Below are 72,089 nucleotides of genomic sequence, written 5' to 3'. Positions count from 1 at the left end.
ACACGCGTCAGATTGTGACTTTAGAAGTCGAGTCGAGAATTTTAAGGGAGAAAAGAGAGGACGGACACTCGCGTAAGTCTCAAATGGGCGACATTTGAGGGGTATTTATAGGAGAATGAGTGGTTGTGTGAGTTTTGAGCGACGTGGCCACCTGGGCTGCTCAAAGAGGCGCAAGCCACGTCGTGGCACTTTGAGTTGTGTTGTCACTATCACAACAAACGCAATCATGATTTGTTCTATCCTAGGTTTTGTAGTCACATGTTTGGTACTTGACCATTCATGAATCCGGGAAAACTTAGCATAGAAGGCTTTGAGATATTTTGTTTTTGTGATTGACTCGGTTTGACTCGTTGTTGGACTAGTGCGTTGTAAGGCTCGCCAGCCGCGGTGTGTTGTAAGGCTCGCCAGCCGTGGTGCGTTGTAAGGCTCGCCAGCCGCGGTGCGTTGTAAGGCTCGCCAGCCGCGGTGCGTTGTAAGGCTCGCCAGCCACGGTAAGGAAATATACCCGAGGCATCTTCGGGATCTGTAAGGAAATGTACCCGAGGCATCTTCGGGATCTGTCCTTGAAAGGTAAGGAAATGTACCCGAGGCATCTTCGGGATGTGTCCTTGAAAGGGTAAGGAAATGTACCCGAGGCATCTTCGGGATGTGTCCTTGAAAGGTTGCGGACAAAGGCTCGCCAGCTAAGGTAAAGGTCGGTTAATGGACCATGGGAACAGCCGCGTCAAATGGGCTTGTTTTGGAAGTAGCGAACTCATGATGTCGCTGGGGAAATAGTGAGTATGGATTCTCACTATCACTGCTTTTGGAATGAGCGGGTTCCGCGAGGAAGCCCCCCTGCTGGCATTTGAGGGAATAGTGAATTTGGAATTTTCACCATTCGGTTTGGAATTTGTAGTGGCGGTTTTGATCGCCGTTTGTCTTAATTTTGAAAGGAAATAGCAAATTTTAAATTTGCTATAGCATTTGAAGTGACGGTTTATGTGCCGCCGTTGACATTTGATGGAAATAGTGAATTTGGAATCTTTACTATTGATTGAAGTGACGGTTTATGTGCCGCCGTTGACTTTTGAAAGATATAGTGAATTTGGAATTTTCACTATTGATTGAAGTGACGGTTTATGTGCCACTGTTGACATTTGATGGAAATAGTGAATTTAGAATCTTCACTATTCATTGAAGTGACGGTTTATGTGCCGCCGTTGACTTTTGAAAGAAATAGTGAATTTGGAATTTTCACTATTGATTGAAGTGACGGTTTATGTGCCGCCGTTGACATTTGATGGAAATAGTGAATTTGGAATCTTCACTATTGATTGAAGTGACGGTTTATGTGCCGTCGTTGACTTTTGAAAGAAATAGTGAATTTGGAATTTTCACTATTGATTGAAGTGACGGTTTATGTGCCGCCGTTTGCTTGAAAATAGCAAAATTTAAACTTTCACTATTTGTTTTTGTTTGTTTTCGAGGAAATGACAATATTTAATATCGTCAACGAAAATTTTGAAGTCTGTCGTGGGAAATTGGGCCAAAGACCAAATTTCGCTGAAAAAGAAAGGAGAGGCCTGGTTTAGGCGCGAGCCACCTGGCGATGCAAGCCGGCTTCCCTATTTTTTGTTAAAAAGACGCGAGGTTGAGTTGCGCATGAACATTCATCCTCAACCTCAAAAATTCGCCCAAAATCGCCATTGACGGACCTTCAAGCTTGCTTTCATCCGTGCCATTGTCAACAAATGTCATCTCAAGGTAAGTATTTCCTCTTGAATCCTTTCAAATTTGTTGATTGTTAGCTAGATTGAATTAGGGCGGATTTTGCCCTAAAAATCGAATTGGGCGTTTTTGCTTGAGCCAATTTCGAGTAAAATTGATGTTTGCATTAGGTTAGAAACCTGTTTAGGAGTATAGGGGTGCTTTTAGTTTGCATTTTGGTCCCCGTTCCCTCTCCCTATGCTCGAAAACGTGATTGAGGCGAGAAACCGTCTCATTTCACAATGCCAAGTTTATTTGCTTGGGTAGTGGGTCCCACTAGGTTGCATTGTAGTTGGGAATGTTGGAATATGTGTCCTCCGACAATAATGCGATCACGACTGTTGATCATGATGATCACATATTTAAGTCTCATTATAAAGAATACAATTGGGAAGTAATTTTTACTGTCAACTGATCAACATATATCGGTAATGATTGGCTGACTAGAGTTTGACATTACTGTCGTGCGACGGTGGTGATCAGTTGATCCCCTAGGTCATACCTATAGGGCAACACTCTTAATTGATCATTTAATTAATCGTATAACGTTACGAGTTAATTAAATTACTTGAAAATTGACGGACGATTTTTGGAAGTAAAATTTACGTATCACATTGGAATTTGATTAAATGAGATACGGTCTGAGTAATCGAATTGTATTATTACTCAGATGAAATTATTGTTTAAAGAAACAATTAAAATTGAATGAATTATTATAAATACAATTGTTGTGATTTATAATTGGTAAAATATTTTGGTACAAGTAATTATGAATTACTAAAGTCGTTTTTTTTGTATATGACGTATTTTTATTAATACAATGATTTTTAATATGTTAAAAATACATAACAATTTTATGTTACATATGACATGTGACATATTGACAAATTTGACAAAAATAAAATGGGTTCCATTTTATGAAGGTGCCGAAATAAGGAGGAGGTTTAGGCTAATATTGTGGTTGTATAATTAGTGGAGAACACAATCATTTACCCTAATTATCTAGCCATGCACACCTAGTTTACATTGTGAAGACAAACAAAGGCATGCATTGGCTCCCCTACCCTCCTCCTACCCGGTTTCTTGACAAAGAAAGGCAAGGGTTTTTGCCTTATATTTTTCATATTACAATACATAATTTTATTGTAACATTCATTCATTCATTCACCATCAAAATATTTTTAGAGAGATAAAAATATTCCACTTCCACTTCCTCTTCTCCTCTCCTAACCGGTTTTGGGAGATTAAAACCAAATTATTTTGAGTCATTTTTCTACAAAAATTAATATTATCTAGTATTCATAGTATTAATTTTATTAAGAGTGAACATTGGGTATAAAGCTTTGGGAGAGATCCTATACTTGGATCTTAGTTCTTCCATTAAAGGAAAGCACAAGAACAAGAGAGAAAGGTGATCTCTCTTGTGCCCTATAAACCGAAAATCCAATGTAAGAACAATGTTTCTTCTTTATTTTGTTTAAATGTTTGCATGCATAAGATCATTTGTTAATTTTATGACAAATTAAATTAAAACATATATGAGTATGTTAAGTATATAGATCTACTTTTCCTTCAATCGGTATCAAGAGCCATGGTTGTTTGCATGCAAATCGAATAAAAGTTTTTCCGAGTTATAAAGATTAACATATAAAACTTGTATAATTTGTGTTATTATGATATATCACGAAATTAATTCATGCATGTTAAAATTTCTGGTCCTAAAATATTTTTAGGATATTTTGGTTAATTTACGGATTTTTATTGTTCATATTATACAATAATGGCATTAAAATATGATTTTATGAGTAAAAATGTCATTTTCGAACTAAAATTAGCTAAACTTCGTATTTTCCAGTGATTTTTGGATATGTTGTCACATATATTATTTTGAGATAACCTGTAAATTTTCATAATTTTTGGACTTCTTATGCTTGAAAAATGGATTTTTCATTATTAATTTCGGATTTAGGTGAAAAATAGGTTAATATGAGATAAATTTCGAATCTGGTCATAGAAATTTAGTATGTTGTCACATGCAATTTTACAAGATGTGTGTAAAATAATAGGCTATAGTGAAGTCTTTTTGCATGATTTATGGATTTTTGAAGAAAAATAGCATAAATAGTGACATTATTAGTGAAAAATTAATAAAACATAATCTATGACTAAGGAATAACCTTATATGTTGCATTTTATTATCTTTTTCAGATCTAAAATTGAAAAGTTGATTTATATAATTTTTCACATGTTTTTATGATTATTTTAGTTAAAACCGATAAATCGCAAAATTGTTTTTCCGGAAAAATTCGAAATTTTTAACCTATGTATTTGAACATTATGAGTGTCATGGTATTTTTTCCAGAATGTTCATGAGTTTAAATTTCAAATTTTGAATTTATTTGAAACTTTTGTGATTTATTTGAAGTTTATAGCTTATTTTTATAATTTTAAGTCCATTAAGGAACAAATTTTATAAATATGAGTTAATTATGGTCAAATAATTAGTGAAGACTAAATTTTGAGTCCTAAGAGGTTAGGGTAATTAACTTATGCATAAATATAAATTTATGTAATTTTTGTGATTATAAAATGTTGAAATCACGCAAATCCGTAAAAACCGAGTAATATACGATGTTGCCTAATTAAAGGCGATTTAGCATAAAATTGGGCATGTTCATACATATTATAATGCTGCATTTTCTTTATAATTGTCATAATTTAATTTATGTAATTTTTGAATTATGTAATTTTTACTTAGTATGGCCTTAGATTTTAATTGGTATTTCCCGAAATGTATGGGAATATCGATTCGGTTGTAATTTTATTGTGATCTCGTATCACCGTTTTGTAATTTAATAGATTTATTTTATTTTAGTTACAAATGTATAATAGGAAATTATGTAATTTATTATGTAATTTTATTCATTTCGGAGTTCCCAAAGACGGATTTCTTCAAGATGGCGATACATAAAGACGGTGTTACCTCGAGATGCGTGCCACAACCGAAGTTCAAGGGACCAATGGAGTTGGTTTCCGAATATGTAATAGTTAAATAGTTTTTCTATTTTAGGAAGGCCATACTAGGATTTATTTTTATGTTTTGCATTTTATTTATATGTCACATGCATCGCTAAATCGCCATAACTAAAACATGCATCATCATCTTCATCGAGTTTATCGACCGTGTCAATTAAAATTATCGTAGTTCACCGCTTTAGTTCACTTAAAACGTGATAGATAATAAATTGACATGACCTCTCGCTAAAACAATCAATTGAGACATATCCTTACCAAATAGTAGAAACCATGAAAACCTATTTCGTGAGGGAGTGCACTCGGCCACACCGGGGTACAAACCTTGTTACGTAGGGGAAGTGGGTGATAAATGTTTATCCACCGAATTCATGTTGATGAGGGATGAATCGGCCACACCGTGCCCAAGTTAATGCGGGTTTGGATCATGGACACATTTATTCGAAATTTGGATTGAACTCAACAAAAGTTTTTCGATAAGGGTTTTATCGGCCACACCGTCCCCTTGTTGAATGTGTTTTGGGCTAAAGATAAATGTTAATGTAATGTTATCGACCAAGAGTTCTAAAAGTAGAATCGATTAAACGTTAATCCACCGAGTTATATTGATAAAAGATGAATCGGCCCCACCGTGCCTAAGTGGATATGAATTTGGGTCTTGGAATCATTTATCTAGTTGGGTAGAGGTCACTAGAAAAATGCTTAAAGCTTGTTTAAATTATATTTTTTTTACGAGTATTATTGTTAAAACGACATTTGTTTTACTCCTTCTAATTTGTTTTGTAGACCACTTCTTCTTCTCATAACAAAATGGCAACACCAACCCCTAACGCCACGCCTCTCGCTAATACATCATGGCTCCGATCCTTCATGGATCGATGTAAACTTGAAAAGAATGGGTCAAATTTCTCCGATTGGGATGCCCAACTCAAATTAGCCGCCCAAGGTGACGACAAGCTTCGTTACCTTACCGAGGCCTCTCCTCCCGAACCTACTACTAGGTCGACCGCCGCCACTAGGGAAGCATATGAGGCTTACCAAAAGGAGTCCGCCGCAATGAAAAATGTCTTGATATTTGCGATGGAGGCAGATCTGCAAAGGAGAGCCTTTAAAATGGGCAATGCTAATGAGATTTACTCCAAGCTTGTGACAATGTTTTCACAAACTCCGCGGATCGTCCAATATGAGGCGGCCGCGGCATTCTTTGATCTCGACTTCAAAGAGGGCCAAAACGTTAGCCCTCATGTGCTCAAACTTATGGAGCTTGTCGAGACCTTGAAGATTCAAAAGGTTGAAATCCCAAAAGAACTTGTTGTAGATAGGATTCTACACTCCTTGTCCAAAGTCAAAGCGTATGTTCAATTCCGGGTGAATTTTAACATGCAAGACAAGGATGTGTCTCTTGAAGAATTGCACAAGTTACTTGTGCAAGCCGAAAGGGACATGGGGTTAAATGTGAACCCACCCAAGGATGTTCTTAACATAAGCACTAAGAGTAAGGGGAAGTTCAAGAAGAATGGGAGGAAGGGTAAAAAGCAAGCTCCCACATTCACCAAAGCTAGGACTTGTGAAGCTAGCACTTCAAAAATCAAGAAGGGTCCTCTTGATAAATGCCATTATTGTAATGGTATGGGACATTGGAAAAGAAATTGTTCCAAATACCTTGGTGATATTAAGGCTGGAAAGATCACTCCAGTAGGTAAATGACTATCCTTTCTTTTATGTTTCTAATTCAACTATGGTATTATGATGCAAAGTTGTGATAATGTATCTCCCTTTTTATTGTAAATAGGGCCTCCACCAAGCAAAGACAAGGGAAAAGAAAAGCAAGCATAAGAATCCATCAAGGAGCTAGGAATAGCTTTCATGGAGCTTTGCTTTTTATTGTCTTATTTTATTCATGTTTTGGATTTTAGAACCTTAAGTTTCCGTGTTTGACATGGAAAGGTATTTTGGATAATTTGTTGTATTTTGGAAAATGGTGACTCGGTTTGCAACCCAAGTCACCCGTTTTATCATTTTATCCTTTGTTCTAAAATTCGTGTTTAAATGCTTACTCTTAGAAACATATAACTTAAAATGATCTAATAGACAAATATAATGACGGGTTTCATTATATGTCCACATGCTTAAGGCTTGTGTATGATCATTTATAAAGCGATTTTGAGTCTATGAACTCTCTTAAAGGAATGTCAATCACCAAGTACACTTACGAAATCTATAACTATTAGTCAATCTATGAGATAGTTCTCCTTATAACTTCAACATCATTATTTGTGTCTCATATGCTATCTTTGAATCTATAGTGTATTAATTCTAAAGATAGAGTGGGAGAAAAATGAGGACACAACACACGAGACAAGATAAATTTATGTACTTGTGTAAATGAGATCTACGCAAGGTAGAATGATTTGAATGAAGGGTATATCTATTCACATAGTATACCAAATAGATGAGATCTATGGTCGCAAGTAAGTTCTATATGACTAAAGAGACCAAGTGTAGTAATCGTAAGAGAATGTTCTCAAGATAACTACACGAGGAGACCAAAAGAAAGTTTTGGAACAAAATGACTAAAGTAAAGTCTTAACAAGAGTTTTGACTAAGTTTATGAAAAATTTTGACCAATAGTTTCAACCTTGAGATTTACTTAAGAGCCTAAATGAATCAATGTAACATCCTAGTAATAAGCGACATTTATGACTAGAGGTTGCAAGGATTGATATACCGATATCTTCAATAGCCAAAGTTTTAAACCACGCAGATGTCATTACTTAACCTCATTATGAAAATGAATTGGTTAAACATCCTTCTAAAAGGGATATTTTGAAGGATGTGTTTTAGATATTACTTATATTTAATAAATGACATTGCCACACATCATTATGACATGAGTGTGTTAGAGATTTAAAATCTCTTTCCATAAGGTTAAAATGAGACCTCTTCGAAATAGGAATTTTGAAAGGATATGATGGGAACATATATGGTTTCATCTTAATAACTTTGCAAAGCAACATACATTCAAAATTTTGAAATGTGTTCAATTGAGTAATCAATTTCGAAACATGTGGAATTAAGTGGGATCATTAAAAATTATCATGTGATGACATGGAATTTAGTGGGAGCTATCATCCTTTGAATGTTTACAACTCATCACTCATTGAAGAATGACGAGCTAATACCTTCTTTCATAAAGAAGCATTTGAGTTTTCAATTCTGGATGAAAATGGACAATGATGAATCCAACTACATCATGAGATGTTGGATAAGTATTGTTAGATACACATCGAATCAACGAGATACGTAGGTTATTCATTTAAATGAAAATGGAATTGCCATTAGCAGTCATGGTCGTTCCTTGAACCTAAATATAGTTGATGACATGATTAAAAGTTACTAATGTTTCCGCCATTAGAATAATCATGCACATGTCCAATGGTGAATCATATGCATAAGAGCATGATGATTCATTGGTAAGCCATAATAGAAACATCATGAATTCTCGAGTAGAATCCGATTAGCGATTTCGGTGTTTGACAGGAATGCTCTATTGTGTGTCAAGAGGTTACACATATTATAGAAAATCCGAGCACATGCAAGGATTTATGAGAATCTTAAACCTTTCAAGCTAGAAAGAGAAATAAGAAGTTTTGGAAAGATACTTAGTTGAATAAGAAGTTACTCAAAACTAATCTTTCTTAATATGCTAGGACTTGTGAGAAGTGCTAGGTCAATCGTCTTGGCAAATTGTTGCAAGACTCTGCAAAACATATACCTAGTGCATTGTGTGTGGATGGAGTACTTGATCAGTACAAGTCATATCATTCATCACAAATTCGTTCGTTATGTGATAATCGACAAGGAAGTTCTTTTAAGATAAAGAACCAAAACCAAGGTCGGGATCCTTGATGTGTACTTGGTAAGGTTCATGCCATGAGAGAGAACATGAATGTAAAGGAAAATGCAAGTATAAGAAGTTTGAACACATGGACACATGGCATGTTAAAATTCTATTGCAATCAATAAGTGTTTACACTTACGATATACATCACAAGGTTGTAATATGGTATTGACTACCCGAGTGTGATGCCGACATTTGTCGTTTGAGTTATTATTAACTCACCATACACTTTGTTACATCCAAACGGGTTGTAGGGACAATTGAACCCCGTTAAAGTGAACATGGATTAACATTGTATTTGCCCATAGTTACTTACATGAGGTGACGTCTCGAAGTGACTAGAGTGTGATGCGATTGATGACAAGTTCAAGTGCCATAGAGTCATGTGAGATGACTAGTCGATCACATAGGCAGACTGTTAGGAACATTTTGTCGGGCCTTATGACCGCTTATAGAGTTCTGGCAAATTTATATAGCCTGGTCGTGGCGAGAGCTGCTATAGTATTCAAATGAGTCGAGTCTTTTGACTAAAGACTGTTCACCTAAGATGGCACAGTTTCAGATTAACTTTGATTTATGTTACTACGACCTTCGTAAATGGGGTCAAATGGGCATATTTTGGGTTATGATGGTTGTGGCTAGTCGAAGGGAATGAGTGCGATAGGAATTGTACACCCCTAGTCAGGGTTATAACAATATCTCAGGGCCACTCGAGGAGTAATGAACTGGAAATGCATGGCCACGCTCGGAATGTATCCATGGTGGATAAATCCGGTCAATCGATTATTCTCGGATCGAGGAAACCACTCTCGATATGATCACTTGCAAGTACGACCTGAAAGACACCTTGCATTGAGTGGGAGATAGTAATAGGACAAGAGAATTGGTGACGCACACTTGTCGAGGACAAGTGGGAGATTGTTGGAATATGTGTCCTCCGACAATAATGCGATCACGACTGTTGATCATGATGATCACATGTTTAAGTCTCATTATAAAGAATACAATTGGGAAGTAATTTTTTACTGTCAACTGATCAACATATATCGGTAATGATTGGCTGACTAGAGTTTGACATTACTGTCGTGTGACGGTGGTGATCAGTTGATCCCCTAGGTCATACCTATAGGGCAACACTCTTAATTGATCATTTAATTAATCGTATAACGTTACGAGTTAATTAAATTACTTGAAAATTGACGGACGATTTTTGGAAGTAAAATTTACGTATCACATTGGAATTTGATTAAATGAGATACGGTCTGAGTAATCGAATTGTATTATTACTCAGATGAAATTATTGTTTAAAGAAACAATTAAAATTGAATGAATTATTATAAATACAATTGTTGTGATTTATAATTGGTAAAATATTTTGGTACAAGTAATTATGAATTACTAAAGTCGTTTTTTTTTGTATATGACGTATTTTTATTAATACGATGATTTTTAATGTGTTAAAAATACATAAAAAATTTATGTTACATATGACATGTGACATATTGACAAATTTGACAAAAATAAAATGGGTTCCATTTTATGAAGGTGCCGAAATAAGGAGGAGGTTTAGGCTAATATTGTGGTTGTTTAATTAGTGGAGAACACAATCATTTACCCTAATTATCTAGCCATGCACACCTAGTTTACATTGTGAAGACAAACAAAGGCATGCATTGGCTCCCCTACCCTCCTCCTACCCGGTTTCTTGACTAAGAAAGGCAAGGGTTTTTGCCTTATATTTTTCATATTACAATACATAATTTTATTGTAACATTCATTCATTCATTCACCATCAAAATATTTTTAGAGAGATAAAAATCTTCCACTTCCTCTTCTCCTCTCCTAACTGGTTTTGGAAGATTAAAACCAAATTACTTTGGGTCATTTTTCTACAAAAATTAATATTATCTAGTATTCATAGTATTAATTTTATTAAGAGTGAGCTTTGGGTATAAAGCTTTGGGAGAGATCCTATACTTGGATCTTAGTTCTTCCTTTAAAGGAAAGCACAAGAACAAGAGAGAAAGGTGATCTCTCTTGTGCCCTATAAACCGAAAATCCAATATAAGAACAATGTTTCTTCTTTATTTTGTTTAAATGTTTGCATGCATAAGATCATTTGTTAATTTTATGACAAATTAAATTAAAACATATATGAGTATGTTAAGTATATAGATCTACTTTTCCTTCAGGTAAAACCCGTGTTTGCCATTTAAGGACCTTCATTGGATGTTTGTGGGCAAAATTAGATTTTTGTCTTTTGCGACGGTCTTACGTCTGACAAAATAAGCGCTTGTTTGGGCTTGAATTGAGTCAGTCTGCCTTGAAATGGACCTTATTGGTATTTTAGGTCACCTTGGAGCGCGATAAAATCACGTTTGCCTTTTTGGCGGTCGTTTTTGAATTTTTGACCGGCTCTTGCTCAAATTAGCGTATGAATTGTCTTTTTGTACCGTAGAAAAATCCCCATTGTGTCGGGCATGTATTTTGGGTTGTTGGCAGACCTTGTATGGGTCTTGAAATGCCGTTTTTGTTGTTTTGACTCGTCTTTTGCTTGAAAAGAGGGGCGAGTCGTTTTGTGTTGTTTTTTTTGTGAATGGTTTGGGGCGGGATTGCCCCTTGTTTTTTGTATTGCAGGTTGTTGTTTTTGTTTTTGGATTTATCCATTTCATGCCGTCGTAATGCCGAAATTTTGGCTGGCATTTCTTTTTTGCAGGAGAGTGTTCGGAGCAGGCCGGGTTCATGGCTGTGACTTTCGAGGAGTTGTTCGGGCCGGCCCCGGGTAGTACTCCGGTTAGCACGCCTGTCGTGGTCGTGGAGGACGTTACTGAGGAGGAGAGACCTCCTGAGCAGACTGCTGGGGCCTCAGGGGCCGTGAGGAAGCGTGTAGAGCCCGTTGTTGGGGCTGTTAGTGCTCGTAGAGCTCAGACTGGGGCTGAGGCAGGTACCTCCGGGAGGAGGGTTACTTCCAGGGAGCGACGTCCTCGGGGGACTAGGCGGACGTTGTGGGACGTCAACAGGGTCGTTGAGTTGGGCCCTGTCCACCACGTTGAGTCTCGCGGCCATAAGAGGCGGAGAGCGGAGACAGTCCCGGATGATGGTGACGTCGCGAGTTTTAGAGCCAGGCGAGTTACGGCACCGCGGGGGTTGCTTTTACGGGCGGCGCCAGAGTGGGCCGAGGGTTTTGACGGTAGCCAGTTGTTGCTTCGGCTGGACCGACACCTTTCCTACCGTGCTCACGAGGGCATGGTGAGTCACGTTCCCCGGTTGAAATTTGTCATTCATTTTTGAAGTGTCGAGCCTAAACAGGCGTTCTGACGTTTGTTTGTTTTTTATTTCAGGAGATCGGCACCATGAGGACTTTCTCGGGCTTTTCTACCTGCTTGGGCCTCTACGACATTCTTCGAGCCGGGTCGAGAGCGTTGATAGAGAGGTCGGCGTTTGGGCCGTTGGTGGCCACTTGGCGAGACATTCATGGGTCCTCGATTAGGTCGAACCTGTGTTTGATCCGCGCCATGTTGGACCGGTACTAGGACACGACGTCGTCGTTCCACATGGAGTTTGGGGAGGTCGGTGTGACTTTAGAGGACTTTGCCATGGTGTCCGGCCTTCCCTGTGGCGAGCTGCCCATTGAGTTTACCGCGACTCCGGAGAGAGTGTCCTCTCCTGCGGTCACTGCTTTGATTGGTACTGCTTTGTCGGAGCCTTCCGACGTCACTCGGTACCTGATTGTGAGTTCCTACGTGAAGGACCACTTCACTGAGAGGGTGGCAGGTGTTGTTCCGGCGCCGTAGGCGAGCCCGGAGGCAGAGGCTGAGGCCGACGCGAGGGAGGCGCGGCTGTGGTTGTGGTACTTCTTGGGTGCCACGTACTTAGGCGACAAGGGCGAGCGCTTGTCGACCAAGGTGCTTCCTCTTCTTGCCGACCTTGACGCTATGGGTCGGTTTGACTGGGTCACGCCGGGTTTGGCGAGTTTTACCCGGTACTTGCACGCGGCGGTGCGTCCGGAGACAGTGGGAGCGGGTAGTGCTCCTGCTCTGGTTGGTCCCGGCCTCATCTTTGAGGTACGAGCGTTTTTTTTTTGGTAGTTTTTTTTATTTTGGCTTTTGGCAATTTTTTGAGGAATTGGCCAATTTGTGTTTGTTGTGTTTGATTACAGGCTTGGTTGTATGCTTACTTCACTCCATTGCGTCTGGGGACTACAGACGGTGTTCCCTTGGCTTACCCTGCTGTGAGGGGTTGGACGGTGGGTCGGAAGAAGTCGATTAAGTCGACTTACGAGGACTGCAGGCGTCGTGTGAACAAGCTTCGGGTTGCTGATGTAAGTTTCTGCTTTCCCTTCTCCTTTATAGCAGTAGCTAGAGATAGGATGATTAGGTAACTTAGGAAGCCCCCGGTTAGCTGAGTAGCTTTGTTTCGAGTGCAGTTTGTTGGGCGGCCTTGGGAGCACTACACGGGTGTGCCGGCTACCGTCACGGAGCGTTTGCGACCTCGCAACTCCCTGCGCCTATACTTGGAGACGGCGATTGAGCTGGTTTGGTACTTGGGCGAGCACCTAGTTCGCCAGTGCTTTACCGAGACTTTTGTCGTGCCGGTTGACCCGCCTAGGGTGTTGTTCCAGGAGTCGACTCCTGATGAGGTTAAGGAGCACCTTCACGGTCGAGGAGGTGAGGAGCTGTTGCTGCGGGACGCCGACTACGACACCTTCCGGTTGTCGAGGCTTGCTTGGTACCCGATCGAGGTATGCTTTCCTCTTTTCTTTGTTTTTATTGCCTCCCTTGATAGGAGGGTTCTTCATTTTTGATGTGGATCCAAATGGCAGGGAGTCGACCCGCTGATGAGGACTCATTTGACTTTCCCGACGGAGACCACTTTTCAGGGGCCGAGTGGCGAGGAGCTTCAGTTGCGCTTACCGGAGCCTGCGGTGGCCGATGCTAGCATGGAGTGGAGGTTGACTGTTCTGAGGGTAAGTTCTTGTCTTGAACATTTTCTCCATTTATACTTTGCCTTACATTATTTTGAAGGACATTTTTGTTTTGTAGGTGACGACTGTTAGTCACCAGAACTTGTGGCGAATGGCTAACCATTTGGCCGGGGCGGCTAGTGACCTGGCTACGAGTGAGGCTCGGCTTTCTCGTGCACGTTTTGTGTGTTGTTTTTGTATATTTGGTGTTGTATTTCACGTTTTTAGATCTTGAGGATCTGTTATTGTGTTTGGCGGGGCACGGCGGATCCGGTGGAGCTTGCTCGGGTCCGTCTTGAGTGGAGGCGCCGGGTCGATGATCGAGGCCCGGGGTTGGGGATTACCTGTCGAGACCGGGAGTTGAGGCGTCACGAGGACGAGCTGCGGAGTCGAGACGCGGAGATTGCCTCTCGAAGGCTCGATTGGGCTGCGGCGGAGGTGCTTCACGTCGAGATGGAGCGTGAGACGCTGGAGAGTTCCCCGGAGAGGGAGTTTGAGCTGGTTGTGGTGTCTGCGTTGGCGGCGACTCCTAGTGAGACCAGGACTGGTCCGACGGGAGACGTCGAGTAGTTGTTGTAGTTTGTCCGTGTCTTGGACTCTTGTCTGTACATATTTACATTTTGCGTGAGGCGGTTTATATATATGTGTTTTTGGATTGTGGTTTGTTTTGTGATTTTTGGCTTCTTTTTTTTGTGTTGTGTTTCGGAGGAGCGTTGTTGGCTGTCGACTCTCCTTTTGCTTTACACCAGTTCCTGCATCGTTAGTGTAGAAAACAGGCAACAGATAGCATATAAACACGTAGAAGCATTTGATCGCGTAAAGCATTCGGAAATCAAAATTAACCAAGATGACTTGAAGTTAAAATTGAAATTTTGAAAATGGATTTTTGAAAATTCCGTGGCAAAATCGCCACGTTTGGAATTTAAAAGGAATTGATTTGAAAATTTGGGCAATTAACTCCTGTCGTGAATTAAATTGCATCGAAATTTTGAAAATGACTCGAAAAATTCAAACTCATACCGTCAGGAAAGAATTTTTAGAAAAGGATTTTTGCGAGTATATTTGGCTTTTGATGTCAAGACTCGAATTTGGGAGGAAAATTGATGTCGTGTTATCAATTTTCGATTTTGATTTTTGTTTTGCGAAAAAGCGAAAAATTTTCGGGATTTCGACTGACATGGAAATGATCCGTCGCGGATCGGGGCGACTAGCCCTTCCCCCCTTAAAAAAAGAAAGAAAAATCCGTATGTTTAAAGCTGCGTCATGGACACCGTGTCGGATTTCGTAAAACGCGAAAACAAGGAAATGTGAGTATGAAGAAACACAAAATTTCCCGGATCATCCCGAAGAGGCGCGAGGTTCCTGGCGGGAGGTTTGAGGTGTCAGGAGAAAACACATGTTGAAAGAGACAAGTCAACAGCGGGAATCCTGGAGAAGCCTCAAAGAGGCGCGAGCGTCTTGGCGATGGAAGCCAGCTCTCCTCTTTTTCTGAAAAATGCGCTGATCATTTTGTATAAATAGGGACATTTGCGCTTCATTGTTTCAGCATCCGAAACACAAAAACATCACTATAAAACCTCTTCTTCTTCCACAAAAATATTTCATGGATGCTTTCGAGAACGCCTTGCGACAATGGTGTCGGGATTTGTCGCCTCCCGAGAAGTATCAACTCGATTGCATGGGAGTTGGTCAATTGTTGGTGCTTCGTCAAGTCAAGGTGCAACCTTCGTTTCTTGAAGCATGTTCTCGGTTTTGGGATTCGAAACATCATGTTTTCTTTTTCTCGAAGGGCGAGATTTGTCCTCTCATCGAAGAAGTTGGAGCCATTGGTGGGTGGTCGGGTTGTACTCCGGTGCTTCCTCCGACTCGATTGTGCTACAAGAAGAAATTCTGTTCCTTGTTGGGCTTATCAACAAGCCAAGTCAACTTTCTTCTTGCTCCACATGGTGTGGATATGTTGGCTCTTATTAACATCTTCTCGAATCAGTTAGATGCTAATGTCTCGGAGGTGGCTAGGAGAAGGGCTCTTGCATTTTGCCTTGTCCATGTGTACCTCTTTGTTGATGTCTTGAAGAAGGAGGGGCCGAGATGTCATGGTAGCATGACCCTTATCCATGTGATTGAGCAAATGGAGCATGGTAGAGATCCATCGTGGTTGGTGCTTGGAGAGATTATCCAAGCTTTGGACAAGGAAGGCTCTTGTGGAGAAGCTCCCTCTTTTGGATCGCCAAGGATCCTCCAAGTGTGGCTATTGGAGAGGCTAAGGTATGTAGAGCCCCCGGTTAATCCTTCTTCTTACTCCTTCCGTCACCTTACTATGAGGAAGAAGTTGTACCCGGATAGTTTTGCTTCCACCGAGGCCTATTGGGCCGCAAGGTTGGAGGAGGAGGGTGGTCCTCATATCCGTTGGGTGGTGCCGTGGTGGCACTTGAGGTCCTTCATGAGGTTGCCCGCTTCGGGTGCTAGTCCTCGTTCTTTGATGGTGGGGGGTTTGAAGGTTGTTTCCTTCCTTTATCCCGAAAGGCTCATGAGGCAAATGGGGCGTCAACAAAAGGTGCCCGCTCAAGATACTTTTGTCCAAGAGAATGTGTTCCGGAACTCCGAGCTTGTGGAATTCTTTGAAAGGTGGTGGGCCACTCGGCCACTTTGGGAGGTGCCAAACCCCGTTGCCACGACATGGGTGACTCCCGCTTATGTCAAGTGGTCACGTGCTCCGTCCTTGGAAGAGAGATCCAAATTCCGTAAGGACGAGGTTGTCGACTTGAAGTACCGAGAGGTTGGCAAGGCCAATCGTGCCTTCTTTGAGGAGTATGTTGATGGAGCTACTCTCGATGTGATGAGACCACTGAAGAGGAGGAACTCCGGCCCCAAGAGTATGGTAGGCCGTGCATTGGCTCGTCTTGGGTCGAACATGAGGTCTTGTGCTAGACCGGAGGCCGTCGCCGTCTTAGATCCGTTTAGGATCCGTTCCGAGGAGGAAGTCCATGCTAGGCGGGCCAACAAGAAGAACAAGGGCAAGATGTACCCAGAGGGAAAAGGCAAGGGTAGAATGGAAGAGTGAATACCTCCATTACCCACTTTATTATTATGTTGTATTACTGTTGTGAGTTTGTATTATGTTGTACTAGCTAGTTGTTGTGTGTTTTGTGCTAGTTTTATTATGTGAGGTCTGTTAGTGGACACCTTAGCTTTGACGAGTTGTAGACTCGTCGAGCTTTATTTGTTGTTGAAACTGTAATCCCTCCCATTATTAATTAAATAAGAGGATTGCTCGTGTCGAAAGTTGTGAACGCTTGTTTCTTCCATCCATTTTGTGAAGGCAATTCGATTTGAATCGTCCTAAACAATTGCACTTGGGAAAGTGGTATTTTGTGGAAAGGGAGAAAGGCTCATTTTGTATTTTGTGGGGAAAGGGAATAGTTTTCCCTTTCCTTTTTTTTGATGGGATTTTTTGTATGTGGGGATGGTTGTATCCTTCTTGTGTAAGAAAGGACTGCCTACGTATCCACCTGAAGAGGTGAAATCAAACCATGATCGCAGTTCGAAATGTTTTGTGAATTTGAATTGGGCTTTGTGGTTGTATCCCTCAAGCATAAAAGGGATTGCCTACGTATTCACCTGAAGAGGTGAAATCAAACAATGCTCGTAGTTCAGGGGTTTGGTTTTTGTAGTGCAAATGGACGTTGCCTTTGACGGATCAAAGGACATTCGAAACGGGTAAGGTGCCGCAGCTTAGACTCGATAAAACATGCAATTTCAAATCAGAACATATTGAGGAACTTGACTTGAAAAGGGGTTGAGGTTGGTGCTAGTTGTAAAACTAGGCTAGGTTGTTTGTTGATAGGGTTCAAGGGTAGTATTTCTTGAGTTGGTCTAGGTTGGTTGGGTTTGTAAAGTCCTCCCCATCTAGGTCACTCAGCCTCACAGCGCCCCCCGAAAGTATTTTCTTGACCAGGTATGGCCTGGCCCAGTTGGGTTTGAATTTTCCCCTCGGATCGACGGGTAATGGTGCTCGAACTGACTTGAGGACCAAGTCGCCATCCCGGATGTTTTGGGGTTTGAACTTCTTGTTGAATGCCCGTTGTATACGTCGTTTGGTATAGCTGGACGTTGTGCAAGGCGTTGAGTCGTCGTTCGTCTAGAAGAGTGAGTTGTTCGTACCTTCGACGGGTCCATTCCGCCTCAAGGACTTGACTCTCCAGTAGGATGCGTAGAGATGGGACCTCTAATTCTACCGGTTGAACCGCCTCCATACCGTATGCTAGGTAGAAGTGTGTGGCGCCTGTCGGTGTTCGAATGGAGGTTCGGTATCCCCAGAGTGCGAATGGGAGTTTGCTCGGCCAATCGCGGTAGTTTTCCAGCATTTTCTTGATGTTGGTAACAAGAGTGTTGTTCGCTGCCTCCACCGCTCAGTTGGTTTGGGGACGGTAGGGGGATGATCGATGTCGTTTGATCTTGTATTTGTCCAGCAAAGCTTGAGTTTCCGCCCGGAAGTGAGAGCCTTGATCGCTGATGATTTCATGGGGTACCCCATATCGACAGATGATGTTGTTTTAAATGAACTTGGCCACTTGCTTGGCGGTCAAGACTGCATATGACTGCGCTTCCACCCATTTGGTGAAGTAGTCGATGGCGACAAGGACGAAGCAATCCCCTTGGTGCCTATCGGGTTGACTTTCTCGATGATGTCGATGCCCCAGGTAGAGAATGGCCAGGGTGATGTCATGGTGTATAAAAGGGATGGTGGTATATGTTGTATATTGGCGAAGATTTGGCAGTTGTGGCAATGTTTGACGTAGTTACGGCAATCGGCTTCCATGGTTGTCCAGTAGTAACGTAGCCGCATGATTTTCCGTGTAAGCATCATTGCACTTATGTGAGGGCCACATTCTCCGTCGTGAACCTCTCCCATGACTATCTTGGCTTTGTGGTGGTCAATGCAAAGGAGGAGAATTCCTTGGGGTGTTCTTTTGTATAGTTGATTTTGGTTTATCACGAACTGTGATGCAATTAAACGGATGGCTCTTTGTCCTCTTTGATCAGAGTTGGGAGGGAATTCGTTTTTGGTTTTGTAATTGAGGATGGCTTGGTACCAAGGTTCATCATGGCTTTCCTCGTCGTCGATAATGGCATAAATGTGAGCTGGCTAGCTCCTTCTCTCGACACATAGGGGCATCGATGTCATGTCGTCAGGTATGTTGACGAGCGCGGCAAGTTTTGCCAGAGCATCAGCAAATTGATTTTCCTCTCGCGGCAAGTGGAAGTAGTCGATTTGGTCGAAGAACTCGGCCTCTTGATTGACCTTTGCGCGGTAGGGAGCTAAGCTGTCAGATCGGATTTTCCATGATCCGGATACCTGATTGATGATGAGTGAGGAATCGCCATGGACCCTCAGTCTTTTGATGCCAAGTGTGATGGCTGCTTGTAGGCCGATGAGACATGCTTCATATTCAGCGGCGTTGTTCGTGACGGCGAAGTCTAGCTTGACCGAGATCGGAACGTGTTCTCCCTCTGGTCATATTAGAAGGATTCCTACCCCGAAGCCTCTCAGATTTGATGCACCATCAAAGTATAGGTCCCATGCGTCGGAGTCAGCACAAAGGATGTTTTCGTCAGGAAGTGACCAAGTGTCGATCGTTGGATCCTCGTTGACGGGATTTTCTGCTAGAAAATTAGCGACTGCTCTTCCCTTGATAACCTTGAGAGGTACAAACTTGAGATCGAATTCAGACAGCATGAGTGTCCACCTAGACAACCTTTCGTTTAGTACGGGTTTCTCGAAGATGTATTTGACTGGGTCCATCTTGGAGTAGATGTGGACCGAGTAGCTGAGCATGTAATGTCGCAGCTTTTTTGTTGACCATACTAGGGCAAGGCATGTCTTTTCCAGTTGGGTATACCTTGTCTCGTACTCAATGAACTTTTTGCTGATGTAGTAGATTGCTCGCTCCTCGTTGCCAACTGTTTGTGCTAGCATTGCGCCCATGGCTGTGTCAATAACAGTCAGGTACAGGGACAGAGGAATCCCCGGTTGAGGTGGCATGAGAATAGGAGGTTTGGATAGGATTTCCTTTATCCTGTCGAATGCCTTTTGGCAGTCGTCGTCCCAATCGGTGTGATCGGAGGTGCGAAGCTTCTTGAATATTGGTTCACAAATCATAGTGAGCTTGGCGATGAACCGGCTGATGTACTGGAGCTGACCGAGAAATCCCCGAATCTCCTTCTCGTTCTTAGGCCGAGGCATTTGTTGAAGGTCTTTGATCTTGGTTGGATCAATCTCAATGCCTCTTTTGGTGACGATATGTCCCAAGAGTTTTCCGGAGGTGACCCCGAATGCACACTTCTGAGGATTTAGTCTCATGCTATATTTCCGCAGACGAGCGAAGAATTTCCGGAGGGCATTGATGTGGCCGTCCCGTTCTTTTGATTTGACCATCATGTCATCGATATATACCTCTACCTCCTTGTGCATCATATCATGTAGGAGAGTGGTAGCGGTTCTTTAATTGGTCGTTCCGGCGTTGATGAGGCCGAAAGGCATGACCGTGTAGCAATATGTACCCCACTGTGTAGTGAACGCAGTATTGTGCATGTCTTCCTCAGCCATTTTAATCTGATAGTACCCGGCATACCCGTCCATGAATGATAGGAGAGCATGTTCGGTGGTGTTGTCCACCATAATGTCAACATGTGGCAAAGGGAAGTCCTCATTTGGACTTGACTTGTTCAGATCCCTGAAGTCGACGCAAACCCGAATTCGCCCGTCTTTCTTTGGTACCGGCACAATGTTGGCTGCCCAGTCCGAGTATTCAGACACTTTGATGAACCCAGCCTTGAACTGTTTATCCACCTGTTCTTTGATTTTTAAGGCCCACTCAGGACGCATCCGGCGTAGCTTCTGTTTCACAGGTTTAACCCCGAGTTTGAAAGGTATCCGGTGCTCTGCAATTTCTCTGTCAATCCCGGGCATATCTCTGTAAGACCGGGCGAATACGTCCTTGTATTCGTGGAGGAGGTTAATGAACTGTTGTCTTTCCGAGGGGTCCAGGGTTGTCCCTATCCTAAGTTCTTGAGGTGTATTGTGGGTTCCTACGTTAATAGGTTCGGTTTCCTCAATGATGGGGGTTCTGGTTTCCCATTTGTCAAGTTCTTTGGCTAAGTGAGGTGGGTAGTTACTCAAGTCAAATTCCTCATGATCATTCAGAATTGCATTGCAGTTAAAATGAGACGAGTCATAAGCAAACATAGCGTTCATTAAGTTGACACGAGCGAAAAGCTCGGAAAGGACAGACATCTCGTGGTCAGTCAGAGGCGACACGACAGAGGTAGTGGCCCCTGGAACAGGCTCCAGGTTGTCACCTTTCATTGTAGTGGGGGTGACCTTAGCAGACTCAGCCTCTGAATCAGCCACGACTTTGTGATAAAACAGTGGGAAGGGGACCTTGGCGGGACATCCGGAGTGTTAGGAGCTATACGGACTCGACTCCGACTCGAGACTCAAACTCAGATCCTTCTTCACTTTCCTTCTTGAACATAGGGCCTTCTCCAGTTGTGATCTTGAGAATGCGGCCCTGGCGATCGGTCCACTTGATGGTTTTCCTCCAGCCTTGGGTGGCTTTCTCCGGGTTAGTATCGGAGATCAAGGCGATTGGATCAAACGATTGTCTTTCAGGGCGATGTTGATGATGTCCTCATAGTCGAGGCGTTTGATGTTATCTTCCCCAAAGAGTAGTGTGACAGCTTGTCCGTCGAGGCATGGTGACGGTTTGGACTCGGTTGATGCAGCTTCGATGTTGTCGGGAATAAAGTAGCAGTCCTGGAAGAATTCCACTCCCGGGTATCTAGCCTTCGCCGCAGAGTCATAGATAGGCTCCGGAAAGCCGTGGTAGAGTTCGGACTCTCCCTCGGGGAGAAAGTATCCATTGAGAGTCAGGTGGTAGGGACGGAGGATGACTCCGTGCTTCTTGCGTTTTCGGATTAGGAGGTTCATCTCCTGGATGTCTTTGTCAGTAGGCTCGTATCCGAGTCCAAAGGGAATTTTAGGGACCTTGGCCTGCTTCAAGGGAGGCAATGGGTCCTTTAGCGGATTGAGCGGCAAACCCGGGAAATAACCCTGACGCATCATGATACGATTGATCGTGAGGCTGGCGAACGGGTCACATTCAGAGGTTGTTAGCTCATCAGTTATGGCGTTCACGGCTTGGAAACCCCACATTTCATTGTCGTTCTCCTCAATGGCTTGGGAGGCTACCCCTCTTCTCATGACTGCTTTGATTGGGGAAGCAGGGATCGTGATCGTTTTCCCGTTAAAGGGGACCCTGATCTTTTGGTGAAGCGTTAATGTGACTGCCTTGACGGCGTGAATCCAGGGACGTCCAAGGAGCATGTTGAAGGATGCGTCGATGTCGACCACTTGGAAACTGGTTTGTCTTTCTAGTGGCCCGGTTGTGACGGCTAGAGTCATAAGCCCTGCGACCTTACGACGGGTGCCGTCGTAGGCGCGTACTCCTTGATTTTTTGGGATTAAATCAGATTCCTTAATACCCAGCCTGTGGGCAGTTTTGAGAGGAATGACAATCACGGCGGAACCGTCATCCACGAGGACCATTGGCATGTTCTTTTGGAGGCATTGCACAGTGATGTACATGGCCAGGTTATGGTTGGCTCCGAACAGGGGGATATCCTCGTCGGAGAAGACGACCGGATTGCTCAGATCAGGGGCGTCTCTTGTCATGTGTGCTACTATTTCTTCTGGGAAGAGGTGGAGGGCACGGTTAATTTTCCCAAGGCCTGCAGCAAGGCATGTCGATGCTCAAAAGACGTTGCGATCAGTTTCCAAATTGAGATCTCGGCCTTTGCTTTCTGGAGCTGTTTCAGGATTGAGTTCTCGGGAGCCTTTGGTTGAGTGTCCACCTCTGGGATGATTTGGTCATTCGTTGTTGGAACGACCGCTGGGTTGCTCGGATTTTGATAGGGACGTCCGGACCGGGTGAGATGTCCGATTTCCTTCATGCGCTTCTCCTTTCCCGGGACGACATAAATATCCTCAACATCATCTCGCCATATGCCGTTAATTTCAGGGTCTCGAGGATACCTTGGAGGGGGTATTCCTCAGTCGGTAGTTCTTGTGGGGAATATTTTTGTGAGGGCGATTTTTGTGAGGGTAGTTATTTTGAGGGTAGTTCTCGTGAAGGTGGTTATTTTGAAGGTGATTTTCGTGGGGCCTATGCCAGAACGGTCGCGGGAGCAATCGATCCTGGGGTGGGTAGTTTTGAATGCTTGGGGAATTCTCCCACGGACATGGTGCCGGGGGATTGAAGATGAGTCGACGGTAGGCGTCGTCGAGTCGGGTGATTCTCTCAGAAAGGCTGGCAATGGCCTCCTCAACTTGCTAAAACATAGTGAGCATAGTGGCAGCACTGAATACGAACACTTCATCTGAAGTGTCCTTTTCCAGAACATTCACCTCATCGTCAATTGGCAAGATGAGATGACAGCAGTCTAGGGTCGGCTCATCGTCAGAGATGGTGTGAATTCCCAGAGGATTCGCCTTGTTGTTTGGCTTAGTTGGTGGGGGTATAGGCAAATCTCCTTTCTCAATCATGTCTTGAATGAGGTGCTTGAGTTTGAAGCAATTTTTGGTATCATGCCCTTTCTCTCGATGATACTGGCAGTAGGCATCGGGGTTCTAAAATCGGGATTTCTTGGCGTCGGCCGGGTCCGGGGTGGGCCCGATCGGTTGTAGCTTCCCTTGGTCCATGAGCCTTTTCAGGGCACTTGCATAAGTTGACCCTATGTTGGTGAACACTCTCTGGGGGCGTTCAATTTTCTTGCATAAGTTGACCTCATCAATCTTGTTTGTCTGACCGTAAGGGCGAGATCCGGTTGAGGTGGATCCTTGATAACCCCTGCCTGTGGTCTTTGCTAAGACACCCTTTCGGAGATCGTCTTCAATACGTGTCCCCAGAATTTGCAGATCTTGAAAAGTTTTGATATTCTGATACCTCAGCAGGTTGGCGTAAACCCGGCGGAGGTTGTTGACAAATTTCTCCACCAGTGTTGATTCACTCGGCTTACTAACCAACTGAGTACTCACCCTCCTCCAACGGGTTAGGAACTCAGTGAAACCCTCCTTGTCATTTTGGGTTAACACCTCGAGAGTACGGGTGTTGGCCTAGATCTCGACATTGTCGGCATACTGTTTGGCAAACTCAACTGCGATCTCATCCCAAGTGGTAAGGTTTTTCGGGTCCAAGGAGTAATACCATTGGCGAGGAATTGGCTCCAAAGAGGATGGGAAGATCCTGGTAAAAAGTTCCTGTTTGACCCCCTTAATGGCCATGTAGTCTTTGAAAGCACGGATGTGGTTGAGTGGGTCCTCCACTCCCTTGAACTTAGGTACATCAGTCAGGGTGAAGTTGTCGGGTAACTGGTCCCCAACAGGTTCGAACCTTCGGTTATTTTCAAGATAGACGTTGTTACCCCGGGCTAGGAGTTGTTCATCCAAAAGTTTCAGCCTCTTCTCAATCTCAATCAGAGGTGGGGTATTATGTTCCCCAACTTCCTTGTTTTCCAGGGCATCGATACGGGTCTCGACGCGATCCAGGGTGACCGTAAGAGCGGTAAGTAGGCTGGCTAGCTGATCAGTTGTGACATCTCTGTTGTTATCATTGTTGTTGTTGGACGAAGCTGAAGACGGGGCCATAGCTCTGAGGCAGAAAAACGTCTCACATTACAACTCAATCCGACAGGGTTCCAAGACTGAACGCAGACAACACAGAGGACGAGACCAAGATCAACTCAACAAGACGGGGTGACCGTGTGTGGTCCCTCGGTGCTGACTCGATTCATAACGTGACGATGTTTGACCGAACCTTTGACACGAGTCTAACATGACGGTGTGACGCCATTGGACGGGTCTCGTGGTGAGACGACTCATAAGTAAAAACCCATAAGTACGTTTGCTTTGACTCGATAGACACGAGGCGGAATTGGAATGGTGGACTGAAGTTTTCGAAAATATGAATTTTCAAAAGATTCATTTGTCGCTTTAATGGGCGGCTTCCGAAGATAGAAATCTCCGCAAGTCGATTAGTTGAAAAGGGTTGTCTTAAGTTTATTTGCAAAAGGCGGTTTGAGTTTGAGTCGGCTCGGAAAACGGTGTGTTGCTTCCCAAGACGGTTTTGAAATTCAAAATTGAATGTTTTGAAAATCGAGTTTGAAATTTTTGAAGAGGTCTCGGGGACGTTGCATGGTCCTCGGGATCCCGAAAGTGTCTCAAGAAAAGGGTGTATGCTTTTCTCGGGTTTTGAAAGAGCCATTGTTGGCGCGAAACGGGTTAAAATCCGTGTCTAGACGCGGCGATTATAACGGCGTAAAAAGGTGTTTTGAAATGGTTATAAAAAACCGGGTTTGAAAATCGTCATTACGACGGCCTAGAAAGGCGGGTTGAAATGGTTATACAAAACCGAGTTTGAAAATCGTCATTACGACGGCCTAGAAAGGCGGGTTGAAATGGTTATACAAAACCGAGTTTGAAAATCGTCATTACGACGGCCTAGAAAGGCGTGTTGAAATGGTTATACAAAACCGGGTTTGAAAATCGTCATTACGACGGCCTAGAAAGGCGTGCATCGGTCGGCGAAAGACCGAGGTTTGAAATGGCCATTATAACGGCGCAAAAGGTGATTTTGAAAGTTTGCAAAATGACACGGAAGGACTTATGATCAAGTAGCACATAAGCACTCACAGTTTAATTATATTATGCATCATGCTGACACGGGTTTTGGCTTAAAAGGGTTGGTTACACACCAAGCAATCAAACCCCGATTTGCGAGAGGGATACAAATCCAAACAAAATGTGTAAGGAGGGTGCCCTAGCCTCGTGCTCAAAAGTGATGAAAGCTCTTTGACGAAACAGAAATGTGTAACGTCAATGGTATGCTTGACTCAATCGGGATTCAAACCGCGGGGATGAGATAACTCACGCCGACGAGACGAGCCAATTGGTCGAAAAGGGTTAGGTTGTGGGCCCGGACAAGGAACCCGACCGTGACCGTAATATCAATTAATGCATTCCAACCAAGACCTCGTTCGAGTCTCACCATCTACGGATCACAAAGACGTAAGTGTCCTAGTTTTCCCCAGCGGAGTCGCCAATCTGTGGACATGGCCCACCTGCATATGCCCAGCCGATCTGTGGACAATGGCAGCGGTCTTTTTGAAAGCCACGCTCGGCGACGTAAAGGTGCTTTCGACCGGATCGTTTTAGATCGGTCGGTTTCGTCTCGGTAAGGGTCTCGAAACGATTAGAGATGTTCGGAGTCGCCACCAAGCATTTGTGGGATGCCTGGAACCCGTTCGAATTCCACTTTATACCTCGGTTAAATCGAAGCACAAAGCAGCGTTTTGACATAGGTACTAAAGATAAGGAAATCGTCCCTCTTTAGCATCATATCTCTAGAATGACTCTCATATGCCCTGGATAAGGTCGTCCACTATCCAAATTTCTTAGTAAGAGGTGAAGGTACATATTGGGAAGCCCTTTAATCAGACACCCAATCCCGCCCGCGTTTAGCGGCCTCTACTGATCGATCTTGGTTGGTTGAATGAAAAAGTTGATAAAACGGTTTAAATGCATGAATGCGCATCCAATGTTTTAAACCTAACATGTGAGAGCTTTCTAAGTCGGTTTGATTTAATCCAAGTATCAAGTATAAGATGTCGAGTTAGATTAATGATTGATTTGCATGCAAGACGGAAATTAAACATCCATTTACCGTATTAGGTTTAGGGTGCATAACATGATCCATTTGTCTTAGTAAGGCATTTGGCAAATATGGTTTGAATAGTCATTTGATCCATCCTATATCCGAGTGACCCGGGGTCGGGATCGTCCTAGACTAATCTTTGGAAGAGAAATGTGCCCGGACGGCTATAAGAGGCGCGAGCCAGCCGGCGGTGTAAGGGGCCTCCCTCTGGTTTTGAAAATGAGAAAGAAAAGGCCTGCTTGAGGCGCGGGTTAGCCAACGGCTGTATGTCGTGTTCTGACTATTTGGAAAACGTTATAAAACGTGTTAAAAATGGGTATTTGAACCCGGTTTGATTTGAAAGGGTCGTTTAGACCACATTTGTTGATTTGAAGAACTAGACTCGAATAATCATCATTGTTTGATAATATTTGGTGTCGGGCTCGGTCTTGACAAGCTTGACATGAATAGTTTTGAAAATGATTATGGACTAATTGCTTTAAGTCCATTTTGAATGTGATTAGTCGGTACTCATCATCGTACCCGGGTTAAAATCCGGCATGGTATGTATAACCAAGGATGACTTTGTGTTGGTGACTAATATGTTTGTTTTGAAAATGTAAAGAAATGAAATAAAAGGCTTTAAAATACCTTTTAAATGTCATTAACCAAATATTATCACCGAAACACGGATTTAACCGTCATGGTATACAGAACCAAGGGTGAAAAATGCTTTATGGTTAAAACATGTAAAATGAAACAAAAAGGTTTCGAAAATACTTGAAATGGTAAAAACCGATTACAAAAATGAAAAATGGATTAAGGGAAATGAAGAGAACAAACACGGTTGATCTCTGGTCTGGGCACCCCATTTAGGCGCGAGCCAGTAGGCGACCTAAGGGGCTTCTGCCTCAGACCAAAAATCAGTTTTGGCTCGTTTATTCCATGTTTTGGTTCATGTTATGCATGTTTTAGCATGTTAAAGTCATGAAACGAATGAAAACATAATAAAAGAGGATTTTTACACCCTCATACTTACATGTTTGGTTATGGCGAGTGACCGACTTAAGTGTAACAACTTGTTTGATCGGAAAAAACTCGGTTTAAAACCGTTTTGGTAAGTAAAAGAGTGTTTTAAATGTTTAGTGATGGTGTAGTGGTCAAAGTGGTCGGACAAGTAGTTTAATGCACGATGACGGTACCAAACAATGTGTAAGGCTCGTGTTAACATGTTCACCATGATAATGAGTGAGTAGTTCCCTAACTAGGGTTAGTCGGCGATTAGGGGAGTTAATCATGGGGTAGTTCTATACTTAATAAGTTCATATGAATGATTGCTTGTTGTAATTTCAACTTATGCACATGTTATGCTTGATGAAATTCTTGATTGACAACCTAGCATGATTCTCTTATCCTTTCAACAAGACTTGTAAGACATAAACTAACTCAAGGCTTGTTAGAACATGCATATAGTTGAATAGGGAGGACTAAGTCGATGTAGGTGTTGTAAAGTTGTGACCGACTCGGTTCCAAGACCTAAATCTCCCTAGGAATTGTAAGATATAAACTAACTCGATTCTATTACAACAATAATTGCTTGCATCTATGTAACTTATATATGTGATCTCATCATGATTCCCCTATGAACCCATGAAACCCTTGCACTTTTAATCAATTGTTTACAACCCTATTTGCTTATTTTGCTTTGCTTTCATTCATTTACTTTTCCTTTGTTATGTAGTTTAAATTGAAAATCTCAACCTCAATCCAAATTGTGACACTAAGACATAGCTATTTAGAACCGATCGATAAGTCAATACAATACCCATCCCTTAGGATCCGACCTCGACTTGCCACTCTACTAAATGTAGTTTGTTGAGAATATAAATATTGTTTGAGAGCATAGACGACACGTCTCATCAAAATGGCGCCGTTGTCGGGGACGGTGTTCAATTGAGTTGTTATCATTTGTTGTTTTTAGTTGTGTCTTTCTTAACCTTGGGAAGTCAAACTCCTAAAGGTAGTTTTAATTATTTTCTAGCTAGTTGTTTGATTTTTGCATGTCTAGGAGATCACAAGGCGATCTTTTGCCTATTAATCCCGAAATCAAGAGAACTTTGACAAATATTAGAAGAATCGTTAGAGGTACTTCAACAACTGTGGGTATTGAAGAACTTGTGGACATTGGTATCATCCAAACGGATAGTGTTGAATTTACCAACCCTTTTGTAAGACAAGGAGAAGATAACCTAATTCCAAACCAACCGCAAAATCAACCTACAATGCCTAAATTTTCATCTCATTCCGTACCAACCGAGGAGAACCTACCTAATGGCACTCCAACACCACCCCACTTGACCGGTAATTTCATTTCCAAATCCGCATTCATACAATTAGTCGAACGAAGTCAATTTGGAGGGATACCTAGTGAGGATCCTCATCTACACATGGAGACTTTTTGTGACTATTGTGATGCAATTTCCCAAACGGCGGTAACACAAGATCAAATTCGATGGGTATTATTTCCATTTTCCTTGATTAGAACCGCAAAGCAATGGTTGAAAAACCTAGACAAGGCCACTCTTTGATTTGATTCATGGAAGAAGTTAGCACTTGTCATTTACAAGAAGTTTTACCCTCCGGAGAAAACAAACATTGTAAGAGCCCAAATCACCGGGTTCAGGAAAGAGATGAAGAGTCTCTATATGAGGCATGAGAAAAATTCAAAGATAAATGTCACTCTTGTCCTCATCATGGGTTAACCGAATGGTTTCTAGTCTAACTATTTTGGAATGGGTTGTATGAAGACTCAAGGAATGTGCTCAACATGGGTTCTAATGGAAGATTTACAGAGGTAGATGATAATCAAACTTGGGCTAAGATAGAGGAGATGGCGGTTCACAACTCTCAATATAGTAGGCCAAGAAAAGCTAGTAGGAACATTCGAACAAAACATCCTTTGCAAATGTCTTTAAAATGAGTTATAACTGTCTAGAGAGAGAAACACCTAGAGAGAGAAAGCTTGAATGATCCTTCTGCTTTTCCGTAATGGCGTGAAGCAATCAGATCCTGTCTACTAGTAAAATTCCAAATAAATCAAAAAATAATAATATTCAATCAAGTAATAAATCAAAAAATAATAATAATACGCCAAATAGTAATGAATTGAGTGAAATTGTTTCAGTTGTATGTAATGCTGAGAGTTCATAGGTTGCAGAACTTCGAGCATTTAATTTGGACAACTTGAAGTAATATAGGAAGATAAATATACTGATGATGAGGAATGACAAGAGGTTCGTCATCCTCGCCATAAATCGAATTCATCTGATTCTGGTAAGGCTTCGATTCTGCAGCTTACGGATGATGATGTTAACAGTGAATTGGAATTCTGGTCGACTTCGATTTTCTGTTGTGTTCTTGGGGCGAATCCGCCTAGTTCTGTAGTAGGAGGATTTGTACGAAGGATCTGGAGAACCCTGGCAATTGATAAGGTTACGTTTCAGCCCAATAGGGTTTGTTTAATTAGGTTTAAGTCGGGTAAGGACAAGGAGAAATCACCTAAGACTGGACCTACTTTCTTTGATAATAAACCTTTCATTATCAAGGATTGCACCCCTTACTCAAAATTGGAGAAATTTAAACTATCTATTGTGCCAGTTTGGATCCGTCTTGACAATCTGAACTTTAAGTTTTGGGGGCCTGCTTTGATCAAAATTGTGGGAATGGTTGGCTCTCCTCTTAGATGTGACTGAGCAACTCAGGAGAAGGAATTCCTGGAGTATGCCAGGTACATGGTTGAGGTGACAGTGTGTCAGTCTCTTCCTAAATGCATTGAACTTTTTGATGAGAAGGGGCAATTGCAGAAACAGCATGTGCACTATGAATGGAAGCCTGTCATCCGTAACACTTGCAAAGGGATTGGACATGAAACTGGGTGCTGCAAGAAAAAGGAATCTAGGAAAGTACAGAAGCCTGTGCAGAAAGTATGGGTCCCAAAAGCTGTTGTCCCTGTGACTAAATCTCAGGTACAGGCGACTCAAAAAGAGAATCTAGAGGTCTTGCCTACTCTGGATCCTGCAGCTATAGTGACACCCATGCCATTTCAAGGTTCTGTCCTTTATTCTGTTACTCCTGTTAGATTTTTGAATAGGTTTGCTAGAAGAGAGGAAGGATGTGTTCAGAGTGGACCCACTTTTATGGATGTACTTAACTAATCCATTAAAAAGAGTCTTCTGAACAGCATCAGCATGGGGAAGTTATCACTAAATCCTCATGGTTAGTATTGGTTTTTGGAACGTTCGAGGCCTGAATAAAAGGAATAAGCAAGGAGATGTAAGAAGGCTCTTGCACATGAATAATGTTGGTTTCTTTTGCTTAGTTGAAACTAGGGTTAAATCTAAAAATGATATTATTGTTCATAATAGTTTGGGGAATGGTTGGAAATTTGAAGTGAATAATGATATTAGAGATGGGGGGGGGATCTGGTTTCTCTGGAATCCTTCTCTCTTTAATGTCAATGTAATTCAGAAGGAGGTACAGGTCATGCATTTACATGTTACTCACTTAGAATCTGGTTTTGCTTGGGTATGCTCTATGGTTTATGGGTGTAATAAGGACTTTGATAGAAGAGAACTTTGGAGATATTTAGTTCAAATGAAGGCTAGTTGTATGGATCCTTGGCTTGTCATGGGGGATTTCAATAATGTTTTGCATTTTGATGAGAGAATAGGTTCTAATATCACATCTGCTGAGACAAGAGAGTTCCAGGAATGTATGAAAATGTGTGGTCTTTATGATTTAATTGTGACTGGGGCCTATTATACTTGGAATAATAAGCAGGCTGGTGAATGCAGGGTGTTTAGTAGGATTGATAGGGTTATGGCCAATGACTCTTGGATCCTTACCGACCCTGCTGGCATAGCTAATTTTTTACCTGAGGGATTGTATGATAATAGCCCCTGCATTATCAGCCTATGGGACGATTGTGATAGGAAAAAGAATAGTTTTAAGTATTTCAAACATGTGGGCTAAAGATGAGAAGTTCTTGGGCATTGTTCAACAGACTTGGAATGGTTATGTGAGAGGTTGAAAAATGTTCCAAGTGGTTAAAAAACTCAAAAGTTTAAAATTCCCCCTTAAGAAACTTAATTGGGATGGGTATGGGGATATTCTCAGTGCAGCCAATATTGCTAAAGCTTATCTTGTTGAGGTCCAGACCAAGCTACATATGGATCCAAGGAACTTAATTCTTCAGACTGAAGAAAGGATAGCCTCCACCACTTTTACAGAGTTGGATGAGGCTAAGAACATGTTTTTGGGGCAAAAAGCAATGATAAAATGGATGAGTTGTAATGATGAGAATACCCAGTATTTTCACAGCTCTATTAAAGCTAGGAGAGCACAGAATAAGGTCCTAGCCATTACTGATATGAATGGCAGGCTTTGTTCTGATAATCCGATAATTGAACAAGCATTCATTGATTATTATATCTCGTTGCATGGAAGCTCTGCAACTATGACAAGTGTGAATATAGGGGTGGTTAGAAGGGGCGAAATTATTTCTAATGAATATAGCTTAATTCTATGCCAGGCAGTAACTGAACATGAAATTAAATAAGCTCTTTTTTCTATTTCTAATGAGAAGGCGCCTAGACCTGATGGGTTTTCTTCTTGCTTCTTCAAAGATGCTTTCCCTGTGATTGGAGATGATGTTATTGCAGCTGTGATGGAGTTTTTTGTCAATGGAAAAGTGCTAAAGCAAATTAATTCCACTGTTTTGACCCTCATTCCTAAAAAACAGATTCCTGGATCAGAGATGGATTTCAGGCCTATTGCCTGCTGCAATGTTCTATATAAATGTATCTCAAAAGTCGTTTGTGGCAGGTTGGCTGGGGTTTTAGCTGACATTATCAGTTTCAAACAGAGTGCTTTTATAGATGGCAAGGATATTGTGGATAATATCTTGATTTGTCAAGATCTAGTAAGGCTCTATAATAGGAAAGTTTACACCCCCAGGGTTATGATGATAATTGACCTAAGGAAAGCCTACAATTCTATTGAGTGGACTTTTGTTGAAGATATGTTGTATGCTTTTAAGTTTCCCACCAAGATAATCAATTGGATTATGCAGTGTGTGTCAACACCTTCCTTCACTATTTCCTTTATGGTTCTCAATTTGGATATTTCAAGGGTATGAGGGGACTCAGACAAGGCGATCCCATGTCTCCCTTGTTGTTCACTTTATGCCTTGAATATTTTACCAGAATACTTGATATTGTGACTTTGAAGCCTTCCTTTAGGTTCCACCCTCTGTGTAAGGCAATGAGATTATGTCATCTGGCTTTTGCAGATGACTTACTTATCTTTTGTAGAGCTGACCAGGATTCTGTTAAGGTGATTATGAGGGCTTTTTTGAGTTTTTCTAAAGCATCTGGCCTATATATGAATAAGAAAAAATCTGATATTTACATGAATGGTGTGCTTATCCAAGTTACTCAGGATATTCTTCTAATATCTGGGTTTCAGAAGGGTAATTTCCCTTTTTGATACTTAGGTATCTCTATTTCTTACAAAAGTTTGTCAAATTTGGAATGCAACAAAGTTGTGGAGAAGATGGTTAAGGGGATTAGGAGCTGGGGAGCTAAACATCTCAGTTATACAGGGAGATTGGTTCTAGTTAGCACTGTCTTAATTCAACTGCACAGTTATTGGGCCAGGATTTTTGTGCTGCCTAAAGGAATACTTCACAGAGTTGAGTGCATTTGTAGAGCATATCTCTGGTCTGGCACTCAGGAACATCACAAGGTGCAAGCTGTTTCATGGGACAAATGTTGCTTACCTAAAGAATATGGAGGATTGGGAATTGTCAACTGCCATTTAAGGAATATTGCAATGCTTGGCAAATATACTTGGTGGGTTGCCAGTAAAAAGGACCGTCTTTGGGTAAAGTGGGTACATTACATTTATATCAACCAAGCTAACTGGTGGAGTTATACTCCTTCATCTTCCTCTAGCTGGACCTTGGAGACAGGTCTGCAAGGTAAAGGATAAGTTGTTCACTGGTTTTAAGAGCAATGATTGGCTGGTAAGGCCATACTTAGAGGTTGTGGTGTATAAATGGTTGATTGGTGATCAGGTTAAGAAATAATGGATTCCTATAGTATGGAACAGATTATGCTTACCTAAGGATAACTTCATCTGTTGGATGTATATTCAGCATAGGCTGATGACTAAGAATAGGCTAGCTCGGTTTGGTGTGATTAATGATGATATCTGTTATCTGTGTGGCTTGGCACCTGAAACACATGCTCATTTGTTCTTTGATTGTAACTTCAGTACTAGATGTTTAGTCTAGGTTAAGCAGTGGCTATGTGTTGACTGGCAAGGGGATCTGATTTTATGATGTCAATGGTGTATGTACCTCAAAGTTAATTATTAATGAAAATTTTCACATTCCACGAAAAAAAAGCTAATAGGGGAGGGAGACATGAAGTTAACTCCGTCACACAATTGAGTGCCGATTTGGGTGCCCAACTATTCTCCCATATTGACACAATGAACTTGAAATTTGACAAGGCCATAGCCAAGATGAATGAAGCCTCTCAATCACCCAAGCAACACCAACAAGTCAATGTCATGGTTTCAACATCTTCTATTCCAAATGGAGTATGTGAGAATTCTGGAACTTTGGGACATGATCACGAGAGTGTAGGGGCACAAATAAGCAAGTGAATGCTTTCCAAGCATACAAGAATGACACCACTTACTCCAACTTTTACAATGAAAACACCAAATTTCACCCAAACTTCTCATATAAAAGCCAAAATAATCAAAATCCTCAACCAACATACACCCCACCTCCAATGAGAAATCCCACTCAAAGACCATTTTTCAACCAAAACCAAGGATTCCAAAACCAACCCTCTTACAATCAAACCAATGACCAAGCTTTTGATGTTCAAAAAGCGGTCCTTCAAATGCAAAAGAACCAACAAGACTTCTTCACTCAAATGCAAAGAGATAGACAAGCCAAAGACACTACCATCAATAATATCCTTGCTCATACCAAGATGTTGGAAACACAAATGACCCAATTGGCCTCTCCGAGTTCCCAAAGGTAAAAAGGACAATTTCCTCCTCAAGGTAATCCTCCTACAAGGCATGAAACCATCAATACGATTAAGTTTAGGAGTGGTACCCAATATGAGGGTCCTAAGAAGCTAATTAAAGAGGATGTTATTGAGGAAAGTATCAAGCCAAGAGATGTGATGGAGCCATTGATGAGAAATCCTAGGGTAGTGGAAACAACTACCAATAAATCATTGAAGAAGAGAAATGAAGAGAAGGCCAAAGAGGTTGAAAGAGAACCTATTATGATTAGACTTCCGTTTCCAAGTCGCCAAGCCAAGCCAAAGCTTGATGACCAACTTGGGAAGTTCATGGAGATTCTGAAGAACTTAGAGGTTTTCATCCCATTTACGAAGTTGATCAACCATGTGCCGGCCTAAGCAAAATACATGAAAGACATCCTTACCAAGAAGAAGTCCATTAGGAAGTTGAAAACTATCGCATTCACAGAGTAAAGTAGTGAAATACTTCAAGGAAATTCCCCACCTAAGCTTAAAGATATAGGAAGCTTCTGTATTCCATGTACCATCGGCGACACCACGATCAACAAAGCACTATGTGATCTAGGTGTAAGTGTGAGTGTCATGCCGTACTTGGTATGTGAAAGGCTAGGGGTGGGAGAACTTAAGTGCACTAATATGACTCTACAAATGGCGAACCGAACAAAAAAGAAACAACTTGGGGTATGGGAAGATCTACCCGTGTGAATTGGAAAGTTTTTTATACCGGTGGACTTTTTTTATTGTTGACATGGAGGAAGATTCCAATATACCAATTATTCTAGGATGACCATTCTTACACATCGCCGGAGCGGTGATTGACGTAAAGCATGGGATGCTCACACTTGAAGTTGGTGACGAAACAATCACCTTTAATCTTCATAAGACTATGAGAGCTCCCAACTTGCACGAATCATGCTTTATGGTTGATCATTATAGCCGAGAAGGTGAAAAGAATAAAGTGGAATCCCCATTCAAAGGTCAAGTCAAAGAGGAAAATCCTAACAAGGAGGGCAAAGAAACACCACCCAATTGGAAGAAAGAAGTGGACGATATTGAAGTGGCTCTATTCGAAGAGCATGGGATTTTTCTTAACAAGAATGAGAGCTTGAATGGCTCATCCATCATGATAAATATCAATGAAGGCCTCATTGGCCATGACAACAAGGATGAGGAGTTGCTCTTGCCAAATCATAATCCTCTCAACATGGGGGAAGAAGCAAATGAAGTATATGGTCTATAGGATGATGAGTTTGACGGAGAGGTTAATCCTTACATTGGAAATGCTATGACCCTAGATCAAGGCATTGTAGCCCCTTGTCACCAAAACATTGATTCGGGATCCTACACTAGTGGGATCAACTATGTACCGAGGTCTACACAAGACTTTTACTGTGAAAATGAGCAAGCCTTCGATTACTTCTATACGGCGTTGAGCAACATCAACAACGCCCGTGCTTTGCCCCCTTGACATCTCTCAAAATGAAGGAGAGTTTGGTGGAGTCCTCCCTAAACCCCCATTTGTAAATATGCTTACCTCTTAACATGCATTTAATTTAATTTGTGCATTCCATTGTTTTTGCATTGCATCTTATATGCTTTGTTATAGGAATTTTGTGACATGAGTGTTTGAGTAGGTGTCCTCCACAATAGTGCGTCTACATTATTAAATCTCGTACAAGGAATATGAGGGATGTATTTTATATTTGTCAGTTCATCAACGTACATCGGTAACGCTCGGCTGACTAGAGTTTGACGTTACTGTCGTTTGACGGCGGTGTTCAACTGATTATTTGTATTTGATACAAGTTAATTAATCCCTTATATATATATTTAGTTATGTGAGTAAATTATTTAATATGAGTTTGGAACTCATGATTAATAAATGATATTTTATATTTTTTTTTTTTGAGGTAAAGGTTATAAGTTAATTATATTTGCAAAGATTTGTAAATTAATTAAATTGGGCATTTTAGTACCCATTATACATTGCGATGATGATAAAATATCATTCAACAAGTTAAGTTTATATCGTTTATTAATTTGTCACATAATTGTTATAAGATCAATTTATTATTTAATTATGTAAGATAATTAAACACGAGATTAATAAGCATTTGCGGGACAAGTGTCGAAAACCGAAATAGACCCGTAAAGCCCACTTAACCGGTTATGAGGAGTATTAGGGACTCCATTAGGCTTTTGTCTTTTAGTGCTTGGAAGATGCTAAAAACATAATCATTTCTTGATTTGACAAGACCAAATCATCATAGCTACTCTATACACTACCTAAAAGCATGTGAATAAAATAAGCAAAAAAATCACCCATTAATGCATAGGGGGTGCCAGTTTTTGGGCTATAAAAGAGAGCCATTGTGGCTCAAATTTTTACTCACTTATGACGTATATTTTCCACATGCTCTCTCACTAGAACTCACATAAAAATATAATAGTCTTCATATATTATTACTAGAGTAGTAATACATACTATTATTAAGGATATATTACAATAATTATCTAGTTAGTAATTATAGTAATCTTTATGCTAATCTTGGGTGCCATCTAAAGGAGGTATTCTATTTTGAATACTCGGTTTTAGAAAGACCATCCGGATTTAATTTAAGCTCAAGAATCACAACAGAAGGAGTCTCTTGTGGTGCCCTTATTTACCTCTACCAACAATGTAAGGAAAAATCTTATCTTTCTTATAGATTTTCCACTTTCACTTGCATGCATGTATACTAATGACTACCTAATGAAATTAACAAGTAATTTTAGGTAACATTAGAAAAGTCTAATAAGGGTCATGGATCCTAACAATGAGAGCAAGTGATGGATGTTTTTTAATTGCGTTTGCAATATGTAGTGTATGATGATCAAGTGTGGGGAAGCAATTGCCTAGGCTATCTAAGCCTATGGAGTGCAACCCAATGACGGAAATATAGGAAATGAAGGATCAAAAATAGCTAAAAAGGGATCCCCACGAGTTGACCTTAGCTCGTGGGGTTTGGAGCAAAGAAAAAACGAACTGCACAGCAGCCCGCTCGAGCTGGAACCAGGACGAGCGTCCCAGTACTCAGCCCGCTCGTCCCCAAGACAGATTGGGCGTCCCCAAAGAACATTGCAAAATCCTGAATCAGAATCCGCCCGTCCCCAACTCAAGACGCACGTCTCTTCCTGCTATTTGGACTTAAAACACGGGATTCATCTTTCATTCCTCATTTCTATCTTCCCCATTCACAAACACAAACACATTTCCCTCACTACAACACTCAACCAAATCATCAAAAACCCACAATACTCAACCAAATTCATCAACAATCACTTCAAACATGCTCAAATTCAAATCAAATCACTCCTTTGTCAACATTTAGACCTTCAAACATAAAAATCTTCCTAAATCAATCAAACATTTCTAGGGTTAAGCACAATTTTGAAAACCCCCAAATTGATTGAGAAATTGATTGAAGTTGGAACAAAGAAAGAGCACTCAAGCATATCAAAGGTTTGTTGACATCAATTCAAAGGAAGAATCATCATGCAAGAATAAAGGGAAACACTCAAGCATCAAAATACCAAAATCTATCGAAGAGACAAAAATTTCTAGCATCCAAGGCATTGATGGTGGTGGAACAAGCAAGAGAGCAAGCAAGGGAGCCTATTGAGGCCATTGAGGAGGTTGCCACTACAACACCGGAGGTCGAGCAACAAAGGACTATCTGGAGGTAACTTTCCTTTCTAATGAGCATAGAATTGCATTCGAATCTCTTAGTAAAAAGAAAGTCATTGCCACCAAGTTTGTTTGCCAAGATACTATAGGAAAGTTGGGAGTGCTTGATCAAACTAGAGTATTCTTCGAGTCTATGGGGTTATCTACCTTGTTTGAGATGAATGAATTGACTTACCCCTCCCTTACTTTGGAGTTCATTAGTTCTTTAAGGGAGTATAAGGTAGAGACTCGAAGATATGTTGAGTTTCGGCTTGAGAACCAAAGTTGGCGAATGATTAAGGCTCATTTTGGTAAGGTACTTGGGCTCCGTGACCATTGGGATTTCTTCAAGAAGCCTATAAATTTCGATGCCAAAGCCCTATGGAAGGCGATTCCCGGACGAGAATTGACCACATTTAGGAAGTGCAATGCCTTATATATCCACCATCCAGGTATTCGGTATTGGCATCTGTCCATAGCCAACACCTTAATAGCAAGAAAGGAAGCAAACCATATGACTGAACTTCACCTTGCCTACTTAGAGTCTCACATGAATGCCCATGGGAAGTCCAAGAATGATTATAATATTCTCCAATTGTTGTTGGAGAGGTGGATGGACATCAAAGAGGGAAAGGAAAAGACGGCTTTTATTGTCAATGGTGGCTTGATAACAAAGTTGGCTAAATACTTTAACCCAAACTTCAATGAAAAAAAGCTTACAAGTCGGTTAAAGGTGGTCATATCCTTGATATGAGTACAGTAATTCACAAATTCCATTGGGTGAGACATGATAACTCCACCCCAGAATATGAATGGATAATCAAGGGAGCCGACTCTATAGTCTTGCCATGAAAAATTTACCGGAGTTCCACTCACCGAAAGAACTATCTTATTCCCGTCTCCAAACTTGCCAAGAGAATCATCAACGAACAACAAAATCAAAGTGAAGACCCCTCCTCCATAGTTATATCGCCGTACCCCTTTGCCTTTGAAGAATTCATAACCAATGACCCAAATAATGTTGTGGAAGGCAATGATTACTTGACCAAATTAATGAAGCATATCCATAAGGAGGCTTACAAGGATCTGGTGAATGCTTACTGTGCCCAATATCCACCACTCTTTAACCTTGCTAGGCAAGGAATTCTTAACCCTAAGAGTCCTTTGCTGGATTGGGTGGATAGAAAGGTATTCCTTCCTCAAGTCTCCCAAGATGAAGAAAGGGAAATCCAGGTTGCTAGGAGTGAGGAGCATGTTTATGATGAAAATGGGGAAAGTAGTGAAGCAAGTATGAAGACAATGAGCAAGGTTCAAGTGAAGATAATGATGGTGATGCCTCCGGATCCTTAGAGGAGGATGATGATGATGATATCACAATGAGTGATAGTTGATTGTTGAACAAGGAACAAGGAGGACGACGCAATTAAGGAGTTGATGGCTTCCATGGCATCTCATCTGAAAGATTCATTAACCTCTTATTAGACACTTCTAATAACTTAATAAAAATTACATTAGTCAAAAACTAATCTAGATCTTATGCATGCATAACTAATGAATAAAAGAGAAGAAATCAAATATTCTTACATTGGTGGCCGAAATGGATATACTAATTGGACTCCTTCCAAATTAGTCTTCTTAAGAAAAATCCAAGTGCTCCAAGAGAAAACCCTAGATCCAATGGTAGGATCTACTCCATAAAGGATTGTACCAAGGTAATCCCTCTAAATACATAAACTAATTTTATTACTAGAAATTAGTAAATGTTCCTTTAAAATAACTAATATAATTTTATTACTACTACTATTAATTTGATCTTAATATTAGTATTGAAATGATGTTTTTTTTTCTATCTCTAAACAATTTTGGAGTACATAGTTAAGAGAGATATTAGAAAACATTAGAATAATTGTGTAAATGAGAAAAGCAATTCTCATTTAGAGAAGAGGAGAGAGGGGCCGGGTACCTTGGTTTGCCCAAGGCCAATCCATGCTCATTTTTCCTATCAAATGTTCTTCACAAGAAAAATAGGTTAAGCATGCCTAACCCTAGCTTAATTAGGTTGTCTTAAACATTTAAGACAAAAGCATAATTGTCTCCCACCCATGGAAAACCGGTTTTCATACTTAAAATGGGATTCCATTTTAAGTTTGTATTTTGTCAATTGTATTTAGTGACATATGTGACATGTTACTAGACATGTGACCATGTAATGCATTTTTAACTGATTAAAAATCATTACATACAAAATGAATCACATACAATAATACAAATAGCAATACATGATTACATATACTTAAAATGGACCATTTAATTATAATTCACAACACCTTGTAATTATAATACATTATTCATTCTAATTATAATTGTTTCATAAAAAATAATAAAAACATCATCTATTTTAAAGGATTAATTAACTTGTATCATTATACAACTAATTAATTTATCAATTAAGAGTGTTACCCTAAAGGTACGACCTTAAGGGATCAACTGATCACCACCGTCATACGACAGTAATGTCAAACTCTAGTCAGCGAACCATTACTGATTAATGTGGATCAGTTGACAATAAAATATTACATTCCCTCATATATTCTTATCATGAGATTTAAACATGTGATCACATTATTGTCGAGGACACATACTCCAACAATCTCCCACTTGTCCGAGACAAGTGTGCGTCACCAATTCTCTTGTCCTATTAGTGTCTCCCACTCAATGCAAGGTATCTTGCAGGTCGTACTTGTACTTGATCATATCGCGAGTGGTTTCCTCGATTTGGAGAATAACTGTTTGACCGGAATTATCTACTGTAGATACCTTCCGATCGTGGCCATGCATTTCTAGTTCATTACTCCTCGAGTGGGCTTGAGATATTGTTATAACCCTGACTAGGGGTGGACAATTCCTATCGCACTCATTCCCTTCGACTAGCCACAACCATCATAACCCAAAATATGCCCATTTGACCCCATTTACGAAGGTCGTAGTAACATAAATCAAAGTTAATCTGAAACTGTGCCATCTTAGGTGAATAGTCTTTAGTCAAAAGAATCGACTCAATAGAATACTATAGTAGCTCTCGCCACGACCAGGCTATATAAATTTGCCAGAACTCTATAAGCGGTCATAAGCCCAAAAGAGTGTCCCATACAGTCTGCCTATGTGATCGACTAGTCATCTCTCATGACTCTATGGCAATTGAACTTGCCATCAATCGCATCACATTCTAGTTACTTCGAGATGTCACCTCATGTAAGTAACTATGGGCGATTACTATGTCAATCTAATTCACTTTAATGCGGTTCAATATTGTCTTAACAACCCATTTGGATATGACAAAGTAAAAAAAAAATTAAAAGACAAATGCGATTATCATATATGAACAAATAAAACAACATTTTATTTCATATCAAATAATCTAGTACAAATTTGGCATACGTTTAAGGCCCATGGAAACAACATGTCCATCGTGTTTAGCCTGCGATAAAGTCTTGGTGAGCGGATCAACTAAGTTATCATCCGTCCCAACCTTACAAATCGCTATTTCCTTTCTTTCAATAAAATCTCTAATAATATGAAATTTTCTGAGTACATGTCTTGATTTATTACTAGACTTTGGCTCTCTAGCATGGAAGATAGTCCCATTGTTGTCACAATAGAGAGTAATGGGATCTTTGGTAGTATGAACTACCCTTAGCCCTTCTATGAATTGCCTAATCCACACAGCTTCCTTGGCAGCTTCTGATGCTGCAACGTACTCAGCCTCCGTAGAAGAATCCGCAATCACAGCTTCCTTGAAGCTTCTCCAGCTTACGGCACAACCATAGAGCATGTAAACAAATCCACCTTGTGATTTTATGTCATCTCTATTTGTTTGAAAGCTCGAGTCTGTGTAACCCTTAACACATAGCTCAGACTCTCCTCCAAACACTAAGATAGAATCCTTAGTCCTTCGCAAGTACTTAAGGATGTTCTTAACAGCTATCCAGTGACTCTCACCTAGATTATCTTGATATCTACTTGTCATAATTAAAGCATACGAGACATCTGGACGAGTGCATATCATGGCATACTTCATGCACTCAACATCTTTCGGTTCGGAGGGTGATTGAGACTTGCTCAAAAATATCCTACTACCTATAGGAATTAAGCCTCTCTTAGACTGGTCCATGTTGAAGCGTCGAAGAACCCTGTCAATATAAGATTCTTGACTTAATGCCAATATCCTTTTAGGTCTATCTCTATAGATCCGGATACCTAATACGCGTTATGCTTCTCCTAAATCCTTCATTTGGAAATCATTTCCCACCCACTTATTGACGGAGGATAACATTGGAATGTCATTTCCAATAAGTAGTATGTCATCCACATATAATATTAGGAACACAACATTTCTCCCACTGAACTTCATGTATAAACACGGTTCCTCAACACTTCGAGTAAAACCATTTTCTTTTATAACATGATTAAATCGATGGCTCTAACTTCTTGATGCTTGCTTAAGACCATAAATGGATCTCTTAAGCTTGCATACTTTGTTAGAATTTTTAGGATCTACAAAACCTTCAGGTTACATCATATACACCTCCTCTTCTAAATGCCCATTTAGAAAGGCCATCTTGACATCCATTTGCCATATTTCATAGTCATGAAATGAGGCGATCGCTAACGGTATCTGAATAGATCTCAGCATGGCTACGGGGGCAAAGGTTTCGTCATAGTGAAGACCATGAACTTTGGTAAAACCTTTTGCAACTAGCCTAGCCTTGTAGACATCATCATGTCCTTCTATGCCATTCTTTATCTTAAAGATCCATTTGCATTAAAGATGTAACACCCCCATATTCAGAGGAGCCTTCACTAGGCCATCCTTAGCATATACGGGCGTTACCATCTCGGAGCCCGAGGTAAGTAATCATTAAAAGTCGATAAAAGAACATTTATAGTTATGTTACAAGCGTTACAACCAACTTAACAAAATAAAGGTACAATTCATTGGCTACACTCTAATAATATCAAATCTCGTGACGACTCCTCCCTACCCGGACTCCAGCTATCAACAACATCAACACATGCTAAGACAGACTGCTCACCATAAGGGATCACGGCAGACACATAAGACAACAAGACAACCACACAAGGTCAGTACTGAGATAAGACATGACAATATCATCACCACCTATCAACACAATACAACACAATAAGGCACACACACATGCACACCCACTCCAATCAATCTCCGTCAGCGACTGTCCACTGGACCAGCCCTGCCAGTGGGGGACCGCAGCCGTACCCACCAAATCCCCGCTCATCATACCGAGCGATAACCCTGTCCCATTAATGTGCACATCCCCTCCCGTGGCGGGTTCCACGGAGGGCGAAACTAGGGCGTGAAGCCACTCCCGCAAGTGACTCCACACAGCTGAGAACGCATCTCGAGAACCAGTGACAAACAATCACAGATAGCTGCAATTCAACAACAACAAACAAACTGTATACACCAACCGACTACCGCATAACGCTGCCACACCGACACAACTACAATACAACAACCACAGCACACCAATTGACACACTAGACCATCCACAGAAACTGAGTAGGCGAACCTACCTTTAAGCAACTTCAACCACTCCATGCCAACATACGAAGCATCCTGCAATCAAGCAACACCTATATACACAACAAAATCATCTATCACTACCAAGCAAACCCTAACTGCAAAGACAAGGGTACGGATGATGATGACGACATACCTACAAGGAGAAACCTGGCAAAAGACCGCTACCCGACTCAAGTTATGCTCTCCTAAGGCACAAGAACCTTCAAAGGCTTCTATGGAGGTTTTATGGTGAAGGGAAGGGAAAGAGGCGACTTAAGGATTGAAGAAATGAGGCGGAAATGATTTGCGGATTTAACAAAACGCGATTATAAACCCTCGCTGAAAGCCCGTTACTCGATCGAGTATCCCATATACTCGATCGAGTGTCCCCTACTCGATCGAGTATCCGAGCTACTCGATCGAGTAGCCTCTACTCTATCGAGTACCGCGCATAACTCACAACCCAAGGTAACTTGGCACCCACTTATAAGGACTATTACCGCTCCCAAGGTCAGTCAACGCTGGTCAAAGAGTCTCTAAAAGGGCGGGTATTATAGTCTTCCTCCCTTAAAAAGAACTTCGTCCCTGAAGTTCAACTCACCTATCGCACAACACAAGGTACGGAAACAAGGCAAAAACGATATTCCTCCGACATAGGTCGCTACTCCCCGGACATACCCTCCTCCTTGTCATCATCATCAACTGTCTGACACTCCATATAAAACGACTCCTACAAAATATTACTTGAAATACCCAACACGGTACAAGGTTACACTTTCACTAGCAACAACCAACAACGCGAAACATGTCACTTTATCACCACTAATGTACTCAACAATATAATTCTATTCCAACACACGGCCTCATGACTGTATTTCTATGACCGCCTTTCAAGTATACTATTCAACTTCACTTCAACATACAAATTACTCCCACTAACAAGTGTAAACAATTATACTTCCATACACGAGATGTGACTAAAGTCGTAGTAAACGTTATAAACAAATAACAACATAATTTCAAAATCGGCCTTTTTATTTTGCGACATTACTCTTCCCCTCTAAAAAGGATTTTCGTCCCCGAAGTTCACCACCAAATTACTACATATGTTACTTATTACTTACATCGTGACATAAATCCAAACCATATTATTCATTATTGACATTACTCATTAGCTAGACGACCATTAACCCATACAACATATGCAAGCATATACAAATAACTAGCCAACGTCAATAGTGCATGTTAATATCATATGTACAAGTATATAACATGACGCATATCCGGTGAATATTTAGTATATATGACGGATGTAAGATTAAAGCAACAAGAAACAATTACTACTTCACTGTTCGTTACAAATACGCTTCAAAAAATCCAAGCACGACTTCCAACATATTAAATGAACGGTTCGAAAACATGATACTAATCATCTATAACCATGTTAAGTACCACACATGCAATTATATAACCATTAAACAATTTTAATTTTACGAAAGGTTCCTGTAACAGTGCTACTCGATCGAGTATATAGGGTACTCGATCGAGTGCCCGCTAGTCGATCGAGTGTCTTGGCTACTCGATCGAGTAGCCCTGAGATCAGAATGCCTCAAATCTGCCACACCTGCAGCTACTCGACCGAGTATGGGTACTCTGTCGAGTACCTACAGGTCAAAATCTTGGGAAAACTTGTCATAACCCACACATGTATATATATATTCGGCACATAACGTGAGTCGGGATGACTTCCCGACTCCCAAAATCCTGCAATAAGTCAAACTAGTAAATCCGGCCTTATGGCCAACCTTACAAATCCCAAAATAAAAGTTCTAACTAACAACAACCACAATCTAACACCATCAAGCATAAACAAAGATAAAGAATAGGAGTATCACTCATGCGGCTGTTGCTGCTGCTCCTCCTCCATCACCTCATCTCCACCACCATCGCCTCCCGATGTGCCCGCTCCCGATGACCCAATACCCGCATCAACCCCCGCTCCAGCTCCAGGACTCACATACCATGGGGTCAAGCCACCAAAAGCGAAGGACTGAGGTGTCCCCCCAAACTGACTGATCCACACCGTAAGAGTGGAAAACCCCACTATATTCCCCGACTCCACTCCACCACACTGGGTGTGGTCCCTTGGTCCCAATCCCTTGAGTGTACGCCATCTCATGCATATTCCGGAGTGTCAAAGTAGATGACACTCTCACTGCCAAGTAGCTCGAACGCGTCTCCGGGGTGTCGAGGTAGGGGTAACACGGAAAAGGGTGCTGCTGCGGTGGTGCTACCGGCCGTGGTCTAGTCTCAGTGGTCCTCTCCCTCACTCGACGGGGTCCTCTCCCCAACCTAGGCCTCTCCTCCACTACGGCTGAATTCTCACCCTTCTTCGGCTCGGGCATCACCTGGAGGATCGTGTCATCAATGAGGTACGTCCGCAACTGTCGAGGTCCATCATCACCTTCCTCCTCCTCGTCGGAGTCCACAGCCACAACCACCGGGTCTAACGGCTCTCTCGGTGGGAGGTGTTCAGGAGCCGGAATCTGCATCCAACTCATTCCCCACACCCTCCAAGCTAGGCTGCCATCAGCTAAAGTTCTCAATCATTTCAGGTCGAGGTAGTAGTCTCGGTCCATAGTAGGCACCGGTGTAACCAGAGGAACATACTCGGAAGAAGCCTCAAATGAGGTTAGCTTTTCAGCTAGCCGTGTGGCGATAGCGCCACAACTCATGTATCGGGAAGTGGCAGTAGCCATCAAATCAAGGCTAGCGCAGACCATGGCAGGAGCATTAAAGACCACCCTCTCGGTCCGCTCCGAGTTGAGGTAAGACATCAGAAGCAACACCTCATGATTGTTCAGTTTACTAATATCCGGTCTATCATACAGGAGGTTCAAAAGGGAACGAAGAAAGATCCTCAAGGTAACGTGCTGAACATCATTAATCAACATGTTGCTTGAGGTGGGAGCTGGCTTTCCGGTAAGACAAGGCATTAGGTGGCAGACACCGCACTCAGAAGGGATTTCACCGATGGAATCCTTGGGAGGCTTGGCTAACCCAAGATGAGACGCAAAAAGGTCCATGGTCAACAGGAAACTTGTGTTCATCAAACGAAACTCAACAGTTTGTGCAGCTGGCTCGTATTTAAACGAGCTCATAAACTCCAAGGTAAGAAAAGGGTAAGTATGCTTCCTCAGCCGATACAACCCCGTAAACCCCAAAGTCTCAAATATGTGACGGACATCCGTCTCAATTCCCAAGTCAGTCAAAAGTGTGGTATCCACACAACGGGTAGGCCTCATTTTGCGTTTCTGCAACGCCACAAAATGCTCTCTCTGTTTAAAATCTACAAATACCACCGTAGGGTACTCCGGTACCGCGGGTACTACAAGTCCACTACCTTCCCCAGGCTCGGGCTGTGAAGCCCTCCCCCTCTTGCTCTGACGGGTCCCTAAGTTTAGTCTCGGCATCTGTTTCAGCATATGGTTTAAACCAAACTTGTATAGACATGTAAAGCACATAATTCATACAATTGAACTTTGAATACAAAGCTAGGTACACACTTTCACCAACAAATTCCCAATGTAAATTCAGTTTATAGCAACTCAGACGATCTCTATAGTTGTGAAAAGTTTGGCATGATAAACACGGTTTACTCAACCAATTCGGATATCCTAGCATGATTCAGATGCTACTCCATATACATATTTAATAACATGTGAGATATTCGTACATGCTCATAGAAAGGTAATTTTAAACATATCATCATCAACCTTCATCATTAGAAACAAACAACTCAATTACACTTGTCAGACGGTCTCTATAGCTGTAACGATTTTGACATATTCACCATCAATTAACATCACCATTGCTATATTAAAGTTTAACCCTTACTTAAACAATCATATCCAACAATATTGTTTCAAATATAGGAAACGAATTTCAATTTGGGGCACTTTTAAGACGGACTTTTAGGGCAACTTTTAAGGTGAAAATCACTAAAATCCAACTTTCAACATGGTATATACAACATGTAGTACTCAATTTCATCATCTAACATGTAGAAAACAACCAAAATAAATTTTGATTTTGTAACCCTAGAAAAAATCGGCTCCAAATTGGCAATTTCTATACTATTTTTGGAGTAATTAATCATTAATAAACATGAAAGGGAAGCATATGAATCACATTACAACAATTAAAAGCAACAATTCGCTCATATGAATCGAAATTTAAGTCAATCCTACCATTCTAACAAGTTCAAAGTGATAAATCATGTGAATAGGGAAGAAATTCATACCTTGATTAAGTAGGGAAAGTAAAAGAATGCAATTAAATAAGGAGAAACAACCCAAATCAGTCACCACAGTACAAGATTATGAGAGCTTTTGAGGGATATAAGAGCTTAGGGTTCAAAATAAAGAAGAAAGAATGAGGAGAATAAGAAGAAATAAGGGTTTTAAGAAACCCGTAAGAGGCTCTATACTGTAGCCTACTCGATCGAGTGCCTAGGGTACTCGATCGAGTGCCCTCTACTTGATCGAGTAGGTGCTATTTCGTCGAGTATCTACAGAAAATTGCCACATCCCGACGTCATAGCTTCCTAACTAGATCAAGTGTGGTGTACTCGGTCTAGTAAGCACTCGCACTCGGTCAAGTAAGGTTGAGTACTTGGTCAGAAATACGAAGTAGATTGTAGATTCCTGCAAAAACAATATCGCGTGTCGATTCCAAACTATGTTCGGAATTCGTCACTAGTTATCATACTCACTCATCTATTACCATTACTACTCAAGGACATCATACGTCTCATGAGTTAAGATTTCTATCATATAACGCTACAACAATTTACACAACTTGGTTTATCTGCTTCCAAGTCATTCATACACATTTACGTCTTTGTATCATATTTAGACTCGTCTTACCACATGGCTATCAGCTTGTTCTCATGTTAAAGCAAAACATATAATTAACGATAATTATTCTTCCATATGTCATCCAATTATATGCCACATAAACAAATTAAAGCTTAACATGTTCCAGTTTCAATATAAACAAATTATTCCACACAATTAAACACCACACAAGCGAAAGTTTCACTTATCAAGCATTGCATATACACATCACTAATCACCAATTCTCGCACCATATCTCAACACTCCCTTAACTAGCATCATTATAGCTACGGTAGAATCTATAAACTCATATAGGTTCTCTATTACTAACAACTGAAAGTAAACCCCCAACACGTCCACCTTCCATATTATAGCATACACTCCCGCACCTTCACGCATTTCCATTAAATAAAACTCTTTTTACGTTTCTCACAATCATCGTATAAGCTCGCTACTTATACCAAAATTTCACCACACACAATCCAAAAGCAACTACCATGCCCATATCTACATTAGCAAATACTCGACCACAAATAGTTCCGACGCAATCATCATACGCATGACATACATACACACGGACTCCACATTCCCATACCCTGTGACTGGCTTAAGTACCATGGGGCCAAGATTTTGGAATGAGGGCGTCTACTCACCCAAAATCTAGCATCAGCTGGGGCTCCCATTATACAAACACCGGGTTCATTTTATTAGACTCACTACGTTCATTATTTACATTGGTTACAGGTTCCAAAATCGTCGCTCTGATACCACTTTGTAACACCCCCATATTCAGAGGAGCCTTCACTAGGCCATCCTTAGCATATACGGTCGTTACCATCTCGATTTCCCGAGGTAAGTAATCATCAAAAGTCGATAAAAGAACATTTATAGTTATGTTACAAGCGTTACAACTAACTTAACAAAATAAAGGTACAACTCATTGGCTACACTCTAATAATATCAAATCTCGTGACGACTCCTCCCTGCCCGGACTCCAGCTATCAACAACATCAACACCTGCTAAGACAGACTGCTCACCATAAGGGATCACGGCAGACAAATAAGACAACAAGACAACCACACAAGGTCAGTACTGAGATAAGACGTGACAATATCATCAACACCTATCAACACAATACAACACAATCAGGCACACACACATGCACACCCACTCCAATCAATCTCCGTCACCGACTGTCCACTGGACCAGCCTTGCCAGTGGGGGACTACAGCCGTACCCACCAAATCCCTGCTCATCATACCAAGCGATAACCTTGTCCCATTAATGTGCACATCCCCTCCCGTGGCGGGTTCCATGGAGGGCGAAACTAGGGCGTGAAGCCACTCCCGCAAGTGACTCCACTCAGCCGAGAACGCATCTAGAGAACCAGGGACAAACAATCACAGACAGCTGAAATTCAACAACAACCAACAAACTGTATACACCAACCGACTATCGCATATACGCTGCCACACCGACACAACTACAATACAACAACGACAACACAACAATTGACACACTAGACCATCCACAGAAACTGAGTAGGTGAACCTACCTTTAAGCAACTGCAACCACTCCATGCCAACATACGAAGCATCCAGCAGTCAAGAAACACCTATATATACAACACAATCATCTATCACTACCAAGAAAACCCTAACTGCAAAGACAAGGATACGGATGATGATGACGATGTTAGAAATCTATATCTCATTACTTGACATATTCATATATGTGTTGATTTAATTTAGTCATAAAATTAAATGTTGATCTTATGCATGCAAACAATAATAAAATTAAAGAAGAAATCATCATCTTACATTGAAGATTTCGGATTTTATGGGCACAAGTGAGTTCTCCTACTCACTTGTTCTTGAGCTTCCTTAAGTGGATGAACAAGGATTCAAGTAGAGAATCCCTCCCAAGGATTAATACCCAAAGTAACAACTTAATAAAATTAATATTATTATTACTAGAACAATATTAATTTTGTATAAAATTGACCAAAAATTATTTTGTTCTCTCAATAATTTCGGTTAAGAGAAAGGGAGAAGGAGGAAGATTTTATCTCACTAAAAAAACTCTTATTTTAAGATGTTGAATGAATAATTAATCCTTTTGTATTTTATATAAAGTATAAGGTAAAATTAGAGGAAAAACTCATTGCATTTTCCCACTCACAAAACCGGGTAGAAGGGGGAGGGAATGGCCAATGCATGCACAAGGTTGTCTTCACAAGATCAAGTAGGTATGCATGGCTAGTATTAGGCTAATATGATTATGTTTACCACTAACATAATTAACATATTATTTTCCTAATACTTCCCATTATTTCGGTTATTATAGATAAAATGGACTCCATTTTATCTTTGTCAATTTGTCTATTTGCCACATGTCACATGTCACATAAAATTGTTATGTATTTTTAACATATTAAAAATCAACGCATTAATAAATATACTTCATATACAAAATTGACTTAGTAATTCATAATTAATTTACCAAAATATTTTACCAATTATAAATCACAACATCTTGTATTTATAATAATTTATTCATTCAAATGCAATTGTTTCCTTAAACAATAATTTCATCTAAGTAATAAAACAATTCGATTACTTAAACCGTATCTTATTTAATCAAATTACAATGAGACACGTAAATATTACTTCCAAAATCGTCCGTCAATTTTAAGTAATTTAATTAACCCGTATCGTCATACGATCAATTAAATGATCAATAAGAGTGTTACCCTTTAGGTATGACCTAAGGGGATCAACTTGTCACCACCGTCACACGACAGTAATGTCAAACTCTAGTCATCCAATCATTACCGATATGTGTGGACCAGTTGACAGTAAAATAATACTTCCCAATTGTATTCTTTAGAATGAGACTTAAACATGTGATCATCATGATCAACAGTTGTGATCGCATTATTGTCGGAGGACACATATTCCAACAATCACCCACTTGTCCTCGACAAGTGTACGTCACCAATTCTCTTGTCCTATTACTATCTCCCACTCAATGCAAGGTGTCTTTCAGGTCGTACTTGCAAGTGATCATATCGAGAGTGGTTTCCTTCATTTGGAGTATAACTGATTGACCGAATTTATCTACCATAGATATCTACCGAGCGTGGCCACGCATTTCCAATTCATTACTCCTCGACTGGCTCTGAGATATTGTTATAACCCTGACTAGGGGTGGACAATTCCTATCGCACTCATTCCCTTCGACTAGCCACAGTGTGACAATCCGCACACTTGAACCCTTAGATTTATTTTATGCTTATGTAATTTCATTTCCCTTGTACATTTGTAGTAAGTATTTTCTTAGTAGTTTTAGAATAGGTTTCCATAAATAGGTATATCGCTATTCTGAACTAAACTTGTAAATTCAATGTATCCTGCTACCAGGACCAAACTATCAAATTTCCCTCTTTGAGAGGTGCTAGTCAATGAAAAACCGCTTCTCATCCAAAAGGTTGTTGTTGCTTGTTGCTTGCTTTCAATAATCGTATTGCTTACTTTTATTGCTTTCGTGTGCCGGACTTGATAATCGTGACTAGGATTCCCGACACACGCTGACCCGAGACCCGAGTATCGTGCTAGTGGGCGATCCCTCACTAGTACAAAGATCCTTGTCGCTTGCATCTTGCCTTGAGACGGGCAAGGGTGCGCGCCACGGTCCGGCAAAAGTAGCGGACCGTGACATTTGGTATCAGAGCCCGGTCTTCGGACGGGTTTCTGCAAGCCGCATTTGTTCATCGAGATCGAGAAAATGGGCGAAACAATCGAGGACCGAGTGGATGCCTTAATGGACACAATCGACGTCAAGCTTCCCAAACTCGAGAGCATCGTTATGCGGATGGCCGCGAGCCTCGAGGAGTTGCAAAAGACGGTTTGTGACCTTGAGACGAAGGTGGACGGGATGGACACCCGCATCCAAGCGATCAGTGGTGCGATCCCCGACGATCGGGAGGAAGAGATCAATCATCTGCATCGAATGGTCGAGATGTTAGAGAACACTTGCGCCACGCTCGTGAAAGCGGTGGCCAATGACGGGAAATTTGTGGGGAGCCATAAGGTGAAGGCCCCTCCACCTCGTGCCTACGATGGGGCGAGGGATTCGAAAGCGGTCGATAACTTTATCTTCGATATGGAGCAATACTTCCGAGTAAGTGGGCTCGACGAAGACGCGGAAGTTGTCACGGCAAGTATGTATCTAGTCGACGATGCCAAGATGTGGTGGAGGGCTAGATACAAAGAAATCGATGCGGGCACGATTACGGTGACATCGTGGGCCGAATTCAAGAGGATCTTGAAAGATCACTTCTACCCCGAGAACACGGAGTTTGTTGCTCGGAAGAAGTTGAAGGAAATCAAGCACACCAAATCAATCCGAGAATATGTGAGGGAATTCTCAGCGTGCATGCTCGAGATTAGCGAAATGTCCGAGACGGATAGGACATTCGAGTTCATTGACGGGTTGAAGAGGTGGGCACAACAAGAGGTCATGAGGCGTAATCCCAAAACTCGTCTTCGGCCATATCGGCTGCGGAGCGCCTACTCGACTTTCACGGAGAGCGAGAGGCACCAAGAGTTGTGGCACCAACGGGGAATATGGGTGCATCACAAAGTGGGTACAATGGACAAAGGCCACAAAACAACGCCATTTCAGTTGGGAACAGTCGGTTCCGCTCACAAGGGAGTCAAGCCCAATCGGCGAGCACTACAAACTCGCCCTCAAGCTCGTCTTCTAAGGTGGGAAACTCTACTGCTTCCACAACGAAGAGACCGTTCGCGTGTTTTGTGTGCAAGGGTCCTCACAAGATGGCCGATTGTCCAAACAAAGCGGAGTTCAATGCCATGTTCAAGCAGATGCCGAAAGGGGCTCAAGAACGTCTTGATGGGGCGTTGGCCGAATATCACCAAGAGTGTAACGAAGACTCGAGTGATAGTGAAGACCAACCACGGATGGGCTCCCTCCAACGGATCAGCGCGATGGGGAAATACGAAGATTCCTCCGCTAAGAAATCCAACGGGCTCATGTACGTGGACTTGATGGCGAATGGGAAGGAAGCACGAGCCTTGATCGACTCGGGCGCCTCCCATAACTTTGTTACGAAAGAGGAAGCGGATCGGTTGGGGCTAGTTCTGCGGGATGCTAACAGCTGCCTGAAGCCGGTCAATGAGAAAATGAGACGCGTCCAAGGAGTGGCTAAGAAGGTCGCGGTCCAAGTGGGTGAGTGGGCAGGGGAGCTCGACTTCACCACCGTTTCGCTGGATGACTTCAAGTTAGTACTCGGGATGCAGTTCTTTCAGAAAGCGTTGGTAGTATTGAAACCAAGTGACGGATCGATGCTACTAATGGGGTCTATCGTAGTGAATACGGTAGACGGGCGATTTAAGACAAGGGGCAAGATCAATTTCGGCTATGAGGGTGATACCGACGCCGAAACAAGGGATGCGACCTTGGAGAATGCCTAAAGGTTCGGTGGAGCCGAGGGCGAACAAGACCCAGGCTAACTACGATGCTAAGTGGCCTGGGGGACGAAAGAAGAGTCTACCCCCTCACCGAGGAGTAGACAATGAGGGCCGAGATGCCCAAAGAAGTAGGCCTCGTACCATCAGGGGGCCGCGTCGATGTGCTGAATCGACGTCCTGGTTTGCGAGTCAGTCGACCCAAGAGATAAGGCCTCGTACCATCAGGGGGCCGCGTCGATGTGCTGAATCGACGTCCTGGTTTGCGGGTCAGTCGACCGAAGAGAAAAGGCCTCGTACCATCAGGGGGCCGCGCCGAAATGCTGATTCGGCGTCCTGGAGATCTCAAATTCCCTTGAATGCAGGTGCAGAAGTGACGAGAGACAAGGTGAAGGTTCGTTGGAGCCAGTACTTGGAGAAAGCCCGAGAGAGATCTTTTCAAGCAGCGGCAAAGTGGACTTTCCCGAAACACAAGGAGCACGTGGTGGACTTGGAGAATATGATGTTCGACAGCTTCTATGTCAAGGAACTCCAGCCTATCTTTGAAGGGACGAAGAGGCCAGACATTGTTTGGGACGAAGCGCACATTCATGCCGAGTTGTACAAGCCAATCCCCAACACTGCATGGACAGTAAGAGCTCACCGAGGATGTCTCACTGAAGCACCGTTCAAGATTTTTTGTGTTGCCGAGGGCGGCAACAGATTAGGTGGGGGAGAGTGTGACAATCCGCACACTTGAACCCTTAGATTTATTTTATGCTTATGTAATTTCATTTCCCTTGTACATTTGTAGTAAGTATTTTCTTAGTAGTTTTAGAATAGGTTTCCATAAATAGGTATATCGCTATTCTGAACTAAACTTGTAAATTCAATGTATCCTGCTACCAGGACCAAACTATCAAATTTCCCTCTTTGAGAGGTGCTAGTCAATGAAAAACCGCTTCTCATCCAAAAGCTTGTTGTTGCTTGTTGCTTGCTTTCAATAATCGTATTGCTTACTTTTATTGCTTTCGTGTGCCGGACTTGATAATCGTGACTAGGATTCCCGACACACACCGACCCGAGACCCGAGTATCGTGCTAGTGGGCGATCCCTCACTAGTACGAAGATCCTTGTCGCTTGCATCTTGCCTTGAGACGGGCAAGGGTGCGCGCCACGGTCCGGCAAAAGTAGCGGACCGTGACACACAGCCATCATAACCCAAAATATGCCCATTTGACCCCATTTACGAAGGTCGTAGTAACACAAATCAAAGTTAATCTGAAACTGTGCCATCTTAGGTGAACAGTCTTTAGTCAAAAGAATCGACTCATTAGAATAATATAGTAGCTCTCGCCACGACCAGGCTATATAAATTTGCCAGAACTCTATAAGCGGTCATAAGGCCCGACAAAGTATTCCTAACAGTCTGCCTATGTGATCGACTAGTCATTCTCATATGACTCCATGGCACTTGAAGTTGCCATCAATCGCATCACATTTTAGTTACTTCGAGACGTCACCTCATATAAGTAACTATGGGCGAATACAATGCTAATCCGTGTTCACTTTAACGGGGTTCAATTGTCTCTACAACCCGTTTGGATGTAACAAAGTATAAGGTGAGTTAATAATAACTCAAACGATAAATGTCGACATCACATTCAGGTAGTCAATACCGTATTACAACCTTGTGATGCATATCGTAAGTGTGTAAACACTAGTTGATTGCCATAGAAGTTTAACATACCATGTGTCCATGTGTTCAAACTTCTTATAATCGCATTTTCCTTTACATTCATGTTATCTTTCATAGCATGAACCTTACCAAGTACACATATAGGTTCCCAACCTTGGTTTGGGTTCTTTATCTTGAAAGAACTTCCCTGTCGATTATCACATAACCAATGAATTTGCGGTGAATGATATAACTTGCACTGATCAAGTACTCCACCCACTCACAATGCACTAGGTAAATGTTTTGTAGAGTCTTGCAACAATTGTCAAGATGATTAGCCTAGCACTTCTCACAAGTCCTAGCATATTAGAAAATATTAGTTTTGAGTAACTTCTTACTTCAACTAAGTACTTTTCCAAACTTCTCATTTCTCCTTTTAGCTTGAAAAGCTTAGGATTTTCATAAATCCTTACATGTGTTCGAACTTTAATATGTGCAACCTCTTGACACATAACAGAGTGTTTTGTTCAATTACTTAAATCGTTCATCGGATTCTCCTCGAGAATTCATGACGATTCTTCTATGGCTTGCCAATGAATCATCATGCTCTTATGCATATGATTCATTATTGGACATGTGCATAATTATTCTAATGGCGGAAACATTAATAACTAATAATCATGTGATCAACCATTCTTAGGTTCAATGAACGACCATGACTGATAATGGCAATTCCATTTTCATTGACATGAATAACCTACGTTTCTCGTTGATTCGATGTGTATATCTCAATACCTATCCAACATCTCATGATGTGATTGGATTCATCATAGTCCATTTTCATCCAGAATTGAAAACTCAAATACTTCTTTGTGAAAGAAGGTATTAGCTCGTCATTCTTCAATGAGTAATGAGTTATAAACTTTTACAAGATGATTGCTCCCACTAAATTCCATGTCTTCACATGATAATTTCCAACTCCCACTTAATTCCACATGTTTCGCAATTGAGTACTCAATCGAAACATTTCAAGAATTGAAATATATATATATATGTATATGTATATATATATATATATGTATATGTATATATATATATATATATATATATATATTGTTTTGCTAAGTTATTAAGATAAAACCATATATGTTCCCATCATATCTTTTCAAAATACCTATTTTGAAAAGGTTTCAATCTTTAACCTTATGGAAAGAGATTTTAATCTCTAGCTCATTCATTTAAAATGATGCATAGCAATGTCATTATTTAAATGTGAATTATATCAAATACACGTCCTTCTCAAAATACCCTTTTCGGAAGGAGGTTTAAAAATTTTATTTTCATAATGAGGTTAAGTAATGACATTAGCGAGGTTAATACTTAACTTAGCTCTTGTGGATATCGGCATATCAACATTTGAAACTTTTAGTCATAAATCTCATTTATTTTCTAGGATGCAACTTTGTTTCATTTAGGCTCTTAAGTAAATATCAATATTGAAACTATTGGTCAAATGTTGTTCATAAACTAGTCAAAACTCTTGTTAAGACTTTATATTAGTCATTCTTCTTCCAAAACATTCTTTTGGTCTCCTCGTGTAGTTATCTTGAGAACATATTCTTTTGATTACTTCACTTGGTCTCTTTTGTCATGTAGATCTATTCGAGACCATAGATCTCATCTATCATAGATCTCATCTATTCGTGTATACTATATAAATAGGTATACCTTTTTCCAAATCATTCTCCCTTGCGTAGATCTCATTTACACAAGTACACAAATTTTTCTTGGTGTTGTTTGTGTCTTCATTTTTCTCCCACTCTATCTTTAGAATGAATACACTAGAGATTCAAAAGATAGCATATGAGACACAAATAATGATTTTTGAAGTATAAGGAGGACTATCTCATAGGTGGACTAATTGTTTTAGATTTGATAAGTGTACTTAGTGATTAACATTCCTTTAAGAGAGTTCATCAACTCAATGTCACTTTATAATTGATCATATACAAGCCTTAAGCTTGTGGACATATAATGAATCGCATCATTATAGTTGTCTATTAGATCACTTTAAGTGAATGATCATATGTTTCTATGAGCAAGCGGATAAAGACGAATTTTAGAACAAGGATAAAAACGATAAAACGGGTGACTTGGGTTGCAAACCAAGCCACCATTATCCAAAATATAACCATTATCCAGAATACATTTCCATGTCAAACACGGAAATCAAAAGGTTCTAAAATCCGAAACATAATTAAAATAAGACAATAAAAAGCGAAGCTTCATGGAAGCTATTCCTAGCTTCTTGATGGTTTCTCAAGCTTGCTTTTCTTTTCCCTTGCCTTGCTTAGTGGAGGCCCTATTTACAATAAAAAGGGGATACATTATCACAAATTTGTATCACAATACCATAGTTGCATTAGAAACATAAAAGAAAGGATAGTCATTTACCTACTGGAGTGATCTTTCCAGCCTTAATGTCACCAAGGTATTTGGAACAATTTTTTTTCCAATGTCCAACACCATTACAATAATGGCATTTGTCAAGAGGACCCTTCTTGATTTTAGAAGTGCTAGCTTCATAAGACTTAGCTTTGGTGAAAGTGGGAGCTTGTTTCTTACTCTTCTTCCCATTCTTTTTAAACTTCCCCTTACTTTTGGTGCTTATGTTAAGCACATCCTTAGGTGGGTTAACATTTAACCCCATGTCTCTTTCGGCTTGCACAAGTAACTTGTGCAACTCTTCAAGAGACACGTCCTTGTCTTGCATGTTAAAATTCACCCGAAATTGAACATACGCCTTGACTTTGGATAAGGAGTGTAGAATCCTATCTACAATGAGCTCTTTGGGGATTTCAACTTTTTGAATCTTCAAAGTCTCGAGTAGCTCCATTAATTTGAGCACGTGAGGGCTAACCTTTTGGCCCTCTTTGAAGTCGAGATCAAAGAATGTCGCGGCCGCCTCATATTGGACGATCCGCGGAGTTTGTGAAAACATTGTCACAAGCTTGGAATAGATTTCATTAGCGGTGCCCATCTTAAAGGCTCTCCTTTGGAGATCCGCCTCCATCGCAAAGATCAACACATTTTTCATTGCGGCGGACTCCTTGTGGTAAGCCTCATATGCTTCCCTAGTAGCGGCGGTCGACCTAGTATTAGGTTCGGGTGGAGAAGCCTCGGTGAGGTAACGAAGCTTGTCGTCACCTTGGGCGGCTAATTTGAGTTGAGCATCCCAATCGGAGAAATTTGACCCATTCTTTTCAAGTTTACATCGATCCATGAAGGATTGGAGCCATGAAGTATTAGTGAGAGGTGTGGCGTTGGTGTTTGGAGTGGCCATTTGTTATGAGAAATAAAAGCGGTCTACAAAACAAAATATAGAAGGAATAAAACATATGTCGTTTTAACATAATAATACTCGTAAAATGAATTTAAACAAGTTTTATAGCATTTATATAGTGACCTCTACCCAACTTGATAAATGATTCCAAGACCCAAATTCATATTAACTTGGGCACGGTAGGGCCGATTCTTCCCTTATCAATATAACTCGGTGGATTAACGCTTTAATGGATTCTACTTCTAGAACTCTTGGTCGATAAAATTACATTAACATTTATCTTTAGCCCGGAACACATGCGACTACGGTCACGAATACTTCCGTTGAGCTCAATCCAAATTTCGAATAAATGTGTCCATGATCTATATCCACATCAACTTGGGCACGGTAGGGCCGATGAAACCCTCATCAACATGAATTCGATGGATAGACATTTATCACCTACTTCCCCTACGTAACAAGGTTTGTACCCTGGTAGGGCCGAGTGCACTCCCTCGCGAAATAGGTTTTCATGGTTTCTACTTTTTGGTAAGGCTATGTCTCAATTGATTATTTTAGCGAGAGGTCATGTCAATTTATTATCTATCACGTTTTAAGTGAACTAAAGCGGTGAACTACGATAATTCTAATTGACACGGTCGATAAACTCGGTTAAAAGATGATGCATGTTTTAGTTATGGCGATTTAGCGATGCATGCGACATATAAATAAAATGCAAAACATAAAATAAATCCTAGTATGGCCTTCCTAAAATAGAAAATCTAATTAACTATTACATATTCGAAAACCAACTCCATTGGTCCCTTGAACGTCGGTTATGGCACACATCTCGAGGTAACACCGTCATTATGTATCGCCTTCTTGAGTGACACCGTCTTCAAGGAACTCCAGAATAATAAAATTACATAACAAATTACATAATTTCCTATTATACATTTGTAATTAAAATAAAATAAATCTATTAAATTACAAAACGGTGATACGAGATCACAACAAATTACAACTGAATCGATATTCCCATACATTTCGGGTAATACCAATTAAAAACTAAGGCCATACTAAGTAAAATTACATAAAATAAAATTACATAAAATAAAATTATGACAATCATAAATAAAATGCAGCATTATAATATGTATGAACATGCCCAATTTTATGCTAAATCGCCTTTAAGGAGCCAATATCGTATATTAAACGGTTTTTACGGATTTGCGTGATTCAACCTTTTAAAATCACAATAAATTACATAAATTCATATTTATGCACAAATTAATTACCCTAACCTCTTAGGACTCAAAATTAGTCTCCACTAACTATTTGACTATAATTAACTCATATTTCTTTTAATTGTTCATTAATGGAGCCAAAATTACAATAAAATGCTATAAACTTCAAATAAATCACAAAAATTTCAAATAAATTTAAAATTTGAAATTTAAACTTATGAACATTCTTGAAAAATACCATGACACTCATAATGTTCAAAAACTTAGGTTAAAATTTCAAAAATTTATCGGAAAAACTATGTTGCGGTTTATCGGATTTAACAATTATAATCATAAAAACATGAGAAAAATTATATTCATCAACTTTTCAATTTTAGATATGAAAAAAATAATAAAATGCAACATGTGACGTTTTTTTTAGTCATGAAGTATGTTTTAGCAATTATTCACTAATTAAGTCACTATTTATGCTATTTTTCATCAAAAATTCATAAATCATGAAAAAGACTTCAATATAGCCTATTATTTTACACTCATCTTGTAAATTTGCATGTGACAACATACTAAATTTCTATGACCAGATTCGAAATTTATCTCATATTAACCAATTTTTCATCTAAATCCGATTTTTATCATGAAAAATCCAGATTTCGAGCATAAAAACTCCAAAAATTCTGAAACTTTACAGGTCATCTAAAAATAAAACATGTGATAACATATCCAAAAACCACTGGAAAATTCCAAGTTTAGCTAATTTTAGTCCGAAACTGACATTTTAGTCATAAAATCACATTTTTAATGCCATTATTATATAGGATGAACAATAAAAATCCATAAATTAACCAAAATATCCTAAAAACATTTTAGGACCATAAAATTTAACATGCATAATTTATTTCGTAATATATCATAATAACACAAATTTATGAGTTTTATATGTTAATCGTATAACTCGGAAAAACTATAACCGATTTGCATGCAAACAACCGAAGGCTCTTGATACCATTTGTTAGAAATCTATATCTCATTACTTGACATATTCATATATGTGTTGATTTAATTTAGTCATAAAATTAAATGTTGATCTTATGCATGCAAACAATTATAAAATTAAAGAAGAAATTATCATCTTACATTGAAGATTTCGGATTTTATGGGCACAAGTGAGTTCTCCTACTCACTTGTTCTTGAGCTTCCTTAAGTGGATGAACAAGGATTCAAGTAGAGAATCCCTCCCAAGGATTAATACCCAAAGTAACAACTTAAAAAAATTAATATGTTTATTACTAGAACAATATTAATTTTGTATAAAATTGACCAAAAATTATTTTGTTCTCTCAATAATTTCGGTTAAGAGAAAGGGAGAAGGAGGAAGATTTTATCTCACTAAAAAAAATCTTATTTTTAGATGTTGAATGAATAATTAATCCTTTTGCATTTGATATAATGTATAAGGTAAAATTAGAGGAAAAACTCATGGCATTTTCCCACTCACAAAATCGGGTAGAAAGGGGGGGGGGGGGGCACTAACATAATTAACATAATATTTTCCTAATACTCCCCATTATTTCGGTTATTATAGATAAAATGGACTCCATTTTATCTTTGTCAATTTGTCAATTTGTCACATGTCACATGTCACATAAAATTGTTATGTATTTTTAACATATTAAAAATCAACCCATTAATAAAAATACGTCATATACAAAATTGACTTAGTAATTCATAATTACTTGTACCAAAATATTTTACCAATTATAAATCACAACATATTGTATTTTTAATAATTTATTCATTCAAATGCAATTGTTTCCTTAAACAATAATTTCATCTAAGTAATAAAACAATTCGATTACTTAGACCGTATCTTATTTAATCAAATTACAATGAGACACGTAAATATTACTTCCAAAATCGTCCGTCAATTTTAAGTAATTTAATTAACCCATATCGTCATACGATCAATTAAATGATCAATTAAGAGTGTTACCCTTTAGGTATGACCTAAGGGGACCAACTAGTCACCACCGTCGCACGACAGTAATGTCAAACTCTAGTCAGCCAATCATTACCGATATGTGTGGACCAGTTGATAGCAAAATATTACTTCCCAATTGTATTCTTTAGAATGATACTTAAACATGTGATCATCATGATCAACAGTTGTGATCTCATTATTGTCGGAGGACACATATTCCAACAGACGACATACCTACAAGGAGAAACCTGGCAAAAGACCGCTACCCGACTCAAGTTACGCTCTCCTAAGGCACAAGAACCTTCAAAGGCTTCCATGGAGGTTTTATGGTGAAGGGAAGGGAAAGAGGCGACTTAAGGATTGAAGAAATGAGGCGGAAATGATTTGCGGATTTCACAAAACGCGATTATAAACCCTCGCTGAAAACCCGTTACTCGATCGAGTGTCCCACATACTCGATCGAGTGTCCCCTACTCGATCGAGTATCCGAGCTACTCGATCGAGTAGTCTCTACTCTATCGAGTACCGCGCATAACTCACAACCCAAGGTAACTTGGCACGCACTTTTGAGGACTATTACCGCTCCCAAGGTCAGTCAACCCTGGTCAAAGGGTCTCTAAAAGGGCGGGTATTACAGAAGAGGTCTTGATCCTTCAGGCAAATCCACCAAGTTCCAAACTTGATTTTCATGCATAGAACTCATTTCGGATTTCATGGCTTCAAGCCATAAAGCTGAATTGGGACTAGAGATTGCAGCTTTGTAGGTGGCGGGTTCATCACTTTCTAGAAGCAACACATCAAGACTCCCATCCTCTTGGATAAGTCTAACATATCTATCAGGATGGCGAGAAGCTCGACCCGACCTCCTCGGTTGAGGAATAACAACCGAATTAGATGACGAAGGATCGTCTTCTTGCGCCCCTACTTCGGTTTGTGGCTCTTGAACTTCATCAAGTTCAAAATTTCTCCCACTCTGTCTTTTAGAAATAAACTCATTTTCTAAAAAGACAGCCTCACTAGACACAAACACTTTGTTTTCATGAGGTTTGTAGAAGTAATAGCCTGAGGAGGTATTAGGGTAACCTACAAAGATGCACCTTTCAGATCGTGAGGCTAGCTTGTTGTCTGTCTTTACCTTGACGTAAGCATCACATCCCCAAACCTTCATATAAGATATATTAGGAACTCTTCCTTTTCATATCTCATATGGAGTCTTTTCGGTTACCTTAGTCGGACTATTGTTCAATGATTTGATTGCGGTTTGGATTGCAAATCCCCAAAACGAGTCGGGTAACTCGGTTTGACTCATCATAGATCGAACCATATCTAGTAGGGTTCGATTTCTCCTCTCAGCAACACCATTGTTGTGGTGTACCGGGTGGAGTGAGTTGTGACACAATGCCACAACCTTTCAAGTGTGAATCAAATTCATTACTAAGATACTCTCCACCACGATCAGATCGTAGTGCTTTTAACTTCTTTTTCAATTGGTTTTCTACTTCATTTTGAAATTCTTTAAATTTCTCAAAAGCTTCACTCTTGTACTTCATTAAGTAGATATACCCATATCTACTTAAATTATCGGCGAAGGTAATGAAGTAGTCATAATTACCTCTAGCGGTGATAGTCATTGGTCCACATACATCGGTATGTATAAGGCCCAATAGTTCACTAGCTCGAGTCCCTTTACCACTAAAAGGATTACGAGTCATTTTGCCTAGGAGGCAAGATTTGCATATACCATAGGATTGAAAATCAAATGGTTTAATAACATTAGTTGAAACTAATCTTTTAATGTGATTCTCGTTAATATGACCTAATGGACAATGCCAAATGTACGATTCACTTGGATCACTTGATTTGAGTCTCTTGGATTGTAGGTTATAGATGTCTTTACTTGGATTTGAAGTCTCTAGAACATAAATGCCATTTATAGAAGAGCCTTGGCCTATGACCAAGTCATTTCTTGAAATAATACAACAATTATTTTTAATGGCAAAATTAAAGCCCTCTATGTCTAAGATAGCAATTGAAATAATGCTCTTAGAAAGAGAAGGTACATAAAAACAATTATGCAAATACAACTCAAATCCATTTGCCAAAACAAGTACATAAGTTCCCTTGGATGTGGCCGCTACTCTAGCTCCATTCCCAAGTCGGAGATCAACATCGCCCTTGCTCAGCTTTTCCACATTTCTTAGCCCCTGTAAATGATTACAAAGATGAGAACCGCAACCGGTATCTAATACCCACGTTGTGGTGGAAGTAAAATTTACATCAATAACATCAATTTCAGAAGGAATTTTACCGAGTGGAATAACAAGTCCATCCCTAATATTTCCCAAATATATGGGGCAATTCCTCATCCAATGTCCCATACCATGACAATAATGGCATTCACCATCAACTTTGGCCCCTTTGGTAGTCCCATTAGCCATCTTGTTTCTATTGTTGAATTTTCTACCTTTCTTTCCATTCCTTTTGAACAATTTCCCTTTAGTTGCAAGAGCTTGCTTGCTAGGACTCCCACTAGTTTTGGTATCTCTTTCTTCTAAAGATAAGGAACCCATAGATTTAGCGAGATGGTATTCCCGAGACACATTCGCAAAAGATCTAGTCATAGTAGGAGGTATGGTGGAAGTAATGAAATTAAGGTTTCCGTCGGAACCCATCCCAAAATGAAGCTCTCTAGTTGTATCGAGGTTGTTGTTGGAGAAAATATCGTCAAATAAGTTATGACAAGACTAAATGGTCATATGTGTTGTTGGATTGATATGATCCATTGAAAAAACTACAAAATGGAGGTTAAAGGAAATATTAACATTTGCTATTTTAATTATACTTGTAAACACTTTAAACAAGTTTTAAGCAATTATATAGTGACCTCTATCCAACTATTATAAATGATCCCGAGATCCAAATTCATATCAATTCGGGCACGGTGAGCCGATTCATCCCTAATTAATATAACTCGGTGGATTAACTCTCTAATCGATTCTACTTTTAGAACTCTCGGTCGATAAAATTACTGTAATATTTATCTTTAGCTCGGAAAACATGCGACTACGCTCACGAATACTTCCGTTGAGCTCAATCCAAATTTCGATGTAATAACAATTTACTACCCACTTACCCAACGTAACAAGTTTAGCACCCCGGTGAGCCGAGCCTACTTCCTTATGAAATTGGGACTCATGGTTCTACTATTTGGTAAGGCTAATCCTCAATTATTATTAGTGAGAGGTCTTATCAATTTGTTATCTATCACGTTTTAAGTGAACTAAAGCGGTGAACTAAGATAATTATAATTGACACGGCCGATGACTCGATAAAATAATATGCATGTGTAGTTATGGCGATTTGGCTATGCATGCAAACATATAAAACAAATGCAAAGCAAAAACAATAAAATCCTAGTATGGCCTTCCTAAAATAGTAAATCTAATAAACTATTTACAAATTCGGAAACCAACTCCTTTGGTCCCTTGAACTTCATTCGGCACGCACATCAAGGCAACACCGTCTTTGTCGGAACGCCTTCTCTAATGGCACCGTCCTCAAGGATCTCCGGGATAAATAAATTACATAGCTTTTCTACTTTATACATTATAAAAATAAAAAAAATAAAAATAAAAGTGATACGCGATCATATTAATTAAAACCGAATCGATATCCCCATTCATTTCGGAAAAAATCAATTAAAACTAAGGCCATACTAAGTATAAATTACATAATTTAAAATTATATATTAAATGAAAATATGACAATCATAATAAAAATGCAGCATTAATATATGTATGAAACATGCCATATGATGTGCCACATCGCCCTATTTAAGCTAATATCGTATATTCGGTCCGGTTTTATGGATAATTGTGACTATTAACTTCTTAAAATCACACAATATTACATAAATCAAATCTATGTCCAAGTTAATTACCCTAACCTACTTAGGACTCAAAAATTTAGTCTTCACTAAATATTTGACTATAATTCAACTTGATATTTTATTATTGCTCTTTAAACAATATTATTCATAATAATAAAGGAATAATTCCCAAAAAGCCATAAAAATTCGAAAAATTCAAAATTATAATTTTGTATATTCTGGAAAATTCTCAACATTCCAAAATTTTAATAGAAATTGCTTATAGAATATTTTAATTTATTTCACAAATAAATCGCATAATACATAATTTAAATCTTTAATTCTAAATTTAACATAAAATAACGTAATAAATCAAAATTTAAATTTTAAATATTCTAAATAAGTTTCTATGACCTGAAAAGACAAAATTTTGGTCCAAAAAATTGAATTTATAATTATGACTATTTAAACTTGCTATTTATCAATTTTACAATAAAAAAATTAAAAAACATCCAAATCAAACAAAATTTGACATGCAACTTTAGATCTAAAATTCATATCATACATACAACTTCGAGAAAAAATTTCATGCCATAAAATTCATTTTAGCTAATTTATGCTAAAATAGTCACTATTTATGTGATTTTTACATCTAAAAATCATAAATCATGCAAAATAAAACCATTTTATTTCAAAATTACATACAGTGTGTAAATATTGCATGTGATCATATACTAAAATTTCATGGGCAGAGACGAAGTCTAACTAATTTGAGTGATTTAAGTGACATTTTATTCAATAAAATGTAATAAAAATACTAAAATCATATTAAAGAGCAATAAAATACCATAAATCATCAAAACTGACCTAAAATCATTTTAGGACCAGAATGTTTAACATGCAAAACTTTCGTGGTCTTTATCATCATAAATCACAAAATACAAATTTTATATGTTAACATTTTAACTCGGAAAAACAACAACCGATTATGCATGCAACAACTCTCGCTCTTATACCAATTGAAAGATTCATTAACCTCTTATTAGACACTTCTAATAACTTAATAAAAATTAGTTTAGTCAAAAACTAATCTAAATCTTATGCATGCATAACTAATGAATAAAAGAGAAGAAATCAAATATTCTTACATTGGTGGCCGGAATGGATAAACTAATTGGACTCCTTCCAAAATAGTCTTCTTAAGAAAAATCCAAGTGCTCCAAGAGAAAACCCTAGATCCAATGGTAGGATCTACTCTTTAAAGGATTGTACCAAGGTAATCCCTCTTAATACATAAACTAATTTTATTACTAGAAATTAGTAAATGTTCCTTTAAAATAACTAATATATTTTTATTACTACTACTAGTAATTTGATCTTAATATTAGTATTGAAATGATGTTTTTTTTTTTCTATCTCTAAACAATTTTGGAGTACATAGTTAAGAGAGATATTAGAAAACATTCGAATAAATGTGTAAATGAGAAAAGCAATTCTCATTTAGAGAAGAGGAGAGAGGGGTCGGGTACCTTGGTTTACCCAAGGCCAATCTATGCTCATTTTTTCTATCAAATGTTCTTCACAAGAAAAATAGGTTAAGCATGCCTAACCCTAGCTTAATTAGGTTGTCTTAAACATTTAAGATAAAAGCATAATTGTCTCCCACCCATGGAAAACCGGTTTCCATACTTAAAATGGGATTCCATTTTAAGTTTGTATTTTATCAATTGTATTTAGTGACATATGTGACATGTTACTAGACATGTGACCATGTAATACATTTTTAACTTATTAAAAATCATTACATACAAAATGAAGCACATACAATAATACAAATAGTAATACATGATTACATATACTTAAAATGGACCATTTAATTATAATTCACAACACCTTGTAATTATAATACATTATTCATTCTAATTATAATTGTTTCATAAACAATAATAAAAACATCATATATTTTAAAGGATTAATTAACTTGTATCATTATACAATTAATGAATTTATCAATTGAGTGTGTTACCCTAGAGGTATAACCTGAAGGGACCAACTGATCACCACCGTCATACGACAGTAATGTCAAACTCTAGTTAGCCAACCATTACTGATTAATGTGGATCAGTTGACAATAAAATATTACATTCCCTCATATATTCTTATAATGAGATTTAAACATGTGATCGCATTATTTTCGAGGACACATACTCTAACATCATCCTATACCATTGTGAGTATCCTACCCCTCCTTTTGCTTTGTTTTTTATCTCACGATTGCATAACTTGTATAACATGTAGTATAGAGCATTTAAAGAGTCATTTTGGACTCTTTGATGGCTAAGAGTTTTTGAGTCCTAGCAACATCAAAGGACTCACACCTCGGCAACATTGAGGTGACTATTTTTTTTATCCCACCGTAAAGAATCCAAAATGACAAGTTACTTATCATGCATTGCATTGAATACCTTATGAATAAACTTCATAATTTTTGCACTAGCAATAGTGTTTAGTTTGGTTTGGGGAAGTTCATTCATAAGCAACCCGAGTTAATTTAAATTAGCTCTCCAACCTAATAGAAAGCATGCATCATGTAGCATAGTTTAGTCTGCATCATGTGTAATATATATCATGTAGTATGCATTTAGTATAGAATTCATGCATTTTATATAGCCTCATGCAATTTCATTTACATTCATTTCCTATCGTTTGGTCCATTGGGGACAATGTGTACATTAGTGTGTGGATGGGGAATTCTAACATCAAACCTTTATTACAAAAATGATAAAAATCAAAAACTTTAAAAATTCCAAAAATATGTTCCTTCTTTGTAGCATAGACTTGTATATATATGTTTTGTTGTCACTCTTATCACATGGGGACGACTACCTCACATTCGAAGCATAAGGGATATAAAGAACATCGCATGGTATGATCTTTCCAAATCTCCTTCCCCCTTTCTTATATGTTAATGACAATGTGGCTACTTTTTGTTGATGCGGTATGAACCTATGTGATATTAGGAGTTGCATTTAGTTTATATGGCATTATAGTTGATAGATGCATATGCATTACAATTGTATATATGTTAGTTGCATCATGGCTTATAGTTGCATCGTAGAAACATTTTGTGAAAATTCCTAATTGGGAAGCTTGACAAGTGTATATAAGGCCCATGTAGATAATTATTCTCCTTGAAACTTTGTTTGCTAGAATACCCTCAAGACACCCTAGGATGTGTCATACTAGTATCTTTTGTCCCATGGTCTAAAGCCTAGTCAAGGGTTTGCATGTCAGTCACCTATCCAACCTTATGATGTGATATAGACTTGATTAACTTATCTAGGGGACTTTGATTGACTTGGTGGTTTGACAACCCAAAAATACTTTTCATTAATAAGTTTGAAGTGCTCATTTCAAAAGTTTTGTGATGTGGAATTTGATGGAGGCGTACCACTTCAATGTGCTTTGGTGAGGGATTCATTGAATTGGTCCCCCACACGGGTGTGAATTCAACCGCCCAAAGACAAAGTGAGTTTCACCCCGAAAGCTATTGTCTAGAGGTTAACCGGATGCCTAATAAGCGACTGGCAAAAGCAAAGGACACTAGCAACTGAGGGACAAACCCCATCTAAAAGTGTTGAAATGTGAAATGCGGAAGTTGAAATGAGGCAAAATTTTGAATGCTAGTCAAATCCACTACTTTTGTTTTAATTGACTTGAGCACTTCATTCCCAAAAACCTTTTTGTTATGCCACCTTGTTGAGCTGGGGACCATCCTTAGCCTTTACACTTGTATAGAATCCAAGATTTGTCATGTCATATGCCACTAACATCATAGGGATCATCCTTCCACCTCATTCGATCGCCCTTGACGAAAGCATTTAGCAATTGTGGACGAAAGTAGCCTAGTTTAATACCACTTGGAGGTGACTTGTTTGTATCCTCTTAGACTTTGTAACTTGGAGAAATAATATCTGTGGTGGAATGTGTACCCTTAAATATCTTTGCTTTTAGACGATTTCCGCCACTTAGATGAGGAAAGTGGCGATTCTTTTGTAGATGCATCCTTTGACGTGTTTTGTGTGCTTACTGTTTGGATGCATCACCATTTTTGCAAGCCCCACCTTGCCTTGCAAGAAAGCATCTTACCTCATAGATGTCTTGTTGTGAGTTGAAAGGGCAGAGTGAGACCCGCTAATTGTCATCGACTATGTTATTTGAGTAGTATAAATAAAGGTCGCAGTTTTAGTAACCTCTTTACTCGGAACGAGCAAAGGTTCGGTTTAGGGATAGTTGATATGACTCGTATTTATGCACATTTAGTCCCCTTAGTATCCTCGTTCCTACGCTTTCTAGCATGCATTAGGGTCGTTTCTTATCGTTAGATTCCTATTTTGCATATTCTATGAGGTTTTGTGCCCTTAGTAGGAGAGGAGTGCTAGCCTTGCTTAAATGGAGCAAAACATAGCTAAATTGATCGCATCTAACGACCAAGCAACAAAGAGGAGACCAATAGTAAAGGCCTAAGTCAATAAAAAAAGTAAATGGGCAATGATGAAGGACCCCCACGACTCCTAAAGGATCCCCACGAGTTAAGGGGCAGCCAAATGAAAGAAGAAGCAAAAATGCCCTTCAGGACGGGCGTCCCAACGTGAAGGACGGGCGTCCCCAAAGCAGGATGAGCGTCCCACGGAGCAGGATGAGCGTCCATCAGAGGAAGGTCGGGCGTCCCATGCCAGGACTTGCAAGGCGTTGGACTTCATTTAAGTGGCTTAATCGTCATTTAAGCCCTTAGTTAACCTAATACTTGTACATATTATAAATACTCCATTATAATAGAAAATTAGTAAGTAGAAAATTTGAGATAAAACAAGCAAATTAGATTAATTACACTTTAATCCTTACTTAATTATTGTTCAAGAATTCTTAGATTTAGTTGGGTAATTGAAGATTATTTGGGTTTTTATTGGAGAGTTAACAACTTTTCATCATCAATCAAAGTTTTCTTCTATTATTCTTTCCTTTCCATTTGATCATCCAAAGTTTGGTACAATTTATTTACTCTTTAATTAATCCTTTTTTATTGCTTTACTCTTCCATCATGTTTATACTTGTTAAGATGATTGACACCATTGTTAACATGTTCACCGTGATAATGAGTGAGTAGTTCCTTAACTAGGGTTAGCGGGGGATTAGGGGAGTTAATCATGGGGTAGATCTATACTTAATAAGTTCATATGAATGCTTGCTGGTTGTAATTTCAACTTATGCACATGTTATGCTTGATGAGATGCTTGATTGACAACCTAGCATGATTCTCTTATCCTTTCAACAAGAATTGTAAGACATAAACTAACTGAAGGCTTGTTAGACCATGCATATAGTTGAATAGGGAGGACTAAGTCGATGTAGGTGTTGTAAAGTTGTGACCGACTCGGCTCCGAGACATAAAACTCCCTAGGAATTGTAAGATATAAACTAACTCGATTCCATTACAACAATAATTGCTTGCATCTATGTAACTTATTTATGTGATCTCATCATGATTCCCCTATGATACCATGACACCCTAGTGCTTTTAATCAATTGTTTACAACCCTATTTGCTTATTTTGCTTTACTTTCATTCATTTACTTTTCCTTTGTTAAGTAGTTTAAATTGCAAATATCAACCTCAACACAAATTGTGACACTAAGACATAGCTATTTACAACAGATAAGTCAATCCAATACCCATCCCTTGGGATCCGACCTCTACTTGCCACTCTACTAAGAGTAATTTGTTGAGAATATAAATATTG

General features: G+C 39.9%; 1 protein-coding gene and 1 non-coding gene across 2 annotated transcripts; one reads left to right on the top strand and one right to left on the bottom strand.

The window, feature by feature from the left end:
* Positions 1–29,049: 29,049 nt before the first annotated feature.
* Positions 29,050–29,155, bottom strand: LOC141625574 (small nucleolar RNA R71). Its single transcript, XR_012535346.1, has one exon. It is a non-coding gene; the product is annotated as a small nucleolar RNA R71 (small nucleolar RNA).
* Positions 29,156–30,186: 1,031 nt separating this feature from the next.
* LOC141619355 (uncharacterized) lies at positions 30,187–31,426 on the top strand. Its single transcript, XM_074436379.1, has 3 exons — positions 30,187–30,545; positions 30,636–30,670; positions 30,774–31,426. The coding sequence occupies exons 1-3, from the start codon at positions 30,187–30,189 to the stop codon at positions 31,424–31,426; spliced, it is 1,047 nt and encodes a 348-aa protein (XP_074292480.1).
* The last annotated feature ends 40,663 nt before the right edge of the window (positions 31,427–72,089 follow it).

The sequence above is a fragment of the Silene latifolia genome, chromosome X (assembly GCF_048544455.1).
Source record: "Silene latifolia isolate original U9 population chromosome X, ASM4854445v1, whole genome shotgun sequence".
NCBI classification, from domain to species: domain Eukaryota; kingdom Viridiplantae; phylum Streptophyta; class Magnoliopsida; order Caryophyllales; family Caryophyllaceae; genus Silene; species Silene latifolia.
The sequence above is the reverse complement of the archived record's forward strand: the minus strand, read 5'-3'. Positions and strand labels throughout refer to the sequence as shown.

Excerpts from the sequence above, each read along its gene's own strand:
- LOC141619355 (XM_074436379.1), top strand. The coding sequence starts at position 30,187 with ATGGTTGAGGTGACAGTGTGTCAGTCTCTTCCTAAATGCATTGAACTT. Across the intron at positions 30,546-30,635 it reads CCTGTTAGATTTTTGAATAG|CATCAGCATGGGGAAGTTAT; the intron begins GTTTGCTAGAAG and ends TCTTCTGAACAG. Across the intron at positions 30,671-30,773 it reads GTTATCACTAAATCCTCATG|TTGAAACTAGGGTTAAATCT; the intron begins GTTAGTATTGGT and ends TCTTTTGCTTAG.